General features: G+C 42.8%; 1 protein-coding gene across 2 annotated transcripts; it reads right to left on the bottom strand.

The window, feature by feature from the left end:
* Nucleotides 1-34,391: 34,391 nt before the first annotated feature.
* On the bottom strand, nt 34,392-52,995 carry LOC148033046 (uncharacterized). Of its 2 annotated transcripts, XM_087683778.1 has the most exons (9): nt 52,723-52,995; nt 52,144-52,320; nt 51,435-51,874; nt 50,976-51,122; nt 49,514-50,903; nt 49,334-49,434; nt 49,153-49,243; nt 48,819-48,983; nt 34,392-35,505 (listed from the first exon to the last, which is right to left on the bottom strand). In XM_087683778.1, exons 1-9 carry the CDS (start codon nt 52,933-52,935, stop codon nt 34,816-34,818), a joined length of 3,414 nt encoding a protein of 1,137 aa, XP_087539904.1. In that variant the 5' UTR covers nt 52,936-52,995; the 3' UTR covers nt 34,392-34,815. The 2 variants fall into 2 exon arrangements, with proteins under 2 accessions (XP_087539904.1, XP_087539903.1); XM_087683777.1 differs by having other exon boundaries at nt 49,514-51,122.
* Between the last annotated feature and the right edge of the window lie 19,094 nt (nt 52,996-72,089).

The raw sequence follows: 72,089 nt of genomic DNA, 5'->3' as shown, positions 1-72,089 counted from the left end.
AAGATGCCGAGCCCATACTAGAGGACAAGATCAATGATTTCTTGAGCATGAGCACACTAATCTCACCCCCACAACTAAAATCAAGGACACAACTGCACGACAAGCAGTGCCACTTAAACAAAGTCTAAATGTTATAAGCTAGTGAATTAGTCAAGGCCATTGGCCAAGAATTGTAGGGTGAGGAGAGCAGCAAGCAGTTAGCAACCTCCTTAATATATCGGTGACCACCCCTATGACTCTAAGCTTGGGAGGCCTGCTTAGGCAGCATCCAACGCTATGGCAAGAACTAAAATAGTGGGTCGAAGAATCAAATGAGCAAGCTACCGCAGACTTGCACGAGCACGACACAGAAACGCAAATACCTAACTTGACACTGCACTCCATGCCTTAGTCCTTGCATGTGAATGCCTTGGGGAAGGCACAGAGATGCATGCAGTCCTACTAGTCTTAACTCTTGGAGATGTCACGAGAAAGGGAATTGTAGACACAGGAGTGGAAGTTAGTGTGCTAAGCCATGCAATACTCCAAACTTGGGGTAACCCATCAATCCAGACTACTAGGTTCAATGTTAATGGAATGAGGGTGAAACAGTTTGACATGTTAATAAATTGGCTAGTGAAGATCGTAGGAGTCCAATTCTTTGTTGACTTTCTAGTCATGAAGGGAGTGGACTACGACATCCTGTTAGGCCGACCCTAGATGTGCAACGTGGAGTCATAGAAGATTGGGGCAACAGTCTCATCTTCCTAGGCAATCGAATGGAGGCTGTAAGGGTAGAGATGGACACCTAGAAGGCTACATTAGTTGATCTAGATGCCATCTCCACCATATTGAAGGGTGATGGCAAAATTAGGGAAACCTATGGGGCCTTAACCAAGTATATGCCATATCTTGAGGATGAGCGAGACTGGATGCATAACCTAGCTACCATCAACCTACCGTTCTCAAACAATGAGTGTTAGAAATCAAGCTCACCGTCAGTGTGTCTTCATCTATGACCGACATCTATGATAGCTAGTGTGTACAGCTCTCTACATGTGACTACATTAAATAAGTCGGGTTAGTAGTCAGTCAGTGACTAGTCTACATGTGACTACATTAAATAAGGCGAGTTAGTCAGTCTAGTCTACATTTACACTAGGTCACTTTATCTTGTAGTGTGTGTGCTTTTTAGTATAGTGTGTGGAAATGAAGGAATGAGCTTGAGAGAATGAAGGCTCATGGATATGGAGTCTTTCCCTTTCTCTCTCTCTACTCTTTGAACATGGTATCAGAGCTTCATCCATGAGGCTGTGGGAGAATGGGCATGACAACTTGCAAATGAAGCCATAGTCAAAGGAAGGAATCAGCGTGGACTGCCTTCTGAAAATCGTGGACTGCCTCCTGAGTCTGAAAATCGTGGACTGCCTCCTGAAACCTGTGTCTGAAAATCATGGATCGCCTCCTGGAACCTGTGTCCTGAAATCGTGGACTACAACCTGTGTCTGAAAATCGTGGACTGCCTCCTGAAAAACAGCAACCTGTATCTGAAAACCTGCGCCTGCTGATCTGAATGGACACAACCTGTATCTGAAAATCTGCGCCTGTTGATCTGAATGGACAGCAACCTGTATCTGAAAATCTGCGCCTGCTGATCTGAGTGAACAGTAATCTATCAATCTTCAGTGGGGCACCTGGACAAGGTTCATAGAGCATGTATGCTCATTATTGAAGGTATTTGAAGTGTGCAAGGAGTAAATGCTTGTGTGGGAGCTCTGTTATGAGCTGGAGTGACAGACACAGACCTGTAATCATTTCTGAACTGCTGTAAACATGAATGGACAGCATGCATTCAGTCATTACTGACACACAGGAGCCTTGTACTACACTCAGAAGGTATCTTTGGAGCACAAGAATGTGTCAAAGCATGTATACATTGGATCAAATGTCTTGGAGCTGAGATCTCTTGCTCAGAATACTCAGATCTGAAAATCAATGACAGGCTGAAAACTGTCATACACAGTCAATGACAGAATACTCAGATCTGAAAATCAATGACAGGCTGAAAACTGTCATACACAGTCAATGATAGAATACTCAGATCTGAAAATCAATGACAGGTTGAAAACTGTCATACACAGTCAATGACAAGTACTGTGCATTACTGAAGCAATACAGGCCATCTTGGGGGTTCCATCATCTATATGAACTAACCTATACATGCTGAATGCATGGAGAATTGAAGCAAGCAATGAGCATCATTGAAAACTGAATTTTGAAGCTGAAATAAATGCAGTTACACTGTCCTGGTTAATTACAAACAGCTCATGAGGTTTATGCCATTGGTCAATGAAGACAGGTTGTCTATGCCTACTCAGATGCTCATATATTGAACTTGCCACTACAAAGTAAATGTATGACATGGTCAAAAGACATTTTGGAGCTGCTTGGAGCTTGGTATGCTGAATTTTGGTTTACTGCAACCTGAAACTGAATTTGTTGACACACTCAATTTTGGACTTGAAATTGCTGCTGGTTACTCACAGTTTACAGTTTTCAGACTGCATGTATGTACCCTGGCAGTGAGGTTACATAAGCTTAAGCTTAAGCAAACACATAGCTTATGTATTGACAGTTATATCTATAGTTGACACCACTTGTTTGTGGGTTGTTTTGGGGTGTCAGTGGGCTGAAATACCATGGTTTTTTCTGCAATTTAGTGCAGAAAACTGTCATAAACTGTTACGGACTGAACTTGGTCAGTCATACTTATTGGACTGCAGGGAGTCAGGCACTTGATAGGCAGTCTATTGCATCATGGCTAATGCACATGGGACTGACAATATCACTCAGATAGTTGGAGAGAAGTTGGATAATAAGAACTTTACATTATGGAAATTCAGAATGAAAAATTTTCTGGTTGGCAGAGGTTATTAGGATTTATGTACAGGAGATGAAGTTGCTCCTGAGTTGCCTGCACACAATCCAACAAATGAACAGAAAAGAGCCTACAGGCTATGGAATGAAAGAGCATGCAAGGTGCTGCATTGGTTTTCCTTATGTATATCTGATGCTATGGTAATTCAAATCACTGGATGTGAGACTTCGAAGGATGCTTGGGACATACTGATGAAAAATTATGGAACCATGACACATGCAAGAAAGATCCAGTTGAAACAGTAGTTCAACAACATGTCAAGGAATGGCAAGAGCATCCAGATGTATACCACGGAGATTAAGACCATAGCTGATCAACTTGCTACTATTGGCTCAAGTGTATCAGAAGATGATATGATTGTTGTTGCTTTGAATGGCTTAGGCAAAGAGTACAAAGCTTTTGACACTTCCATTTCTGTCAGAGAAGAGCCCCCTAGCTTAGGAAGAGCTAGTTGCTTTGTTGTTGCATGAGGAAGTCAAACTTGGTTTGAATACAGGTTCTAGTGTATCTCAGAGTAGAGACACTGTGTTGTACTCTAGCCAGCATGGTAGAGGATCTAGAGGTCATGGTTCATTTCGAGGTCGTGGTGACACTCGTAATATTTATGGACAGCAGCAGCAGCAGAGTAATTGGCATGGTGCAAATACACAAGGCCAGCATGGATTTGGTGGGTTTAGAGGCAGGGGGAGATCACCTCGAGGAAGAGGAGGTGGATCTGGATCTTGGCAGTCTACTGATCAGTCCAACAAGGACAAGGGCTGTCATTATTGTGGTAAGTATGGGCACATAGCGAAGGAATGTTACAAAAAGCAGAATGACATGAAGACAAAAGGGAAACAGCATGGGCATTATGCATCTTCTAGTGGTGCTCATGATGAGTCAGTTGATAGACTCCTTGCCATGCAGCATGTATCCAAGACTGTGTCAAGGCAGAACAGAGATGACAGGTGGTACATTGACTCTGGAGCATCAAACCACATGACCCCGCATGGAGAGTGGTTTGATGAGATGGTTGCAGGTACACATGGTCATGTATGTACTAGGGATGATACCCAACATGACATAAAGCATAAAGGGATTGTTCCATTGATGATGCCTGATGGCAAGAAGAAAGGCCTGCATGATGTCTTACATGTACCGACCATAACAAAGAATTTGTTGTCTGTGGATCAAATGGCAGAACAGAATCTGCAAGTGAGGTTTAACAAGGATGGATGTTTCATTGAGGAGTATGGAAATGGCTGCAAGCTAATTGCCAAGGGCAGAAGGGATCGCAGGATGTTTACTTTGGAAGCGACCATTCCTGAACTTAAAGCAGCTATGTTTGCTCATGATGAGAGTGCCATCAGAGATGTAGAGATCTGGCACAAGAGAATCGGACATGTCAATGTACAAAAGCTGAAATCTATGCAGCAGAAAGAAGTAGTACTTGGATTACCTAAATTCAAGTATAATGATTTTGGTCATGTATGCCCTACATGTCAGTTTGGGAAGCAGGCACGGTTTCCTTTCATGAGACATGTAAAAAACAGCACTAGGCCTTTACAGTTGGTACACTCTGATGTCTGGGGTCCTTTACATAATGCTTCTTTTGGCGGTGCACGATATTATGTCTCATTTATTGATGATTTTAGCAGGTACACTTGGCTTTATATCTTGAAACATAAGGATGATGTGTTTGATGCATTCAAAGACTTCAAGAAACATGCTGAAAATGAATTGGGCGGTTACATATCATGTTTGAGATCAGATGGAGGAGGTGAATATGTCTCAAACTACTTTGACAGGTATCTTGCTAAACATGGGATCAGAAGACAACTCACATGCAGTTATACACCGCAGCAAAATGGTGTTGCAGAGAGGAAAAATAGGGTTTTGATGGAGTCAGCTAGAGCTATGCTGAATGAAAAATGTCTGCCAAATGGTTATTGGGCTGAAGCAGTGGTGACTACCGTATATGTGCTGAATCGAACCCCTATAGAAGGGATTCATGATGTCACTCCGTATGAACGGTTGTATGGTCATAAACCTGATATTTCACACTTGAAGGTATTTGGCAGCATTGCATATGTGCATATACCGGATGAGAAGAGGAAGAAATTGGATCCTAAGGCAGTGAAAAGTGTGTTTATTGGATATGCACAGAAACGGAAAGCTTATAAGTGTTATGTACCTTCTACGCATGAGACACTCATAAGCAGAGATGTGGTATTTGATGAGTTAGCATCTTGGTATGGGAATCCTGTTACAGTGCCTACTGATGGCTCACCCCATATGAGTCATGCTGAAAATACTCCTGCAAAGAGTACTTCCATAACTGGTCAGACAGGTGATGTATCATCTACAGTGAGTCCTTGGACAGGACAATTATGGAGTTGCACTACTTCATCCACTGACACGGATATGTCAGTGAGGGGGAGAACAGATAAGGGAAAAGAAAAGGTTTTTGAAGATGTAACGAGTCCACTCACTGCAGGTTATGATTCATCTAGCAGTGACAGCTTAGATAGTGAATTGGGGATTCTGTCTGTTATGACGCCAGGTGCTAGACAGAGCCGTTATGTGCCGCCTCATGAGAGGCAAGCTCACAATGAGCCACAACTCAGGAGATCAGAGAGGGTCAGACGACCTATTGACAGGTATACTTACACTGGATATTCAGCCTGTCATTATGCTTATATGACGAAAGTAACAGGTTTTAGAGAACCAAGTAAGTTTGATGAGGCAGTTTCAGATGAGAATTGGCGTGCTACTATGGATGAGGAATATTCAGCTTTGGCTAAAAATTGTACATGGGATTTGGTACAGTTGCCTGAGGGCAAAACACCTATTGGATGCAAGTGGGTGTATAAGGTAAAATGTAAATCAGATGGATCATTGGAAAGATATAAGGCCATGCTGGTTGCAAAAGGATATGCGCATCAGTATGGTCTTGATTATGAGGAGACTTTCAGCCCTGTAGCAAAGATGGCTACAGTTAGAACTGTGATTGCCTTGGCAGCAGCTAGAGGCTGGAAACTATGGCAGATGGATGTAAAGAATGCATTTCTCAATGGAGAATTACAGGAAGAGGTTTACATGGAACAGCCTGAAGGCTATGTACATCCAGAATTTCCAGCACATGTATGTCGGCTGAAAAAGGCATTATATGGGTTGAAACAAGCACCCAGAGCATGGAATGCTCGCATCAACAGTTATTTACAACAACATGGTTTCCGATTGGGAGATGCTAATCATAGTCTATTTGTGAAGAAGACAGATAGTGGCTATGTTTTTCTAGTTGTCTATGTTGATGACTTAATCATTACAAGAGATGATGAAAATGGGATTGCAGAAATAAAGACATGTTTACATGCTGAGTTTAAGGTCAAGGATCTTGGAGAGCTGAAATATTTTTTTGGGGATTGAGGTTGTCTCTACACCTCGAGGCATATGGCTGCTACAGAAGCCATATGCTCATGACATGTTACAGAAATATGGTATGGCTGATTGCAAGCCTATGGATACGCCTTTGGAGTAGAATGTCAAGCTTCAGATTGATGTTGGGACAGAGATTGAGAATGTTACTATGTACAGATAGATGGTAGGCAGCTTGATCTATCTCACGATCACTAGACCTGACTTGAGTTATGCTGTGGGGCTAATCAGTCAGTTCATGCAGAAGCCTCACAAACCACACTTGGATGCAGTCAGAAGAATTCTGAGATATGTAAAGGGTACCACAGATCATGGGCTGTTTTATGTATATGGGAAAACCCTTGACTTGATGGGGTACACTGATGCTGACTGGGCTAGTTGCACATATGACAGGAGGTCAACCAACGGCTATGCATTTGGATTGGGTAGTAGCATGATCAGTTGGCAGAGTAAGAAACAGCCTATAGTTGCATTGTCCAGTATGGAAGCAGAGTATCATGGTGCGGCCTTAGCGGCCTGTGAAGCTAAGTGGTTACAGAAGTTACTGAATGACTTGGGAGTACACTTGGACAGCAAAGTCAAGCTATACTGTGACAATTTGAGAAGTGTTATGTTAGCAAGCAATCCTGTTTATCATGCAAGATCAAAACACATTGAGGTTCACTACCATTTCATCAGGGAAATGGTTTTAGCAGATCAGATTGACTTGGAGCATGTGAAGACTGAAGACCAGGTAGCAGACATCTTTACCAAATCACTTGGTAAAGATAAGTTCATTCACTTTAGACAGCTACTTGGAGTGATGCAGATGATTTGAGTTTTGTTTTTGAGCTTGAGGGGGAGTGTTAGAAATCAAGCTCACCATCAGTGTGTCTTCATCTATGACCGACATCTATGACAGCTAGTGTGTACAACTGTCTACATGTGACTACATTAAATAAGTCGGGTTAGTAGTCAGTCACTGACCTGACTAGAGTTAGTCAGTCTAGTCTACATTTACACTAGGTCACTTTATCTTGTAGTGTGTGTGCTTTTCAGTATAGTGTGTGGAAATGAAGGAATGAGCTTGAGAGCCTGAAGGCTCATGGATATGGAGTCTTTCCCTTTCTCTCTCTCTACTCTTTGAACAATGAGGAGTACGAACAAGCCATCAAGGTGATTGGCAAGCCCAAGGACAAGCCCAAGGGCACACCCTCAGTGCCAATCTGCACGATAGCTGGAAGCTTACGTGGAAAATCCAACCCTATTACATTCCAAGTCCCGAACAATAGACAAGAGCTCTTGGAGATCCTAGGATATCTGACCGACAAGTTGGTTGGCAATCCAACAATGAATCTCAAGCCACTCCAAGATCTCTTTGACAAGCCTGAATGGCGATGGTTTAAGGTGCATGATTTAAACTTGAGGTATAATTGGGCTTTAGTCCTCAACCAACAAAAAGAGCCGTATCATGACTTGGAAAATGAGGAGCAATCGGACAAAGACAACTCTAACGATGAATATGAAGACTGTTGTTCCTTAGAGTGATGAAAGCAAAGGGGAAATAGACACTATAAAATATGACAATGGGGGATCTGTAATTGAACAAATATGAGTTGACTCCAGGCCACGCAAGTAGAACGCCTTTAGGGTAGGGAGAGGAGTCATGCGCATGGATTGTGATTGAACTTGATCGGAGCACATCAACGTAATTGACTATAAGCAGGAGGGCCTAGCCCAACCAAGCAATGCACCACTACTAAGAACGAACTCACCTTTCGAGTTGCAACCACTAGGAGAGCCACCCTCTTCTAGCGAAGATGGAGAGTTTGATTCTAAGTCAAAAGTCAGCTCAGATAGTGATCCTGAGATACCTCGACCTTCCAAGACGAGACACACTCAAGGGTTCCTACCTGTCCACCTAAGGTGCCACCGGTTAAGGGAGAAACGAGGAAAGTTGCCTAAGGAAACGCAAGCAGAAGAGCGACAAAAATAGCAAGACCTACCAGAGTGATTCATGAAGTTCAAAAAATGGGATAGGGTAGTGATCTTGTCGGGAGCCAAGCAACAAGGGCAAGTAAGAGAACCAATCAAAGGACCCGCCAAGGTCAAAGAGGTCAATCTAGTGAGGGAAGGGAAGACGCCTTGATCCATCTTTATAGCCAATGACTTGACCAAAGAAGAGGAAGCAAGCATCATTGCTCTCTCATGAGAATACATAGATGTCATTGCTTGGTCCCTAGAAGAGCTCAAAGGGGTCGACCTAAGGGTAGTGACTCACAACATACCCATGATACCAGACACAATGCCAATCAAGGAGAGACCGTATCCCATGAATCCAAAGCACACCCATGCCATCAAGGAAGAAATTGACAAGCTAATGAGAGTAGGATTCATCTACGAAATTGAGCACACAGAATGGGTTTCGTCCATAGTCATCATATTGAAGAAGAATGGAAGGATTAGAGTGTGTGTCAATTACAAGAAGGTAAACGTGGCCACAAAGAATGATAACTATCCATTGCCATACACGAGCACATGCTCGAGAGAGTGGCTAACAAAGAGGCCTACAATTTTCTAGACGACTTCCCTGGATACAATCAAGTACAAGTGCATCCTAATGATAGGTATAAGACTACATTTGCCACTGAATGGGGTGTCTTTGCCTACATAGTCATGCCTTTTGGGTTGATTAATGCACCAACCACCTTTCAATAGACTGATGTGCACTATATTCAAAGACACGCTTAGAAAGGAGTTAGAGGTCTTCATGGATGACTTGTGTGTTCACTCTACTTGTAGGAAACACTTAGATAGACTCCGAGCAGTCTTTGAATGGTGTCGACTATATCGTCTCTCATTGAACCCCTTGAAGTGCCAGTTTTGGGTGAAGCATGGGTGCATCCTAGGACACATAGTGTCGAAGAACGACATTGCCACAGATTTCTGGAAGGTCAGGGTCATTGTCGATCTTCCACCCCCAACTGATTACAAGGGCATTCAGTGCTTCTTAGGCCATATGGGGCATTATCCGCAATTCGTATTGAACTATGCCTTGATTGTAGGCCTCTATACAAATTGTTGATCATATTCAAATGGACCGAGAAATGCCAATGCATATTTGAGGAATGCCAACGACCATTGCACCAATTCTACAAGCCCCAGATTGGACACTCACATTCCATGTGCACATTGATGCTTCAAAATTTGCTCTAGGAGCTATTTTGTGCTAGCTTGGTAACACAATCTAGATTACCTAGTGAGCTTCGCTTAGCAGACAACTCATTAAGAACGAAATCAATTACTCAACAACGAAGAGAGAGGGTTTGGCCATGGTATTTGCTGTAAAGAAATTCTGGCATTATCTTTTGGCTACGCCTTTTACCTTCTTTGTTAACCATCAAGCCTTGTTATATCTTGTTAATAAACCTTATGCTATAGGACGCATCGCTTGATGGCTACTTCTACTGTTAGAGTTCGACTTCTCCATGATGGTACGTAAAGAGAAGCAACACTACATGGCTGACCATATGTCTTGCATCCTCATAAGAGAAGCCGCTAGACAAGGCATTGTAGACGAACTGCTAGATGCACATCTATTCAGCTTGTCCAGCGAAAGGGATCTGTTTGGAGCCAACATGATGCCATATTGTGCAGATGACATAGTTCAAGTGGTTAAGCATGGACTACTTGAATGACCAATAGAAAAGGCTTGCCGACTTAGGTAGCTCATCTTGAAGATCCAACCCTATTAGCTGTTGATGTGTGTGTGAGCATGAAATGCATGGCGTACTCATAGAGGCACACGGTGGAATTGCAAGAGGACACTTCAGTGGAGATATGGCAGCTCGCAAGGTGCTACAGTCCCAGTCGTGGTGGCCCACTCTTTTTTGAGATGCAGCACGATTCATAAAGCATTATGATGAGTGCTAAATGGATTAAGGTCCCTATTTGTAAGGACCACATGGAGCTAACCCCAATCATTGCACGACAACCCTTCGAGAAATGGGGGATTGACTTCATCGGACGACCCATTAGTCCTACAACACAGTATTTACATGCTAAATATATCATTGTCACCATTGATTATCGAACGAAATGGACAGATGTGCGCGCTACGAGAAGAAACGATGCTAGGACTACTTTCAAGTTCTTATGGGAGCAAGTGATCTCACAATTCAGTTGCCCTATTGAACTTGTTAGTGACCAAGGCGCACACTTCATCAACGAAGTGATAGCTCATCTCCTATCCACCTTCCTGATCATCCATCAAAAGTATTCACCTTATTACCCTCAGGAAAACGGCCAACAAGTTGAATCCACAAATAAAATCTTGGTGAAAGTCTTGATTAAGGTAGTCTCTACGTCGCGAAGTGACTGGGATAACAAGTTGATGGCGGCCTTGTGGGCCTATCGCACGGCTTACAAAACTGTTGTAGGTCAAACTCCCTTTAGATTGACCTATGGAACGGAGACAATTCTACCCTTAGAGTTCTTCATCCCTAGCCTACAAATAGCCCTTGAAGAGAGATGGGAGGGGAAGGAGGCATGGACAGAACGCCTAGTTGAGCTCGAATGTTTATAAAAAATCTGGCTTCTAGCCACCCATGCGTTAATATGCGAGAAGGCAAGACACAAAAGCTGGTTTGACAAGAACATCAAGCAATGAGACTTTGAATAGGGCAACTTAGTACTGCTATACTCAGTCAAGAGACATAAACAAAAAATGAAGTTTAGGGGGTTAGGTCCCTTTAGAGTTTGAGCCATCAGTCAAACTGGCAACGAAGAGCTTGAAACCCTTGAAGGTGAGGGCATAGGCTTCTTCAATGGCAAATGCATAAAGAAGTACTTCCCTCCCATGCACCCACGGCATGAGCCTCCAATGCTAGTGTCCATTGTGAATGTAAGAGTAGCCACCATCACTGAGATGGACAATGAGGATGAAGAAGTTGTAGAACTAGCTTACCTACGCATAACGGTCACTGCCAAGCACACATGCACCTTCAATGCATTGATCGATGAGGGGGCTGACGTTAATATCTTAACTCATGATCATTGGACCCAAATTGGCAAACCGCAATTATAGTCCACTAACGCCAAACTTAGCCCATACGGGGGTTAGTTGTACGTACTCTTGGGAAGATGCAAAACTGTAGTTTCTATCGAGTCAGAGGGCATACCGATGATGTTCTATGTGTTGCCTGACACTAAAGAGGCAGGCACGGAGTCACTATTAGGACAGAACCTTCAAGATTCAAGCTCACTATAATGTCAACTACGAATCTCAGCATATCCACCTAGCCATAGGCAATGTCCGCATAGTTACAACCTTCAGCAAGGGCTACGTGACTCCTTCCGAGTTTGCTAAGCCACCGATAGAGAAACCTACCACACCAAGTCTAAGGAGGTGGGTCATGACTCCACTACCCACCAAAACTAAAGACCTGCAAACTGTTGAAGACAAAACTAAAACCCCTGAACCAAGGATTCAATGGATACGTGAACATCAAGGCCCGCCACCTAGGAGCAAACATCCACGGCCTTGCAAGGCTAATGACCCACACTTAAAACCTAGGAGGCCAAGACAAAACTATGGACATCGACATACGGTCAAGCCACGATGGGTCCCCAAAACCTTATTGCAAGCGCAAGGCTACTATGTGGGTAACACTTGGATTTGGCTACCTAAAGCCAAATCAACCAAAGGTCCTACTCAAACGCCACCCTCAAGCTTTACCACACACAACATCAAGCTAGAGGCACTCAAACCCCAAGAAATTCAGACTGCTAGATCCATAAAACCTCCAAGGTCTAAGCCCATAGAATCTAAAACAATCTATTGGCCAAACTGCAGCACGTTGCTAACAACCTGTCTCAACCTATGCCTTGCTAGTACCCCTCAGGCCATGGAAGCACCCTTAGTAGCTACCGAAGTCCATCCTATTTCACTATAGGGCAAGCCACAACCTCAGAAGCACCTCAAGCTGCAACAATCAACCTCTAAACTCTCTAGTTCAATCAAAACCCAATCACCTTCTGCTAGCCTTAGACCCTCTTAGGAGCGGTGATCAATTCTAACATTGGTCGCAGAGTTAGTTGAAAATACGGGGGACAACTTAATTCCTTGCCTAAGATTCTTGGATGCTACTTTCATGACACTAGCTAAAATCTACAATCGATTAGACTTAGGTCTCTTAGAAGAACCTCTAGCAATGCAAGTACAAACACTCCCTGCTCTTAGGAGGAGTCAAAATTTGTATTTGTTAAGCTTTCAAAGTAGCTGAGGAGTTAATTGCAACTGAGGTATCCAGGGAATAGGCAATCCAACATCATCTCATTACATCATATATAGCAAGAACACGATCATGGCCACAGATCAAGAAATCAAGAAGTTGAAACAGCTTGCGAAAAATGACTCCTCCTTCTTGCGGAAATGGTATGCTCTTCGATTGCAATGGGAGCTAGAGGGATGCCAAATAATGACCAACACTGGGCAGCAACGTGCAATCAAGGCATCGAAATACAACCCAACCTATGTAGCTCCAACTTCCTATAGGGTGTTGAATACCCTCCGTAATCGACCCTTGGAAGAACACATTAAGGGTCATCCTTATTTAGATCGCATCCTCACCGAGGAGGAGCTACATATTGCTAACCTAGTGGACTTCGATGACTTCTTGGTTGATGTCCTCACTTACATTACGCATGTAGGCATCCGCTCTTTGGACATGGACAGCTATGCTAATTTAGAATATAACCCGAATTTCTATGCTTGGCTCATGCAAAAATAAAACTCAAGATGTGCTGAAGGCCCTTCATCCTCTGAGCCTCTAATCCTAGGAAGAATTCTTCTCATTTCAGAAGGGGGAGGGGGGTAAGGTGAATCAAAATCAAATCAAATACCTAAGAAAAAACACATCTTAAAAGCCTCAATCCGCATCTAAGAATAGAAAAGGAAGGAAAACATTAAATAGTGATTGAGGAAAATGTCACAAACTTTGAAATAAATCTTGGAAGGGAAGTTTATTTCTATACTAAAAACATTTTAATTTAGCAAGCATGAAGTTTTTTCTTCCAGCAAGTGATTGTTTTGAAAAGCACTAATGACAAACCATGGCTTATGACAGAAGCTGAAGATGTCGCAACAAGTTTGAGCCTATTGCCTTCCCTTCAGGAAGAGGAAAGAGCAAAGTACGGCCTCTCCCTTGAAAATTGGGAGTACAGCTAGCTCAAATTCAGGAGCATTCACAACTTCCAAGAGGTGGTGATCAATGAGGAGGCTATCATGAGGATTGTAGACCAATGTAACCTCACCGAGTACATCAAAAAGTTGAGCCTATCGACCACACTAAGTGTGTGGAATTCCTGAGGACATATAACCCCGATGAGGAGTGTGGGATAGTATCCGTGGGAGGAATAGAAGGAATCAAGTGAGTGCAAGTCCCGCTCAGTAAGGTCTTGGTGGAGAAGGCGCTAGGATTGGAACCAAAAGTGGAAAAGAGGTAGAAAAGAGACGTAAGCATCCAGGACATCCCTAACGCGGAAGTCAAATTCCAGGCCAAGGTGATCCACTCCCTCTTCTCTAGCCAAAGGCACAACTCGCCCATGCATAGAATCATCATGCCCATGCTAGAGAGTGTGGCAGCTCACTCGCTGGATGAGGTGGATTAGAATGGCTACGTGCGAAAGACCATAGACCAATATGCTAAAGCATTAGCCCTTGGAAGCAGACCGGTAGGTGGAGAGTCCCCAGCATTGAAAGGAACTGACAGCAAGAAGAAGCCTTCAGCCAAAGCCTCGTTCATTGAGTATGGAGGAATCTTGACTGCCCTTATTCAAGAGGAAATAAAAGAGGCACAAGACAAAGAAGAGGGAGCGGATGAAACACCTGATAGGTCACCTCCTCATCATGACAAAGAACAATCAAGTGAGAGGATGGTTAATGAAGAGGAGGGAGAGCAAGAAGCTCAATCCAGCAGAACGAAAGCAAAGACGCCTAAGAAGAAGACAATGTAGAAAAAGTAGGAGGAAGAGAGGAAGAAAAAGGAGGAAGCGGACCTGCAGAAAGCCAAGAATGAGTCAAAAAGAACCAAGGAAGAGGGGAGGAGAAAGGCTGTTGAACAGGAGGAGGAGTTGAGGAAGAAGGAAAAGGAAGACATTGAGCTGGCCAAATGCAAGTCAATGGAGTATCAAGGAAAACAAGGCAAGATGGACACCTTGAGCCCAAGGAGAGACGAGGGCCCGAGTTCAAGCACTCATGTACCGAAAGACACACCAACCACAATGCAGGAGGGCAAGGGCAAAGCCCCCATCCATCCCATTCCGCCCCTCATGGTACCTACCCCTGCAATGGCAACGCCCACCCAGAGTACCCCGGCCATGGTCGATGCCACTAATCTTATGGCCTAGGTGCAATATTTCATCAACAAGGAACTAGCTCAAGCAAAGAGCATGGAAACCCCAATTGTAGGGAAAAAAAAGACCGGTAACAATAGCAGATGCTGAGAGTCAAGGCAGGACCCTAAGAGGCAAAAGGTGGGAGCCTCCACAACTCCCATCCCCACAACTGTGATACCACCTGCTAACTACAACGAGTATGTTGCAGAGCTACTCTCTCAATTGGAGAAAGCAAAGGAGGAAAAGACAATAGTGGTGGCTAAGTTGGAAGCCGAGAAAGAGTCAGCGGTGACCTTCCAGCTAGAAAAAACTTGGCAGGTGGCCCTATACCAAAAAGAAGTTAGTTAGCTAAAGGCCAAGCTCAACGCCAAGGAAGAAAAAGAGAAAACCTAGAGACAGCAACTCGAAGACGAGAACCAGGAGCTAGTTGCGCTACAACGCGACTACAAAATCTTAATAATATAACATCAGGACATGTAAGCTCAACTACAAAGAGTCCAACTGGGCATGGAGGAGTTTGTTGTTGCAAGAGAAGCAAAAAGAGAGCAGGAACAAGAGGAGCACCATCGAGAGGTTGAAGACCTGGTGGTCAAGGTGTTCCTAGAGATAGATGAGCAAGAGAGGCTAGAGAGAGAAATCGAGCACCTGGAAAAGGAGAAGGAGGGGCTCACCCATAAGGGGTAAGAACAAGAGTCGATCATAACAGACCTAACACACAGAGGCAGGGGGAGAGCTCCGAGGAGATGATGAAGAGAGCAGAAGAGTGGGCAACTTGCAATGAAGGGAGGGTGAGAACCTTGGCGCGTCGTCTAGCTCAAGTAGAGAAAGACAAAATACTTGCTGAAAGCAAACCAGAGGATGCACAGGTGGGCTTCCAAATGCAGCAACGCGTCTTCTTGAATACCCTATTGGACGTCACACAAGCCAAGGAGTGAGAGTGCATAAAAGCCATCAAGAAGAAGCTGGGAATGGCACACATGGCCCTGAGGGCAAGCTTGCAGATGCTGCCACAACTTGTGGGAATTAGCCTTAGCCTGGAAGAGTAGTGTCACTATCTCTTGGTTGCAGGCCTAACCCCACAAGAAGTGGACGCACTTGGATTCGCTAAAGGAGAACAACAAGATCCAGGCAAGAGGAGGAGGCATGCATGAACCTTGAAATGGGACCACACCAGGAAGATCTTATCCCATTGCCTCCCTCCCCATGGTCTAATGAGTAGCGACACGCAAATACCTCCACAGAAAGAAAGGCGGTATTAAGAGAAAGAAGAAAACAAATGGTGGAGGAAACAAGAAGGAAATGGAATGCCAGAGGAGTAAGGGCACCCCCAGCACCTATCCCCCCTTGTGAGAACGATCCCTCAACAAGCTTCCACTTCAACCTTGCAATCTAGGAGAGGCAAGAAATGGCCAGGAACCCCTTCAACTTTAATTTCTAATTCTTCACCACCCTGCATAGAGTTTTTCCCATCAAGGCGGTGGAGGAGGTGATTAATATCGGGGCAGGCTCGAGGAGAAGTGGCTGAAAGAGAGAGAGCAGAACCCCACACTATGGGGCACTAAAGATGTGAAATTTTGGCAAAACAAAGTTTTTAGGTGCCAAGGTCAGTGCCTGGTTATGAATGCCAACCTACATGGAGAAGGAGGATGTGTGACGCCAACATGGACACTTGGATGGCCTTTTGCAACACTCCACTCTTCGAGCGAAATGACCCAACTTTCATGCCATACCCTCGAAGGGTGGGAGTGGATTTTGACTCCAATGTCCACGGCCGCTATGACTTCCCAATAATTTATAATCCGTATTGTACTACATATGAAGATGCCCTCGTTTTCACATCAGAAAATTTATATGATACCCTAATCCACTTCATCAATGAATTCTCTTCATGTCTTGACCCTGCCTTTGTTACCACCTGTAATTACCTTAGATTGCTTAGGATACTCCTTAGGCAGGACCCCACTCCCCAAGAGCGCGGCCTACTAGTCCTCCATTTTGATCCTAATGCTATAGATAGTTGCGTGATGGCTTAGCTAATGATTGTTGAGAAATAGACAAATGATGTATGCTCCAAGAGGAGCTGTCCTGAATCCCATATGCACAGTGAGGAGAGTGGAACAACTCAAGGCCTATAAAGCATTGTACTTGACTATGAAATGAACACAATATCATGATGCTTTGTACTTTCAGTTAAGTGTCTGTCATTGCAATTCTACACAAGATTGTGTTTATGAGTCCAAGCTAATCTATCTTGGAACCTAATTCACTTTTGTAATAGTTTATCTCTACTTGTCCATGTCATTATGAACTTGGTCTTCATCTTTGATCCACCATAGCTTGTGCCATGTCCTAGATCCGCATCATTTAACATGGTGTCAGAGCCCAATTGGGCATGGCACAGCTCATACTCTGAATCTCTAGTCTCCCTTCACCTTTGGTGATCTCTAACTAGCTCACATCTTCAGTTTCAACTTCAAATCTCAGTTGGACCTTGTGGCAGTCATAGCCAGACTGCACCTACCCACCTTGGAGCACTTGGATCTCTCTCTACGGGCCATATCTTCAAGTGAATCCTTCTGGAAGTATCTTCCCTTGCTCCAGGCGCTTCAGCCTATCACATCGGACAGCAACATTAGCATCCACAGCAGGCAGCATTGCGCGATCTCCAGAAACGGCGCAGTCTGAAACTGCGTGATGGTTCGTACAGCTGCACGCACAACACGCAGCGTAATCGATGCAGCAACCATAGGGCTTTTGTAGCCCACAAGATAAGCTTCATGGCCATGTAAAAATTTTTGAGAATGATCAAGTGTGTAATGCACACAGACCAAAAAACCAGGCTGCTACAGAAACCCTAATCCAGGAAACCATATCCAGAAATTTGGAAAGCTTGGAAACCTTGTTTCTTTTTCTCATTACCATCGTCAACAGTGATTTTGATCACTGAGGAATACTCTCTGAAGCTCATTACTAGTCTGGAAGTGTCCAAGGAAGCTCAGAAGCCACCCACGAAGTTCCTAAGAGGAAGCAGATCAAGTACCGACTAGTATCCATTAACACTCAACTAGTGTCAATTTGACATTGATTCTCTTGTGTCTCTTGACACATTAAAATACAATTTTTTGATGGTTAACTGAAGATTAGCATCATGGCAGAGCTTGAGCAAATAGCAAAGTTCAATGGAGAAGGCTTCCATGCCTGGAAGGAAAAGACCATGTATCACCTAATGCGGAAAGATTTGTGGGACCTGTTTGAAGATGATGCAGATAACAAGAAGGAAGATGAGGAAGACAGGTTTGTTGAAGAAGACCAGTTCAAATCCAAAGAATGGAAGAAGATGAATAATAAGGCACTAGGCATCATTGCCTGGGGATTAAGTGATGATGTGTTACATCATATATCTAGCATTAGAAATGCTAGAACCGCCTGGGAGGAACTTGATAAAATGTTTGGTACTCAAGCAAAGAATTTAAAGGTAAAACTTCTCATGCAGTTTTATAAACTGGATATCAAAGACAGTGCTTCTATGACCATACACATTAATAAGTTTAAGAGTTTAAAAACTCAGCTTGCATCTCTTAAAAAGAATATTGAGGAAGATGAAGCAATAGCCGTACTACTTGCAAGTGTAAACAAGGATCCATATGAAAATCTTGTGTCCGCTTTGAGTAATGTTCCAAGCCTCACACTTAAAGATATTGAGCACTCACTACTCGATGAAGAAAGCAAAGTAAAAACCAAGAATGCAAAAGACAATTTCTCATCATCTAGGGAAAATCTTTTGTACACCAAAGGAGCTGCTGGACCTAAAGGAAGAGGTCGAGGATTCATTAACAACAATAACAAGGATCGGATTACATGTCACTATTGTGGTAAGACTGGCCATGTAGCCAGTGAATGTTTCCACAAGAAGAGAGCCCAACAATTGCAAAGTGATCATCACCAGAACCAATACATGGAAGAAAGAGAAGAAGAAGAACATGCTTCCACTACCATCAACAACTTTGACAGATTGTTTTGAAGAACTTTCATATGTGTTTCCCATAGTGGATCTTTCTTAGTGAATTTGATTTGTACAACCCTTGCCAAGATGTAAAGTCTCAAGCTTTAACTTGACTAGGCTACCTATGAGCTAGTCTTCCGAGCCATGTCATCATGAAGGGGGGGCAAAAGCCAGTAAGTGTAGGGACTCATCATTTGAGGGGGGGTGTTGAGAAATAGACAAATGATGTATGCTCCAAGAGGAGCTGTCCTGAATCCCATATGCACAGTGAGGAGAGTGGAACAACTCAAAGCCTATAAAGCATTGTACTTGACTATGAAATGAACACAATATCATGATGCTTTGTACTTTCAGTTAAGTGTCTGTCATTGCAATTCTACACAAGATTGTGTTTATGAGTCCAAGCTAATCTATCTTGGAACCTAATTCACTTGTGTAATAGTTTATCTCTACTTTTCCATGTCATTATGAACTTGGTCTTCATCTTTGATCCACCATAGCTTGTGTCATGTCCTAGATCTGCATCATTTAACAATGATGTGAGTTGGTCTACTACCCTCATTTTTCTTAACTCTTCTAGAGGACATGAATGATAGCCGCCTCACCCACTGGAATCATCCATTCCTCTCCACTGCCACCCTTTAGGTCCACCTATACCTCAAGGGGTATCTCCAAAGTTGCCAATTCCTTAACAAATCTATTAATCCTCCCTCTCCGCCTCACTCCAATGACGAAGACTAACTTCTGTCATAACTATGTAAGTCATCAGAAACAAAGGGGGGGGAGGGAAGGAGAAGAAGAAAAGAGAAAAAGGCAAGAAAGTACAAAACAAAAAGACAAACAAAGAAGAATGGAAATGGAACAATGAGCTGCACATAGATCACAGTCACTGCACCTAGAGGTTCTCAAGTTAGGTGCGTCCGATGGCCTCGGTCGGCCGGCCATGTCTAACCCCTTAGCCCTTTTTTATTCCCCACTACACATGCTTAGGGCACATCGAGGGCAAGACATTCCTAGGGAGGTAATACTCACCTATGGTTAGACCTCTCACCCTAAGCTACACGCACCGCACCTCCCTTATGTATAATTGGGTCCTCAAGTGAGGGACAACACCCAGGCCTGTGGTTTAACCCAACTCCTAATCCCACTAGCACGAGTACAATGCACCACACAGCAACCCAAGCACACCCCCAGGTAGTGCACCCTCTTTTCTTTTCAAGTACAAACGGAGGTCCCAACCACCAACTTTGAAGGCCTATCATCCATGTAACACACTCCCAACCTCCACCACCTTAACCAAGTGATCTGTTTCCTCCCAAGCCTGATTTCCTTAAGACCCCATCAATATCGACTCACATATCTGCCCTTTCTCATCAAACCTTCAACAACTCAAAATTGCAAGTGTCCTCAAACCAACATCCGCTTAAGAATGGGGTCATCTCATGAGACAATGTCACCATGCAGGAAAAATAAGGTAGAAGCAACAGACTAAGGTAGCCCCACTCAAAAAGTGAATGAAGAAGCTCATTTGAAACAATGTAGGAGAAGGCGACTACGGACGGGATCCATCCAACACGATATTCAATTTTAAAGAAGGATCTGCCCATCGGCCTCTCTCCACGATGCAGGGATCTGTCCAACACCATATTCAATTTTAAATATGGATCTGCCCATCAGCCTCTCTCCACGCAAGGATTCATCCAACATGATATTCAATTTCAAAGGAAAAATCCCCCCACGGCTAGCAGCAAAGAGGGCCCACCCCAACTTTATCTCCAATTTCAAGAGCTAGTCCACCCAACACCAACCCCTGCAAGGGCTTGTATACACACTCAAAAAAAAAGCCACCCGGCTACACCCATCCCTCCTTCCTACCACTCCACATCGGTCCCATAGGACTGGCACTATGCTAGGAGGGGGGTAATGTTAACCCCAGCTCGAGACGGAAAAAAAGAAGTAAAATACAGAGGCAATGGAAGAAGCAGGACGGAGAACAAGCAAAGGTGCAAGGATGACCTCTAAAATCAAGCTAAAGGCAAAAGCACATTTTTAAGTGAAAGGCCCCCCAAAATTTGCAAAAGAGCGCCAGGCTTCCTCCTTTGCGAATTGTAAAAAGGTAGAGCATAAACTAAAGAAATAGGCCAAGTAGAAGGGAATGGGAAAAAGGACCTTGCCACAATGGCTGGTCACGTAAAAAAGGGGATGGGTGCCCATGGGATTTTAGGACATGTATATAAAGTTCAAAAAGTGAATGAGATCCCATTCTTTGGTGTGTGACAACAAGAGGCTCTTCTTCTTCTCTTCTCTTTGCTTGCTTACTTGTGTGTGTGTGTGTGAGGGAGTGTGAGGGAGTGAGTGTGTGAGGGTGAGGGATCAAGGAGGTGAAGCTCTCCACCATCTCCTCTCTTCTTCTTCTTCTTCTTCTTCTTCTTCTTCTTCTCTTCTCTCATCTCACACGTGGGTATGGAGCTTGGAGCTTGGAGGTGGAGGCTTGACGATGCTTGATCTTGCATCAAGAATTGTGGAGATGTTGGTGTGCTTGAGGAAGGATGCTACTCATTTGGGCATCAAGATAAGCTCACTACACCCTGGTAGGATTGAAGGCATGTCGGCTAGGTGAGAGATAGCCATAGGTGCTCGCTTGAAATGCTTGAACAAATAAGCGGTCCGTGGGCCTTGGCAATTGAGCTTGAGCTTGCCTTTATAGTAAGCTTGATGAGATGCATCTTTCTTGGCCGTGGACAGTTAGGTAAAATGGGCTATTGCTTGTGGGGTTGTAAATCAAATAAGGTAGTATGCAGCCACAATGTCATCTTTAATGAGGATAAGATGTATAAGCAACCTATCAAAATATTTAAGATATGTAGAGTAGTATTTTAGGAGGATGGGCATCAACCACATTAGTAGATTATACAACATGTTCCACATAATGAAGGGCTTGGACAACTTGTTAATGCTAAAGTGGGAGTGCCACGAGATGATGGATGATAGCCTCATGTCTTACAGGATAGACAAGTGGCACACCCAAAGGATCTTCTTGAGCTAGTTTTATGTAGGTCTACGAGGATTTCTAGATTGCCAAATAGATATGCATTATCTCTAGACTATGTAATGGTTACTGATTGTGGTGAATCTTCTTGTTATGTTGATGCTATGACTAGGGATGACGAAAGAGGGCTATGCATTTCGAGATGGATTCTTTGAAAAACAATGATACCTAGGAGTTAGTTCCTTTGCCTAAGGACCAAAACCTACATTGCCATGTAAGTGGGTCTACAAGCTCAAGGTATCTCCATTTGATGTATTGCCTAAGTACAAGTCAATATTGGTGATCAAAGGATTTAAGCAGGAGAAGGGGATCCACTTTGATGAGATATTCTCACCAATCATCAAGATCACCACCCTTCATATAGTCAATATGGTTGCCAACAAGGACATGGAATTCATTCAAATGGATATGAAGATTGCTTTCTTGCATGGGGACTTGCATGAGGATATTTACATGTAGCAACTTGAGGGGTTTTTTGTGGAAAGCGAGGAGTAGTTGGTGTGTAAGCTATATAAGGTCTTATATGCTTTGAAACAAGATCCCAAGGAATGGTATCATAAGTCGATGGCTTTATGTAGTCTCAAGGGTATGCTAGAAGTGAGATCGATTATTGCCTCTACACTAGGAAGGCTTGTATGATAGCCTTATGATCTTGATTCTTTATGTGGATGACATGTTGATTACTAGGAAGTCAGCCATGAATGTGGATGCTTTAAGGAAAAGATCGCATGAAACCTTTAAGATGAAGGGCATGGGCAATACTAGTCACATTCTTGGTATGCACATTATGCAAGATTGAGACAAAAAGATACTTTGTTTGTCTCAAAAGGAATACATTAGGAAGGTATTGGAGGGTTTCAATATGGAGAGGGGAGGGCTATTGATCTACCATTACCTCCATATTTGAAACTTAGCTAGGAGGATAGCCCCAAGTTAGATGACCGCAAGGCTAAAATAGGCAGGGTTCCATGCATCTATAATTTGGCAACTTGATGTATGCCATGGTTGCTACATGTTATGCGATGGGAGTTGTTATAGCGAGTATATAGCGAACCCTTGCAAGAAGCATTGGGAGACAATAAAGAGTATCATGAGATACTTGAACAACACTGGATCTATGTGCATATGCTTCGAAAACAAGGATACATATGTAAACGCTGACTATACATGAAGTATACCCTTTAGGAGGTCTACTATAAGTTTTGTCTTCACTTTCATAGGTGGTGCAATTTCTTGGGTCTCTCAATTGCAGCCATGTACAGCTTTATCTATCACTAAGGCAGAGTATGTTGTAGCCATCTCTATCCACACAAGGTTAGAAGGCCTTATGTAAATTGTACGACACTACACTTCTTTCACCCAAAAAAAGAGGGGGGAAAAAAGAAGAAAAATGCACCCATGAGCATTATACAACAATATAATCTCAAGGCACATCAAGGGTAAGATATATCTAAGGAGTCTTGACTAGCCCTGTCATCATGAGTCACATGCACTTCTAATAAACCTATAAATTAAGGTAGAGAAGGCACTTCAAGAAGAAAGATATCACTCATACCAACTTTTATTTGAGTTTATGGTCAATCCAATAAAGCCTATGTCGTTCAAGGTGCTACTTGGATTGGACTCAAAGTTCATACATCCTCCTTTTTATGTCTCCCTATGATCTTCTTCATAGAACCCTTTTATAGTTGATGCCATCCAACCTATTAATTATACAAACAAAGTGAAATCAAGATTGGAATTTTCAATGGCCATTGCAAACAAATGCTCAAGTTATCATCCATGAAACAAATGCATAAACCAAATAAAACTTTATTGAAAGCATTTTCTAGGTTTGAGAATGTAGGAGCAAATCTATTGCAAAACTATAATATACCTACAATTAAACTTCGCACACGAGGCCAAAATCCCAAACTACTATGCACCAACAAATCTTAAAATTCAATGTGACAAAATTGCAAGCACAAATAAATAGAAATTAGAGGTCTCTAGCATAGGATTGGACGATGTAAACACTCCAAAATGTTCATTAAATCAATACAGGAAACTTCCACCAAAATGCACCCAAGATCATGAGGATCAATCTCTAAATGCATCGTGAATACTTTCATGGGTCTAATCTTTGCTTAATACTATGATCCGTGAGAGATTGGAATGGGAGTAGTGGGGGTTGCATCAATCGTGGATACATGACATAAGAATGCTCCCCTTCATGTGTTCTAGTCTCAACAAAGAATAAAAGACTACATTTTGTTGCTATATTGCAAAAAGTAACAAGTATCTTCATGAAATGGACTTAAAATGAATGCTAGAGTGGATAATGGGAGTTGTCCATACTAGAGAACCCCTAAAATAGTCACATAATTGAGGGTACAATAGAATATTGTGTCATAATAGTCTACTCAAAAAGAATTGCCCTAAACAACTTTGTACCAAGTTCAATTGTTTTGTGAGTGTAGATGGACAACCTTTGTGGATTAAGGTCACCTTTAGAGAAGAAGTATATTTGAAAAATAGGTCCCAAATTAGTTGCTAGGCATCTTCATGGATCAAATTTTTTGTTGATGTAGGAAATCAAATCCCTGAACCTAGAAACAAGTTGAAATTGTTACAAGAGATGGCAACCAACTCCAAAATGTAGCATGTCCATGAAGATGAAATGGAGGCCACAAGTTGTGATGGTAGAATTGAATATTCATGTGATAGAACAACTCCATGATGGTGGGTGAGACACGTAGAGTGGTGTGAGAGTGAAATACAACATGCTCGAATACCAAATGTTGGAACAAGAAGGCAAAGTTGTATTGAGAAACTTCCTACTGAAAAAGCACAATGAATGAATTGATAAATGAGAAAGCTAGGATAGTCATAACCCTAAACTATAGACCTAACCCTATGTTACCCCAAACTTTTTTCACATTAACACTAACATATAGGCATTTAATATTTTTAACCTAACATATAGACCTAACCCTATGTTACCCCAAACTTTTTTCACATTAACACTTAACATTTAGGCATTTAATATTTTTGACACACACTAGGGAAGGATCCACTTTATAATGAATATTATAAATTCATCTCCAGGTGCCTCTTTGGATTATCATGTGCATAATGCTTTCATATCACAAAGAACTACTTGGGGAAACTCTTACAAACACCATCTTGTGAGCAATTGACCCATGGCAAGGCTACATTAAAGACCAAGACTCTAAACAATCCCAAAAGGGACACCTAAAGGCTCGCTAATGCTTTTTCCTAAGTTCTTGTCCTCACAGGATGTTTCTCATAACTTGGGATCATATAAGACCACTTTACTACCATAGGTAAAGAATTGAAGTGAGGCATGAGTTAATTGAAACCAATCGCTTATCCTTGCCAAGGTATCAATAAAGCACATCTAACATGCAACCTTATGATCATGTAGTGGCACTTGGATATCTATTAAACTTTAGGACCTCCATTTGAGACCATGCACCTCATTCACTACTAAGGCTCCTAGTATTCGTTCATCTTGGCCCATTCTTTTTTGAGGACTACATCTTCCTACATGCCATAACAAGTAGATAAGTAACCTTAGCATCGCCTTGAAAGAAACCTTGGATGCAACTTGCAAAGTACATTGCTACACCTTTGAAAAACCTTGTGTATGATCTAGGGCATGGTCTATTCAAAAAGATTCATGTCCTATTCTATCATTTGAGCTAAGTGTTGCCTCATATAACTTTTCCATTTCATTCTTAATAAGATAACTTGTCAATCTCCTCAACCTTTAAATCGGTAACTTGTGAAAACTCTAGCAAATGCTTTAAAATATTACAAAAGGAATATTAATTTGGTTCATATTAAGATAATGGAGAAGATTGACTTAAAAACACCTCCATTCTACTCTAAATATTTAGGCTATTATCAAGTTTAGTTGAGGCTACCAACATCACATGCCTTCCTAAGTAGCTTTTGTATGATCATTCCTATTCGTGCAATCTACTACACAATCTAGAGGCATTTTTATGAAAGCTAAACCATTTTCAAGGCCTTAGTTAATCTCCATAGTCTTAGAAGCTAAGGTTGGGTTAGGGACATAAGAGGAGTGATAAGGTAAATAGATGCCCTCCTTTGTGGCTATCATCAATCCATAAAGGGAGGAAGGCTAAAGCTTTACCAATGCTTCAATCTTCTTACAAGGCAAAGCCTTTGTGCAAATATCTACAACCTAATCTAGATTTGGCACATAAGCCAAGTCAATCTCCCCTATAGATGCTGAAAAACATGGACCTAGAACTAGATCGGCTATGGTGGATGCAAGTCAAACACATGATACATTATCATAATGAGGAATTGTGACTCAAGTGAATTAGGTTCCAAGATAAATTAGCTTGGACCATAAACCCAATCTTGAGTGACTCAAATTGAAAGTACCATTTTATTTTAAAATGAGTGTCAAGTACATGCTTATATAGCTTTTGGATAGTACCACTGTTCCTCACCATGCTTATGGGATTTTAGACATCTCTTCTTAGGGCTTCTAGAGCATATGTCTTGTCATATCTCTCATACAAATCCACTTATGAGCAAGCATCATTTGCTATTCTCAACACCCCCCCCCCCCCCCTCAAATGATGAGTCTCTACCCTTGCTAGCTTCCTCCCCCCCCCCCCAACATGATGACATGGCCCCAGAGACTAGCTCTTTGGCAGTCTAGTCAAGTTAAGGCTTGAAACTTTACATCTTGGTAGGGTTTTTTCATCCACTATGGGAAATTCTTTGTTGTCAGCAACAACGGAAAGTTCTTTATATTTTCCATCCTTCTTTGGCACCCTTTTCTTTTCTCAATCTTCTAGGTGTCTTTGATCTTCTTGGACTCCTTCTTGGTCTTCTTAGTTCTTTTTGTCTTCATAATCTTTACCTTGGTTATGCTCTTTCTCCCTTCTGTTGATGTGTGGTACATGTTTCTGACATACATGGCTTGGTGATTCATTACATTGGTCTTGGGATACATGCATTTTGGGATTTTATGAATAGAACAATGGCTTGGGCATACAAGATGGATATATATTTCTTTGGATAGCATTTGGGTTTGAAGTACATGGCTTGACATTGGACATTTTAGGATGGTTCAACCAAATCACTTTATATGTGGGAAGGTCTTACCGAATTGGCTTTTCACACAATGGAAGTGTCTAATCCCTTTACAATAAACTAGAGATTTATAAGGATTTTAATCAATGAAGCATAAACTCACTTTTGAGATCAAGATTATGAGTAGAATAGCAAGCCTTTTTCAATGCAAACAAATTTCAGTCCAAACTAGTTTAGTGTGGAAAGAGGTTTAATAGAGAGGGTGTGAATAGGTGTGAAAGGGGTTTAAGGCCTTTTTGATTTTGTGAACCTTAGGATAAGGTTTAAAGAACAAATGACGAATTGCAGGCGTCGCTTCTCTGCTGTGGTTCGTGACAGATCTTCTGGTGTCTTTTGATCTATTGATGTTGAATGTGATGAGGGCTTCCGTTTGAGGCTTCAGCACGCTCCAGAGTCCTTCACAGATTCATGACTTGTAGCTGAGATTGAGCAAACAACTTCTTGTCGTTCTTCAAGACCTAGTAGCCTTAGAGATGTCCCGAGAGTGGCATGCAGCAGAGCGGACTACTGGTTCGGTTTGGAGGCCTGTGAGAGGCAGTTCGAGTGGAACTACAGGGCGAGCTTTACGGAATAGGTGGAGGCAGAGATGATGTAGCCAAGGTTGACGCCGCATTGGCCAGGAAGGGAGCTGGTACGGACTTGCTCGAGCCAAGGTTTTTTTTTTTTTGCATTATCCTTGATGCACTGACAAGCGCTACTATGAGCTAGCTGTTGGGAGCTGAGGATGTGCTTGTAGAGGCTATGTACGCCACTGCAACAGGCTAGGGGATGCTGTGACAATAGGCTATGAAGTATATAGCTTCAAGGCTCTCTTCACTCTTCTCTCTAACTCAAAACCTGCTTCACGATCTTCTTTATTAGTTGTGGCTTCTGTGAGCAATGGCTCTCATATTTTCTATTGTGAAAAAACCAAATTTATCAAGCTGAAGCAGTAGCAAATGAGTTGTTGCTTCATCCACTTCTTCTTCTCTTTTCTCTCGATCTCAAAACCAGAAAGTACACCCCCTGTTTCTTTGGACAAGAAACCCCCTTGCTTAAGAAGGCCCTCAGCTACCCTCAAGGGCACACCAACATGAACCGTAAACTAGCCTTCAATGGCTGCACTGCAACACCTCCTTTTGGAGCTCCTTCACCTCATACACACCAATGGATGTTGAATAGCTTGAGAGATTGGAATAGAAATAGGCTGAAAGATTGTAGAGCTTGCAAGGAAGTAGAAAACACACCACTAGCTACCTAGCTTAGCCATGGCTCTGATACCATGTTAAGAAACACCAACCTAAAACTAGATTGGCTATGGTGGACGCAAGTCAAATACACGATACATTATTAGGATGAGGAATTGTGACTCAAGTGAATTAGGCTTCAAGATAGATTAGCTTGGACTCATAAACACAATCTTGAGTGACTCAAATTGAAAGTACTTTTTTTTTCTTTGAAATGAGTGTCAAGTACATGCTTATATAGCTTTTGGATAGTACCACTCTTCCTCACCGTGCTTATGGGATTTTGGACATCTCTTCCTAGAGCTTCCAGAGCATACATCTTTGTTATATCTCTCATACAAAGCCACTTATGGGCAAGCATCATTTGCTATTCTCAACAGTAGAGAGTCTCTCCTTAACCTTTTGATAATGCATCTCAATGCACTTTGTACAAGCATGAAACATGAAGTTTACTAGCCCAATGCACTTTGATTGTAAATGAAGATAGTAGTGGAGAACTATTGTCCGACACCAAAGCTAACCATAAGGCATTCAAGCCAAACGCTCTTAATAGTAACTATGAAGGTCGCCATATACTTAGCTTCACAGCCAGATTTGGCCACAATGGGCTACATCTTGTTGAGTCATAGATGATACATGTATCACCTAGACAAAATTAAAAGCCACTAGTAGACACTCATGTTTCATAGCAACTAGCTCAATTTGGTTCTCAAAAGGTATGCAAGCGTGGCGCCCATAATTCTCTCTTGTAATAAAACATGACAAGTGTGTAAGTAGTGAAAATTGTGCTTAATTGCTTGCATATGCTTTGTATCAACATAGTTAATGTCTTCATGAGATCCAAACCAAGTACATACTATTATATTGTGGATCCAAATTTGCACATTGTTACATTGTGATGTCTAGTACAACCTAAAACTCTCTCTCTCTACTACTCATTACCACACACAAGGCCTATGTTAGTATCCTTTGCCTAAAAGAATAACTAGATGTTTGCAAGTTGGAACTAAAATTCACAAAACGTCCAAAGATATCAAGGCCTTTGTAGCATCATAACATCATCCTTATTTGGAGAAGTATTCTAAGCCTCTTTGAAATATAATCATAAGAAAGTAAGCATGTGCATCCCATAAGAGTAAGCACAATCCTTGATTTATGGACACTAGTATTTAACCAATCTCTCAAAAATGATCTCACTTATGGTTGCCTTGTTATTAATTGACTAGTGTAGTTCTAACATTTAGGTGATTGCCAATAGAGTTCACAAGCAAGTTCAACCCACTTCAAGTGGTCTAACCCATGCAACCACAAGCCATATCGATATTCAAGAAAAGCATTGCAACTACTAGCAGACATGTGTGTCTTATATCGTCATCTCCTACATGTGAGCCTCAATATAAGTCAGCTCTGACAAGGGCATTAGGAGCTCATTGTCTTTATATGTCATTTAATGTGCTTTAGGCACTTTAGATGAAGGGCACATTAGTGATTTTTTTGGGGGGAACTTCAGGCCATCCTAGGCACCCACTTTAGTGCTTTTTTTTTGGAAGTTGTAGGCTATCTTGGGCATCCACATTATGGGCTTGACCATGTTATTACAAGCTATGGCCCCAATTTGGCTATATATAGGTGGCATTCATTCTCTCTCTCTCTCTCTCTCTCTCTCTCTCTCTCTCTCTCTCTCTCTCTCTCTCTCTCTCTCTCTCTCTCTCTCTCTCTCTCTCTCTCATTATCCATATTTGATCCATTGTGATCAGCTAACCCTCCTCATTTTCTCAAACCCCTACCATCCGGTGTCCACATTGATGCATAGAGCTGCATGTTGGGGCTAACCATTGTAGCCGTGTATCCTTTAACTATTGCAGTCAGAATGTTCCTTCTTTCACCTACTTTCTCTTTCAACCTTCTCTCTATGTTTACTTTCTTTTCCACTACCCACTCTCACATGGCATCAATGCCATGCACACAAACTATTTGAAGAGTGGCAACATGTCCACCGTATCCAACAAATTGGGCATTAACAAACAGGACTACAAACCTATGTTTAATGTGCTATTGAGGACAACCTATTTTCTTTACTCTCCATGCTGCATTTGGAGTTGCACCCATTGCTCAACATGTGTGTTTCCTTTCAAGTAGCCTATTTAACTACCTACAACTTGTGTTTCAACCAAGCTTCCTCCTAACTGGGTGTTTTATTTGTTGCCTAACTTTTAGTGCAAGTAGCCTCCTTTCTATTAAGTTTTTGGTGGGAAGGATTTTATTTGTATTGGGCGGTAGTTTCTCCAACTTGGGTGGCACCATATAGCCTCATCAACAACCTGCATCACTCATACCAAGACAGCTTTCTCCTATTTAGGATGTCATTCTTCTCTATTAGGGCAACACCATTCTAGGCTAGGGACACATGGACAAACCTACATTTTACTGTAGGTTACCTATTTTCTATTGCATTTTAAACTTGGGCAGTCTTTCTTAGTATTGGGCAGCATCAATCAGACCTAGGCAACACTTATCCGCATCTAGACATCATCCATGCAAGGTTGAACTTTGTGTTTTATGCAGGAGTGTACATCTCAATCTTTTTGCCTCATTTCTGGCCTCATTAAAGGTAGCATCTATTGCATATTGCATACCACCATCATTGCATGGCATCAAATCAACTCTCCTACCTTGGATACTCCCCATCTATACTACTACCTTTTAGTGCTTTGTTGACCAGTAGACGAATGGACCCTAAATGGGCAGAGAACTTCCCAATTGCAACATCTTTCTTTGTTTTCTTACATTTATTTTCTGAAGGAGGTCTTCACATTCAAGTGGAGGAGCCTTATTCAATTATCTTGTCTTTTGAGTGTTCTTAGTTCATTGATAGTGGTGCATCGAGTCATATGACTCTTCAAGGAGATTTGTTGCAAGATCTTCAACCACATCCAAGATTAAGAGAGGGTGTTCACAATCATGTTTGTCATGCATCTCCTACCCATAAGCCTCAACCTGAGTCAGATAAGGACATTATGCTTTCACACTCAATTTGCCGTGTGTTTTGATAGAGTAGGTAGCTCTGTTTAGAGCATGCATTTGTTTTTTAGTCAAATTTAGGAGTGCTCACACTAGTTGCTTATTTTCCAATTTGGTACATTGCTTTTTAAATAGGTCTAGACTACATTCACACTAGTTAGGAAGGGGTGACCAAATTTTCCTAATTACTTCATTCATGCTAATCAATCAAAGTGTCTTCTTTCATTGCACTCTCTCTCTTCCCTTCTCCCTCTGTATTCATGTTTCGTGTTTTGTTGCACATCTCTCTCTCTCTCTCTCTCTCTCTCTCTCTCTCTCTCTCTCTCTCTCTCTCTCTCTCTCTCTCTCTCTCTCTCTCTCTCATTGAACTTTTGTGATTAGACAACCCTCCTCACTCTCTCATCCCCCTACTACTGTTTGGCGCCCACATCAATGCACACAACCACATGGTGGGGCTAACCACTATAACCTTGTATCCTTTAGCCATTGCAATCATATTGCTCCTTCTTTCACATGTGTTCTCTTGCAATCTCCTCTATATGTTTGATTTCCTTTCCGCTAGGCACTCACAACTTTTTGTCATCAACCATTTGTTACACCCTATCTATTGCACCAAAAAAAGTACAAATAATGCAAAGGTACTTACAATCTTGCTTATATGGCGAGGTTAGAATTTAAAAGCAAGCTCAAACTCTATTGTGCATGATATCTTCCGATGCCTTAACATTACCAAAAGGGTGACATACCAAGACATCCTAATATCCAAGAAAAGCCTTACATCTTACTCCTAACAACCAATTTAATATGCCACATATATGACATCAAAGAAGGTGATGATAATGCTAAGATTCAATCTTAAAAAGACCTTGTTTACATGGCAATGATAAAATTGAAGAGAGGGTTAAACTCTATTGTGAATGATATTTGTTCGTGTTACCGAACATGCAATGGCCTCCACTAAGTGAACCACTATTGATATTTCTCCCATTGGAAATAGATAGATCAACCCCACAAATAGGCATCCTATGTAAATCGATACATTTTAACAAAAGACATTTTGACAACCCATCATCACCTCAACACTTCCACTCATGAAAAGCTACCAAAAGTTCCTCCTTTGATTGGTGGGATAGAATCAAATGATCACCTCCTTGCAATACAAGGACCTATTAGGTTGATAAGAGAAGCATGTAAAAGTTAATAGCCAATTTCATGACCTTATAGCAAGTTTGTTAGCCCATCATAGATTTGACCTTCTAGAGATTGAGAGTTGACAAATGAAGGCATTTACTCTATAAAGTTGTAGATTTGATCTCCTAGGAACCAAAGAGCTAACGAGCGAATGCACTCCTAACACATATTTCCTTTCCACAAACAAATGTTATGAAGGCTTGAAATTGCATAGGTTCCTTGATTTTGAAAGTAGCCTCGTATGTTATCTAGTGTATCTCAAGGGAAAGGCATCTAAAATAGAGGCCACATGAAGGCCTTAAGCCCTTGGAAAGATCCTACTCTTCTCATTACGTTTAATTAATAACTTCAATGAATCTTGATTCTAATCTCCATAAGCTCCCATTCCCTCCCTCTCACCTCCTTACACTCAAAGATTGTCACCAATTTGATAGGGAATGTGGATCCCAAGATAGTAGCATGCTAAAGAGAGGAGCATTGGGAGCATGATTGAGAGGGACTAGTCTACTAGCTTCTCACTTTGCCAACCTAGTTCTAGTCCCAACCTCTCATCCATCTATCCTTCATTGCAAAGACCAGCCTTTGCAATGCCCTAAGGATCAAATCCTCTCAAAAATGTAATCCAACACAAACAATCTCCACAACAACACAAGTATTGAAGAACTCACTAAGCAAACTGCATTGTTCAAGCAAGGATAGTTAAGACAAAAACAAAAACCAAGGCACCAAGGAAAGTATGAACTCCTACACTCCAACTATGAGTGTTGTTTTGAATCCTCTGACTACATGTCAGGATTGTTGACAAGCACTTTTCTTTGTGGTTTTAAAGCTGGAGGTCTGGTATCTACATCCATTATGGTGGAGACCATTTATATTCAACAAAGCTAAGCTAAGGCTCATGTGTTCTTGCTTAGCATAGTTACAAATAAGGGATGTTGATAACATGCAAAGTTGAATGACTGTGGTTGGCCACTCTTTTGGAGAGCTGGACCCCCTTAATTGCAACATATGCATCCACAAAGATCAAAGAAATTTGATGACAAGCAAAGTGAAATGATTATGGTTGGCCACTCTTTTGGAGAGCTGGACCCCCTCGATTGCAACATATGCATCCACAAAGATGAAAGAAAACTGAACATAGAGTACTGTAGTAGACAAATAATATTGCACACCTTGAGCATCTGGAGAACGTGAAAGAGAGTTGACCACCACTACAGTTGTAGAGTCCTGTATCATAGTGATCAACTAAATCTTGTGTAGCTCAGTTGTCGTCTAGAGTATGGATGCTGTTTGCGACCAATGTACATTTAGAACACCAATATATATCTATCATATAAGTAGCCCATCTCAACATAGAGCTGTACCCCACTCATGCCCAAGCATTGAAGCCTGTGCCTTGCAACTTGCTTGTGAACAGCTGCCAGTCAACTAACCCTCTTTGTGGCCACTAGATTGAAGGGAAAGGAGTAGCTTGAGCCGTTTGGAGGGACAAATCACATCTTGACTTGCAACAGATCACAGAGATTCCCTCCTCTAGAGGAATAGGTGAGCTGGTGTAGTCTTGCTTGAAGAATGAAGAGGAGCTATGACTGCAATAAAATGCAGCATGACGCCCCCAAGGAGTCAAGCAACCCAAACAGGAATCACCCAACTAAACCTATGTCTCATGTTCTCCCTTTGGGCACAGTATAATTTTACACCAACCGAGAGGGTGGCTGCAATGGAAGAGAGAGAACAAATGCTTTCACATTCGAATGAACTTGAGAGAGAAGCTAACTGCAGGAGAGAGAGAGTTAGGCTGAATGGCTAATAAGAAGAGCAGAGGGCAGTGAGTAGCTATGATTCTGACGATGGTGGCAATTTGTCAAAGGTAGCAGCAGCAGAGCAGCAGTGTGCCCAGATGATGAACAGGTTCAAGAGACAACATGACTTCTCGACAACTGGTCAGGTGTCAATGACTTAGTGAGCATAGATAACTTTTAGAATTTTAACTTGATCAAAGAAAATGTCAAATGTGCAAGAATAATGTAAACTCAGATACTCACTTGCATTCCACTTTTGGAATGGAGCACTTCAGACATCGAACTTTATGCTTTACTAGTACACATGCCAAACTGGGGGGCACTGCAGATTGGCCGTCCATTCCTTTTCAAGCAAGCGTTTGTAAAAGACAGCATGGAATGTCTCCTGTTAGTACTCATGCAGATCCCCCATTCTTGTCAATTTGCACCACCTTATACATTTATTAGCTAAAATAAGTTGGGAAAAGCTGTAAAATGGATTGATACAAGACACAAGCCTAAATGCACTGCTTTCCAGCAGTGAACTGCACACAGGTATTTGTCACCTGCAGTTAATATACACCTGCTGCAAAATGGTTTGATACAAGACACAAGGCTAAATGCACTGCTTTCCAGCAGTGACCTGGATGCAGGTATTTGTCACCTGCAGTTAATGTACACCTGCTGCAGCTGCTTTATCTCTTCGACAGCTGTAGCAAGAGGAGTAAAGCAGCTGACCCTGCTCCTAGCACTGCTAGAAAATTTGGCGTTTTTGCTTTTATTGGCCTGGGTTTAGAATCTACAGAGCCTTTAACTGTGGTAGGTAGACCAGGAGGTAGCTTTAGCTGTCTTGATCTACCTTGTGGCTCTCTTGAATAGATCCTGTCAGAGCTTGACTTCAGCCTCCTGTTCCTATCTTTCGGCTTAATGCTCTCATTACTGGCCTCCACTTTTCTATAAAGCTCAAGAGTCCCTTCAGGAGCTTTGTCAGTTTCATTGGCTGCAGGCTTATCTTCAGTCATCGTTTTTACTGTGCACACAAGATCAGTACAAGATTGTGAAGGAAGAAGGGTATCTTGTTGATGCTTGGTCTTATCATCCTTTACATGGTCATCATATGCATGTCCACACACTAAACAACAGTCATCCATATCCATAGATAACTGATACCCACATCCAAAGCATGGGTTGGACCTCCAGCGCACTAGACCTTTAGGTACTTTTCCTTTGAAGACCCTTCTGAAAGCTCTATAGTAAACCAGATGTTCTGCATCACGGATGTGGATCCCCTCTTTTTGATAAATACGTTTGGCTTTGTTCTTGACTACAGACCCAGGTATTTCAGAAGAAAAATACTCTGAAACGGAGCGCACACCACTGCCCACCTATAAATAAAACATAAAATCATAAATGCCTAATCGAAGGAAAAAGATCCAGACTCATTTGTTAAAGAGAAGTCAAAATACTGGAACCTTGAAAGTTGACAAACAAGCCAAACTTCTCAGAATTTTCACTATTACAATCAGAGGTCAAATCAGGTGCATGCAAGTCTCCAGGCAATATCTTGTTATTATCAAACATAAGCATGCAGTCTAGTTAGGGAGTGACACCCTGATTGGCGATCAAATTCTATCTCCTCTTAATAAATAAAAAATTTCTCCTCTCCATAAATGAGATGAATGTGTAGTCCAGCAACTTCTTCAAATGCAATGCTTCAGCACGAGAAGCAACTTCACAGTTTGTCACAATTCACTTGAAAGATGATCTCTTTATAACTTTTTGTTAGATTTGGTTTGACTTCTTTTTTTGTTTGCCATGAAAAGATATTAAAATGCATTCATATGGGTAAGTCATGCAAAAAGCTGGCTATTTGTGAGTGGCCATTGTCATGGTGATCCACCACCAAGGATGAGAACATGGTGTGCTACAAACCTGAATTGGAGCTATTACTGTTTTAGAAATGTACTCTGAAAGAGATTTTAATATTTATAAATCCCCATACAAGGGATCCCTAAATGTTACAGGGGTCCCAAAACTCTAAGCATCTTGAATCAACCTAAAACGGCTAATCCTAAAAAAGTAGCAATTTTCTGATTTTGTGGTTTTTGCATTCCAGCAATGTTTACTTTTTTTCTTTTTCTTTTTTTTCAATTAGCACCTCACAATTCTCTTGAAAGGAAATAACACCTCACAAGAGAAACATAAGTAAGATTTATAAGTGTCCACTTGTCTATCCCATGAGCTTCCAAGTGTCCTTTCAATGTCCCATTTGAGTTCTACTTTCCTTAACACAAGAAATGGCCATGTGTTTGTTTTCAAGAAAACCCAATGATTCACTTTATGACTTGAAGAGAGAAGAGTTTCTTCTGACTAGATCTTTAACGTGGGGGATAATAGGTGATCAGTCCACTTGCGATTGACATGCAAGGCTTAGGGTTCACCGTTTCTTGGGCTACTCTATCTCCGAGACACAACATGACCTTTGAGAATCCACATCTCCTCACGTCCAGATAGCCACCTGCTGCCTCCACAAAACAACCAACCCCCCCTTTGTCCTCTCACTCCTCTTCTCGCCTTCTTCCCCAACTGCTTGGGCCCTACACACCTGATCATGCACATTCCCTGCCAGCCATCCAGCTGTGCATGCTGTCCTCCAGTCCTCCCATTGCCACCTTGTCATTCACTGCCCTCTTGCCACCAGCTCGCTGCTATCCTCCTCCCCCAAGTCAAAAGATGACGTGCCCACGAGACAGTAGGGTTGGTGGGGAGGAACTCGGAGTGAACTCCACAAACATGGAGAAGAGAAGAGAAGAGAGAAGAAACTCTGATGAATGGAATGATGAAGTTCCGAATCATGGAGTAAATGTGATACAAGGGAACAAGGGTGCCGTAGCACAAGGAAGATGATGAAAACAGCCACGAACCACGAACCGCAATGTCCTCCTGAAGGGGTGTGAGGTTAGTGGAGAGGCTAGAGAGGAGGTGACGGACTCAATGAATCAGCCGTAGTGAATGAATGAGAGAGGGGCCTATAAATAGGCACAGTCAGTCTAGGATGGCGCCCCTTTTTGGGGCTGCAAACCCTAAACGCAAACTGTGGGTGAAGGGTTTCTCAACACCCCCTCTCAGGCTCAAAAAGGGGAACAAGAGAAGAGTGAGGTGAAGATGCAATGCTACATGCTGAAGAATGCTCGTGCAATAGGTGCCACTTGGACAGTGTCCCTCCTCGGGAAATTGTTCACTTGCCCAAGTACCCCAGTACAAAGATGATGAAAACATGCAATGCATAGGAGGAATATTGAACTTTGTGTGGTGCCGAGAACCATAAGGATATGCCCGTACTTGATCTCGAGAGGTGGCTCCATGCTAACCAAATGATGAAGAAAAGAGGAGGAAGAAGATGTAGAGGATCCCTAAGATCCAAGATTTCCACCCGAAAGGGAACCTGCAGTAAAGACCACTAGACAGAGTGAACTAGAGAACCCGAAACTCAACCTCGGGAGAGAAGCCACTGGCTCCGTGCATCCATGCGGGAAGGAATACGTAGGCCTCATCACCAAGTCGTGGCTGAACCTCCGAGGTCCTGATCTAGGTGGTACTTGAAGATCCTGGGTATCAATAGAAGAGATGACTGGTCGAAGACAACCACCCCAAGAAAGTAGAGGATGGGTGAAGAGCTTCATGTGGAGTAGGTTCCCCCTCTAAGGTGGGAGGTGGAGGGGCCCCCACGAAAGTCGAAGAAGAAGTAGATGCCCCCTCTGAGGGCAAAGGAATAGCATCCCCCTCTGAATCCCCCTCTGAAGTAGATAGGGAATCCAAAAACTCATGGATCACGGACTCTGAAATCTCTAATGATGAAGGAAGTGCGGCCGGTTGTGCTGAAGAAGGTATCTAGGGTGCCGAAGAACTCCCAAAGGTAGCCTCGCAAACTTGAGTAGTCGAGGGTGGGAAATGGTAGGGCTTAGAATAAGCAAGAGGTAGGCAACAGTTGTTTCTCAATGGAGCAGACTGGGTAGCCGAAGAAGAAAAAGGAGTCAAGTAGCCACTGCCTCTCGAAGAAGCGGACTGACGAGGAGACCGTATCAAACAATCGTTGTCTCTCGGTGAAGCGGACTGTAGAGCCATAGGTCATGGAAGCCACTGTACTTGAAAATAAGTGGGAGAAGACTGTCGTTGGCATTGTGACGATCTCCAAGAGGTCGTAGCGCCAATCGATCCTCCATGTGCTCGAAAGGACTTAGTGCTCATCGGATGCGTCTTATTGCATTGAGCATAATACTCTGATAGCCGATGCAGAACGATCTCTATGGCCCAGAAAGGAGAGGTGGCACAAGGAGTGCCTGGTGGAAGACAAATATACTCCGAAGGGGGTGGGGAGCAAAGGTCGAAGTCGGCAAGCATCGGTGGTGTGTCCGATGATGCCACAGAAGGAGCACCCAGTAGTCTGGACATCTGTTGGTAAAGAAGCCATGGATACCAGTGTCCCTTGCTGAAGAAGGAATACGTCAACCACCCTGAACCACGAACCGCAATGTCCACCTCAAGGGGTGTGAGGGCAGTGTGAAGCATGAACTGCAATGTCTACCTCAAGGGGTGGGAGGGCAATGGAAGGGCTGGATGTGAGTTGCCTATGGAAGGAGGATGCAACCAGCAGTAAGAGATTGAAACCAATCGAAAAATGCAGGTGAGGAGAGAGAAATACTAAAAACGCAGGAAAAAACAGCAGCAGCAGTCAATATGCTGAAATCAGCTTTGACCAGTGTGTGATAGGCTGGAAACAGGTGCCAGACTGTTCTAGACAGCAATGGCCAGCTTGGACCACGATGTCCTCCGCGTTTGGGGTGTGGGCAGCAAGCTGAAATACCTGAAATCTGTAAAAACGAGATTGTTTTTTGAATGGAGAGTAATCAGCAACTGTCGCTCTGTTGTAAACAACTGCAAACTGCAGGTGGAAGGCTGGAAACAGGCGCCAGACTGTAGATGACAACAAGGGACAGCTGAGACTGCAATGTTCTATGTGAAAGGAGTGTGGGCGGCAAGCTGAAAACACTTGAAACCTGCAAAAACGAGATGTTGATGCAACGGAAAAAGAAGAGAAGTGGATGCCGAACCCGCCACCGGTCTTTGCCTTCACTGGAATGAAGGATCTTCGCTGCTAGGTGAGCAGATCTAGCTCTGATACCATGTCAAAAGATGACGTGCTAGCGAGACAGTAGGGTTGGCGGGGAGGAACTCCGAGTGAACTTGACAAACATGGAGAAGAGAAAAGAAGAGAGAAGAAACTCTAATGAATGGAATGATCAAGTTCTGAATCATGGAATGAATGTGATACAAGGGAACAAGGGTGCCGTAGCACAAGGAAGATGATGAAGACAGCCACAAACTGCGAACTGCAATGTCCTCTTGAAGGGGTGTGAGGGTAGTGGAGAGGCTAGAGAGAAGAGGTGACGGATTAAATGAATCAACCGTGAGGAATGAATGAGAGTGGCCTATAAATAGGCACAATCAGTCTAGGATGGCGCCCCTTTTTGGGGCTGCAAACCCTAAACGCAAAACGCAAAAACGCAAAAAAATGTAATCTGCAAGTGAAGGATGAAGGGTTTCTCAACACAAACTGATCTCTCCTTCGTAGCATCTCTCTTTAGCATAATGGTAATGTACCTCAATGTGTTTCATATGAGCATGAAATAAAGGATTCTGTACCATTGCAATAGCACTATGACTGTCAAAAAAAATGGATGTAGAACCCTCCAAGGAAATCTATAGATCAAACAACAATCTACACAACCATACATATTCCATTGTTGACGTGCAAGCTGCCCTGTACTCCCCCTCGCAAGACGAGGTAGTCATTGTAGGTTATTGAAATGCATGAATGGCCCAAAAAGAAACAAAGCCCACTAGTAGACTTCCTAGTGTTTGAATCACTAGCCCCATCTTAATTGTTGTAAGCCTATAAGTGCAAGTTTCCCCCCTTGGAAAATAATAAAGCATATGATTGAGTACCTTGCAAATATTTGAAGATACGTTTGACAACTTGCAAACGTATTGTCTATGGGTTGTGCATAAACTTGCTCACCTAAGATACTGCATATTGTATGTCAAGTCATATGTTGCTTATAAGGCAGCCAATAGCCTAGCTGAAAATTGCAATATCAGATATCTCTTCTCCATCATGCATGGACAATTTGAGCCCTAGCTCCATAGGAGTACACATAGATTTGCAACCTTGCATATTAAACCTAAGCAAAAACTTATCCACATACTCCGATTGTGACATGATGATGCCATGCTGATTTTGGGTGAATTGAATCCCCAAATAGAAGTGTAAAGGACCCATATCTGACATAGCAAAAGCATGTTTTATTTCAGCCTTGGAATCTGCAATTTTATGCTCTTTTGGTTTGGTGAGCAGCATATCATCTATATATACAATATAGAATGATAACCAACAAGTCCCCCCCTTCATTCTTAATGTAGAGAGTAGGTGTAATTGGACTATTTGTGAGCCCAATACACTGACCAAATAAGCATCAATCTTATCATGCCATGAATGAGGAGCTTGTTTTACACCATAAAGAGCTTTATGCATCTTGCAAACCGTGTGCTCTTTACCTTTCACCACAAACCTTGGAGGTCATGACACATAAATATCTGTCAGAAGTGGAGCAGTGGTGGAAGCATAAACATGTGCTGAAATAAACTGCTGAAACACAAGACAAAAAGAGAAAAGAAAAGAACACGATACAGATGAGAACTCAGATGTATGCACGGGAAATGGAATCCATATATCTGAACACAAGACAGTCGCATACAACAAAGAGTCACTGGCTGCATGGGCACTGGCACTAGCACTGGCTCCTCTCTCCACAGAGTCTGCAGATGGTGAAGGTGATGATGATGATACTGACTGAGGAGGAGCACTGAGTATAAATAGGCTGAAAAAGTGGGGAGCAATAACGCTGGTCGGACAGCATTTAATGCTGGCCGACTGGTGCATAAAATGCTCCAATGGCATAAAATGCCACACCAGAAAAATACCTAAAATACCTAATAAAAATGCCCAAATACTCTGCTAACACCCTCTCTTAGATCATAGTGATCTGGTACAATACAATAGTACAAGGAAAAGGGATCAGAAACTATACAACATAGAACCACCAAGTAGAACCATGGATACCCAAGCAGTGGATAATCAAGCCACCACCAAGGTGCCTCGGAGAGAACCTGATGTCGATGTCGATCATACCAAACACCTGAAAATAGAGAAGATCATAGCATGTCTCTGTGTCCGTTACCAATGTCTCGCAATAGCATACAAAACCATCCTGTCAAAAATGCCCCTGAACATAGGTGACCATGGATTCCCCGCCTTTGGCCAGACCGCCAAAGTGTCCTCTCATATGAGCTCCAGACGAAAGCCTCCCGCTCTCTGTCAGATAACCAGCTCATCATGAACCTGGATGTCAATCCCAGCTCCAAGATTTGATTCCGCCAGACTGAAGTCGATGCGTCAGGGACATCCCTCTGGAATCCTGTGCACCTGTAGAAAAGTATAGATGAGGCGCGGCTGCCCCATCTGAACACCCGCTCACACTCGCTCTCTGGCACAAGAGAGTCGTGAGGGATGACCTCATCACCACCACTAGAAAGCAGCCGAGGAAGGGGCCACCAAGCCCTTCCCGCGATCCGAAGAAGAGGATCCCTTCCGTGCCTTGGACTTCACCTTGGTCGGAGGATCTGAGTCGGAGTCGGATGAAGGAGAGGAGTCATCGGTAGAGTCAACATCCCACTTCTTCTTCTGCTCCTTCTTCCTAGAAGCCACTAACGTCTTGCAGTTCTTCCGCAAATGTCCCTTCTTGCCACACTAGTAACACTGGGCCTTCGACTTCTTCTTCCCGTTACCCCTCTCTGAAGCTACATAAGCCTCGCCTCCATAATGTGCCGGAAGCCGCCCCTGTAATCTCAAGGATGTCTCAGGCTCAAGAAGCATCAAGGTCATATGTGTAAAACTGACAGGAGTCAATGATGTCTACGCCCGCAAAGCATTGGCCACTCCATCAAATCCTGGGGGGAGCTTGTAGAGGACCGTCCCGACAAGATGCGCCTTGGGAAGAGCAAATTGCATGTGCCGAAGCTGGTCCTGTACCTACGTAACACGAAGAAGAAAAGACTGAATAGTATCTTTCAGCTCAAACTTCATCTGCTGGAGCTGGCCATAAAGTGTGACTACCCGCATGGTGGAAGGTGCCTCGTACATCTGCTACAACTTCTGCCATACTTCAGGAGATGTCCTACAGGAGGTAACCGCTGATAAGACCGCTTTAGAAATACACCGAAGCAACGCCGAGTAAGCACGGGCATCGTCCGAGTCCCATGTGAGCACTGCTTCCTCATGGTTGTCCTCATCAAAGTCTTCAAGAAGAGGAAAAGGACGGAGAGGTCGAGCAATAGCTCCACAGACGATGTACCATAACCGCTTCTGCACAAACCAAGCTTTCATGACAGCACTCCATGTGAGATAATCAGGTCCATGTAACTTATCATCAGTGGAAGTGCACGGAGGAGCCATATGGAGAGGATAAGAAGAGAAGTAGAGAAGAGATGGAATGTAGAGAAGAAACACAGCCAAAACACAAGCACAGACTGCAGAAAATGAGAGTTCACATGCAATAGAACCCAAAATCTGATCTATAGAAGACAGAATCTGCTGCAGAAAGTCAAAAAATCAGTCAAAAACTGCCAAAAACAGCAAAAACGGCCTGAAGTAACAGTTACCCAACCACGAGAGACGTTGAATCAGCAAAATGCAGGCTGTAAACTGGAGAAAAACAGGTAGAAAACGGTCGCCAGCAGCTAAGATGAAAAATGCAGGCAACAGAGGGTGCGTAGGCAGCAGACGATGGCAAAACTGCAAAAAACGCAGGCTGAAAACAGCCCCAAAACAGGTCGCCTGGCTGCTACAGCAGTCACCTGATCAGTAGGGATACAAAACAGTCCTGAAATCAGCAAGAAAACACAACAGAAACACAAATCCTGAAAACTGATACCATGTCAGAAGTGGAGCAGCGGTGGAAGCATAAACATGTGCTGAAATAAACTGCTGAAACACAAGACAAAAAGAGAAAAGAAAAGAACACGATACAGATGAGAACTCAGATGTACGCACGGAAAATGGAATCCATATATCTGAACACAAGACAGTCGCATACAACAGAGAGTCACTGGCTGCGTGGGCACTGGCACTGGCACTGGCTCCTCTCTTCACAGAGTCTGCAGATGGTGAAGGTGATGATGATACTGACTGAGGAGGAGCACTGAGTATAAATAGGCTGAAAAAGTGGGGAGCAATAATGTTGGTCGGACAGCATTTAATGCTGGCCAACTCGTGCATAAAATGCCCCAATGGCATAAAATGCCACACCAGAAAAATACCTAAAATACCTAATAAAAATGCCCAGCCTAGATCAAGCTCAGACTCACACATGAGCTGACAAATACTCTACTAACAATATCGTCATACAGATCACCGTAATAACACACACAACTATACTCATACGGGATGTAGGAAGCAATGTCTCCTCATAATCAATGCCCTTTTTTTGTGCATATCCTTTGGCTACCAAACGTGCCTTGCACATGTCTATTGTACCATTAGCCTTGCACTTTAGTTTATAGACCCATTTTGTTCAAGTAGCTTTCTTGCCATGGAGCAACTCAACAAAATCCCATGTATGATTGATGGCAATAGAATCCAATTCTTCTTGCATTGCATGCATCCAATGTACATCTTTTTGGGCTTCTTCCAAAGAAGTAGGCTCATCATGATCTGACAATGAGCTCATAAATGTGTATTTATCACAAGAATTATCTACTTTCGAAAAATCAGCCAAATGAGCCCCCCCCCCCCCCCCCCAGGACATGATGTGTTGCATGTCTAGCAGCCCTTCTAGTGCACTGAGGCAAGGGAGCATCCATTTTATTCTCCTAGAATTAGCAACAATCATCTTGGGAATGTTTTTGCTGAATTTACAGCAGCCCTTTCTTGCTGTATTGCATGTTCCACTACTGAAAATAAAGCATCATCAATACCCTGCTGTTCAAGAGCATGTGGTGCAACAACAGCTTACTATAATAAATCTGTCCAACCATTTTCAGCATGCTCGGACACAAAAGAAAGTGGTAGGAGGCCTTACACATGATTTCATGAAAATCCTCTCAAGCAAAAAGGGTACTAAGTGTTCAACTAGGAATGACAATCACCCAAGTCATCAGTGGCTGGCATTTCAAATTGATCATGCGAAAAGGTTGCACTTTCAGCAAAGCTTACATCTCTACTGACAAACACTTTCTTTATACATGGATCATAAAACCAATAGCCTTTGCTTTCTGAACTATAGCCAATAAAAATGCATTTTATGGCCTTGTCATCGAGCTTGCCACGCTCCTTTCATACATGCACATAAGCTATGTATGCATCTAAACAAAGTACTCTATTGACGAGACTATTCACCTCTTAGTTGAGGAAAGACTATCTACTCAAGATACATCCAAAAGTTCAAATTCTTCACAATCAAGCCCAGTGACAGGTACGTACAATCCATTTTTGTGTGATCCTAATTATGTCTATACTTCTCCTTTAGTTATCCAAGGACCAACTATAGGTCGCCATGGAGACCTAGGCTAGTACTTATATGGATTAGAAAAATGATGAAGGATGTTTCATAAGATAATTCTCTACCTTCTGTTTCATCTGAGTTTGAGTTTGGTGCTTCACATTCACCTTCACATTTATCTTTATATTTCCCGCCCTTCCCTCCCAATATCACTTTCCACTTCGATTCTTCTCTATTCCACCTAGAACCTATTCATGGATGTCATGTCCAATGGGGCCTGATTAGCACCATCCAATACTAGTATGGTACTAATTGGACTAATAAATCTTGGACCTATGTCCAATGCTACATCTATTTATTTTTTTAATATATATAATTTAAAGTCTATACTTAATGTTTGGAGTTAAAAAACAATATTCTTCAAACATAAGTGCCAAAGACAATTGAAATGAGAATTTAGTATAAAGCCAACCACCATATTATGAGCCAAGTTGGCAATCTCATACAAAAGGGTATACAAAAGTGGATAGAGATAAAACTCAAGACCCAAGACTATTAAGTAAGAAGATACAATGGTGTCAAATGATATGATCAATCCTCTAGGTTCTAGGTATACGTACAACCTTTTGACATCGGAGCTTGAAGGATCCTCGCTACCACTCAAGGAGTCACTACTCTCCTCAACCATGCCACCCTAGCTAAGCACATTGCCCTTGTCATCACACGAGGGCTCTCTCATTAAGCTCTATGGCAGAGGTAGGGATACGTATGTCCCCATGCACCGCACATGGAGTGCTTCTTGAGCCACTCCCACACATAGTCACAAGTAACGATTAGTTTTTTACTTGAGGATTGCAAGGGCGGTAGCTTCTTTCCACCCCATGTGACTGTACAGTCACAAATGACAATGATTCCTCCCTATCCCCCGTCCCCATCCCATTTTGCGTCACTTCTAACTATGCAAGTCCCACACCTCATGTAGCACCTTAGGGCAACAAATGTCCATGATGTTGAAGCAGACATTCCACTGCTAGAGGCACAAGTTCAAACAATAACACTTCAACGTGCACAAGTGCGAGAGACCTATCGATTGATCTCCTCGAGCTCCAAGCAGAGATCTCTAAAAATCTATTCCTCCTCTAGGTCTCTCTCATGGGTCACACTTTTAAGAGTGCTGGCCAAGAGCTTGAGATCATCTACATTGACCTACACATGTAAAGGATAAATAGCTTAGACTAAATATTTTAAACATCACTATATATGATCGCAGTAGTAACAAGTATAAAAATATAGTGTACCTATCTTGCCATCGCCATCTTGTGCATGCAACAATTGTTGCATGCTAAGTTTGTTGTGAATCTTTGTGTGTACAAGGGAATCAATGGACCAATTCCCCTCACATGCACCCAAAGAGCAATCCCAAAGCATGATGAAAAGAAGGTATAAGTTTTAAACTTCAAAGTTACAACTAAAATCAATCTAAGACTATTTAGAGACTTTGGCTTTTGTTTCTAACATGCGCAAAAATGCGTAAAGCAACATTTTGGAGGTGGCGGTACATACTTCTCCACCCCTTTACTTTGTCATCAACACCGTTGTGGATGGCTGAGAACATTTTATCTGTTTCGTGATTTCAATCATCCCTTTATTTCCCCCCAAGGACTCACTTACTCCCCCCCACCCCAATTCCAAAAAAATGGTTCAAAGTGGTCTTACATTGCCTTCATAGGTTCTGGTGGGCCATTGGACAATCGAGGAGCACCCTTTGTCCAATGCCTTGGCCTCCCCCAAGTGGCCCTTTGGACTCTCAAAGTAAGATAGCCCTCTGTAGTCTTGGTAGGCTTTAGGGCAAGCTACAACTGGCATTTACCCAGTACCTAACGCCTTGGTTGCTTTGGGGTGGGATGTCTTGGGTATACACAGGGTGAGCTATGCTAGAATTCCCTTTTTGGTTTCATTTTGGGCTTGAGAAGGTGTGCATTTCACATTAAACCTTAATTAGTTCATTTAAACAGCCCAAAAACTCAAACTTAATGCTAAAAAGAGTTCCAATGTCCCATAAGCAAAGTCCTATAGTTTGGCTAGCTCCTCATCTATAAGCAGACGGTGTGTGCTCAATCACTTAGCATCCAGTGCATTTCTCCTTCACACTGCTGCCTACACATCTTTGAGCTCTCCAATTGCTGTCACACACTCAGGTCCTGCCCATCTGCTGGCGTCCTGATTTGGAGTGCTGCAGACTGCTGCATTGCCACCTCAGCAGGATGCCCTGCTGTCCAGCTCATCCACGACCTCTGCAAGCCTGCATTTTGTAGCTGTACATGCCACCCAACATCAGACTCACTCGTCCAAGCTGTCGCCCAGCTCCAAACTGCTGTGTGTGACCAGGTGCCATAGACGGTATACTGCTATGTTTACCATCTCCAGCCCTTGAGATTACTGTGTTTTGGTTTCCAGCCTCTGCTGCCCTGTCATCTACAGCCTCACTGGTGGTTAAAGCACTCGGAGACAGTATCAAACTTTGACTACTCCCTCAGTCCCCCACCCACAAGTGTCATTGGCACTTGGACAGCTCTGCCTTTGAGCATTTTGTATACACATTCATTCATTTACAGAATTCATTCATTTACTTCAGAGTTATCTTTCCTCTCTGCCTGAGTTTTTGAGTTTTTGTTTGAGTTATTGTGTTTTAGATGTGTTCGTATATTTTGTGTTTGCTCATTGATAACCCTAGCATATCTTCACATCTATGTGGTCTTGCATGAGGAGACCCAAAGGGCATATGCTCTAGTGAAGGAAGCTCGGTGTCACAATGAGCTATCCATGGAGCTTGTGTGGCTACAAGAGGTGCAAAGTGGCTAGCTTGACTACTTTGCTTTCAAAGAGGTATTCTGTCATTTGGACTTGTATTGCTACTGTACTTGTATTCTCGTGGACTATACGATGGATTTTATTTCATTCATGATCTTTTCTGAGTTCTCTATTTTTGCTTTCAATGTTGGTGTGTTTGTGTTTTATCCTTCACTTCCATAGAGCACTCACACTTGATTGTGTGAAATGTGTTTGAGAGGACACTCTTGCCACCTGCACTCTAATGCCCTTGGGTAAGAACTGGGCTACCCAAATGCACAGCACACACTCTTTGTGTGGTGGGGGGGCAAGCCACTCCTAGGATACCACCACATTGATTTCCAACCACCATGTCCCTACTCCCCTGGGCCCTTGTACTCCTCATCACCTAAAAAAGAACCTCAATACTTGCATCTCGGTAAATGTGTAATGAAATGGGAAAGACTAGCCTCCCATGCTGCCCACTACATATGTTTGCACTCCCTAAGCTGTAAGCCCTCCCTGTCTCATATTCCTCATGATGCTCATCGCATTTGTAATGCATTAGCATATCATCAAAGAATGTGCCTACAATGAAGACCAAAGGTAGTCAGAAAGGCTGGTTTAAGTATGTCTTTAGATCCCCACCTGCATTTGGTGATATCCACTCTTCAAATCAGTGAACTTCAGCTAAACATGAGCCAACCTTGCAAACTATCATCAATCCTTGGGAAAGGAAAGGAATTCCTGTTCATGTTCTTGTGCAAAGCCTTGTAACCAACATACACATGCACTAAGAACTGTCTTTCTTCTGCACCAAAAGTATCAAAAAAAGAATCATCGAGAACTAAACTTAATCAAACCTGTTTCCAGAAGTTCATTAAGTGGTTCATGATTTCCTCTTGGTAAGCTATGCTCACACAATATTGGTATTTATTCAGCGGAGAACTACTACGTATAACAGCATGATCTTCAGGCCTCTCAGGTGGAAGCTCTCTGGGCAAAGACTGAAAACAATCTGCATATTGATTAAGAAAATCCATTGTTTCTTATCTTAGAAATGTTAACTCCACCATTTCATCTTTCCTTTCCAATTTTTAACAAAATTCAAATATGCACAAATCTGACTTGACTTTACCACAGAAATGGCCAAAGCCAAGACAACTAGGATAAATTCACCTTTAAGTTTACATCCAAGTCACTATGTGCATGTGCCTGATAAACAGCATCAGTCAAAAGCATAAAGAGCTCACCTCAATCAAACTCTTTACCCTGCTTACAGCTTCTACTTCAGGGAAGGCCCTTCTTAAAGTTGATCTTTCTTGTACAGATGTTCCACTTCCATGAGCAATCATGTCCACAAGGCTTAATGATTTACAGTAATCAACAATCTTTGGTTGTAGGAAAGGCTGCAGAACCTACAACCAATACTTTGCAAACTTAGCAAAAGGTCATGAAAATTCAAAAAGAATGGTTTTGCACCATTGATGTAGTAACAAGGAATGGAAGGATCTGATTCCTACTGACACCAATTAGAGATATTCCACATCTCAATTACAATCAATGGATAAAGAGCGCATAACAAACCTTTATGCCTAGAGCTTTCCCTAAGACCACTACAGACTTTTGGAGAATCCTGTAAGCTTCAAAGTGGAAAGATGGTACCTCTTGTGATAATCTGCATGCAGAAAACAAAGGTTCTATTATCAGATTAAAATTTCTGCAGCTTGATAAAAAATACATCAGCAAACATTAAATGAGAGAATACCTCCGGAAAAGCTCCATAGTACCATCACCACTTACCACCTCCTGAAAACCCCTACGTTTTGCTTCCCTCAAGGCAGCAACTATGGAGACACAATTCCGAATCTGTTTGGAAAGAAAATATCAAACAAATTCGGAAGCATAATCAAGACTTAAAACACCCTTCAAGGACAAACCAACAGACCTGGAATGGATCAAACGTTCTCAATGTTTCCACAACAAAAACTAGCTCCCTTGCTAATAATGTGACAGGAGATTCCTTCTTTAAGTCACCAATCACAGCATGCTCCATTTTGCTGCACTTGGCCACAGCTTCTGCAAAAGTTCTGTCTGTTGCAGCTGGGCCGGCAACAACAGTCACACCACACTTGAATCCTGAAGAATAAGCTAACACAGCCGCTTCAGCAAGAATACTAGAAGCTAGACCCCCACTCAGCAACAAACAATCGGCAGACTTGATATCTCTGATTGAATCAATGACCAAATCCCTTAGTGCTCGTGCTTTTCTAGGCAATCTGTCTAGTGTTGACAAACTACCACAATGTTCTTTACTTGAAACCTTTGCAGAACTGCAACGCCTAAAGTACGTGCCAGAAGTGAGAAGCTGCGATCCCCTTAACTGATTGGATTCTCCTTTCAGTGGCATGCTGAGAGAACTTTTCAGACTAACTGTCTTTGACTCTCCACATCTTGAGCCCTGGGAAATGAGCTTGAGATTATTCCTCTTGGAAGAAAGGATGTTTTGTTGATAGGATGTATTGAGCTTTCCAAGAGTTCCTTCTTCATCTGAAGGGAAAGCATCAGAAGTTTGAGACTTAAGTGTTCCACCAGACACAGGTACACTCTTTAATTTGTCCAACAAACTAATTTTACTAGAAGAAGGTGAAGAGTAAGATCTGGCCTCTGCGGCAGATTGTGTAGAAGCCCAGATCTTAGCTATCAAGTCCTTATCACGAATGCTTTTCACCACAAAATTCCTGTGCAATGTATTTTCATCAAGAGAAGCCTGCTTTGAATATTTGCAGGAATCCACCTCTTTGTTGAACTTTGAATGTTTTATAACCTGCACTGCTCTTTTCTCCTCGGGACTTTCTTTGATATTACCCCCCACATGAAATGAACAGAACTGCTGAGGTGGACTCCCAGGATTTGCAGGGGTATTTTGGAACACTTCTTGAACTGGCTTCTCCCACTTTGCTCGGCAGTTGTCCATTATCGTGACCTCATGTCCAGGTGATAATTGTTTGCTAACATGATCGGTGGAAAATGGTACCTGCATTTTCACCAAGCAGCCATATGCCTCTGTTTTTCCTTTCTCATTCTCACAGCATTCTCTATAGAAAGAATCTGTCTGCTCACCTTCCATAGCTCCTGAAGCTCCATCCAATAAATCAGGCTTTGGGATCTCACAGCGCCCATTCTCCTCATTTGCTGTAACAGTTCTTTTGATTTCACAGACATTGGTCCCATGCCTCAGATTATCAGAACCAGGGTTTTCCAAAGTCAAAGCTAATGTAAGAGCTCTATGTGTGTCATGCACATTCTGTTTGAGTGGTAAAGATGTGCTCCCCCTTCTGCCTTCAAAAATGTCCCTTTTAGACACAGTTCTGTGGTTCAGATCACGTGAGGTTTTGGAAGAATCTAACCTTCTGCTGTTATTTCTCCCTTTTTCAAGGGACAAGTTTTGCCACCTTAGAAAACATCTTCCTTCATGACCAAATTTGAATCCATGCAGCAGTTCTACCAGCATCTCTGCAGTATAAACTACGTTCATACCTGAATCAATGAAGACCCTGTAAAAAACTATGTCAGAGTACCCTGCTGAAGTCATGCACAGCACATGGAAAACATAATGCTTTCCCCTACTAGAGAAATGCTTCAGAAATGCAACCAAGTTCAGACACTGACAAACTTAGGCATTTCCTGCCATATGTTACAAGACATAGAACCACAGACACTTAGTGACAAACTTAGGCATTTCCTTCTATATGTTACGAGGCATACAACCACAGCAAAAGACTAGAGTACATCACGGATGAGAAAGTCACAAGTTCTTTCTTCTCTGCAAGTTCATGCAAAGGGTTTGAATCGTTTGATATATGCACCTGTCAGCATCAGCTACAAACAACCTATTTGCTTTTACTGCTCTCAATTGTTGCCATTCTTGACTGCAGCTGACCCAAGAGAACTCTCTTGCTAAACTTTCGATGTGCATCCCCCCCTGACAAAGAAGTAGTATCACGTCTGGATTCTTTTCCATAAGGTCTCCCATGGTCAAGTGAGTGCCAGGGCAACCTGTTCTACCACACACACTCAAACCACCAGCACAGCTTATTATTTCCGGCATCCAATATCCTGCACCAATCAATGGATTTACAGACACAAGGCAAGCGACAGTGACACGAGGCATTCCATCTGCCCACTGTGGGGTCCTCTGCTTCAGAACTTTCCACTGATTGCGAAGGCCAGCAACAAGCTTGACACCCTCTTTTTTGGCACCACATAGCTCTGCAACTGTCTGAAAGTTCTGAAAAATGTCTTCGATCTGCAAGGCAGTGTGAATCCAATTGTCTCAAAATACCCAAAGATCAAGCAAATGTGATTCCCCATATCATATTTTTCAAGGTGGAATAGCATGCAGACTTAAAAGTGTGCGTTTGAGCCTCTACAAAATGACAGGCCTGTATATTCTCGTAGTGGACTTCTTAATGAACTACAGGATTATCATGTGCAGGCACTCTTCCAATTGACACTAGGGATTTCAAATGGGCAGTTCAAGAAGGAGGTATTATACACTGAAAAGAATGTACCTACAGTATGTGAATGTAAGGCTATGACCCTGCAATTTCTGCCTGCAGCCCAGTAGAGTTGTTGGGTAGCACATGTGGCCAATCTGCCCTCAGATGCGTGAACTTGATTTGGGATGAAGATTAAATCTGGATTCAACTCTTGCAGAAGCTCCCAATTGATGTTGTATCCAGCTAAAGATTTCTGGAGGAGAAGGCCGAAACCAATTTGATTAAAAATAACGCAAGCTAAATCTCGGCTGCTTCACTTGAATGCACTTGCACGGTAACAAAAGCTGCTTAATCCAGACACAACATGATGATGAAGCCATCACAAGAAGATTTAGATGAATTCCCACTATAATCCCCACATTGAGAATTACGACAACATCGTCAGCTTCTGTGAGGGAGGCACCGCACATGTGGCTAGGTGCAGTTGGGGGCAGAGGCCGGCATACGTAGGTAGGCGCGGTTGGGGACAGGGGGCTGCCGCTCCCCACCCATTAGAAGCTCACGATGATGAAGACTGTAGGAAGAAACAAGGGAAAACAGCCCCTTTTCTCACATGCAAACTTCTTCTGTATGCGAGGGGGGGCGAAAATCAAACCTTGTCGTCGTTATCATCATCACAGTGGTCACCAGAGGAGAGACCCGCATTGCAAGAGACACAGGGGAGTGCGAGAACAGGGGCAGGACCAGTGCATTCGTGAGAGCGGCCCACGAGGCAGTGCTGCAAGCCCAGGGAGCAAATGACCTCCGTGGCTCCATGGCAGAGAGAGACGATCCGCAGAGAAGGAGGAGCTGGAAGAGGAGAAGCCATTGTATCATCATTCGTGTATTATCACCATTTGCATATGCATAGGCATGCATCTGGATTCTGGGGGTTAAAAAGCACGGGTCAGTTAAGTTTTCCAAGTTCAAAACAACACCAATTGATCGGCTCCACACACACTACACACACACACACACTCACTCACTCACTCACTCACTCTCTCTCTCTCTCTCTCTCTCTCTCTCTCTCTCTCTACACTACACTTGTTGCTATTGCAGAGGCTAAGGCTGGTTACACACCAAGGCGAAACTCGCGTCTCAACGTATGGTAAAAATATATTGGCAGCACATTTTCCATGTCATGGACAAATATGGATAGGCAATACTCCCCACCCGAGATTCCTATCCATGCCCGTGTTGAAAGAGAAACATTTTTGTCATTAAATGATGGTCGGAGTTCAAGTCCCAAGTTAGTGTGACTCTTTTTTAATTAGGATATTTGTTGTCTTCTTTTGGCTTTTCTAATAGCCAAAATTTGCTTGACCAAATTTAAATGCAAGCTAATTGAGGTTGGGCAAGGACAGCCTAGGCTTAATTCATACGTCGAGTAATAAGAAACAAAGGTGCATGAGCAATTGTCATTTGTTATTAATATCCTTTCATAAAACTAAGCCAATTAAAATTAAATAAGGGTAATTCTTCGAAGGAAGAATCCCCTTATTAACATTCTTTTTTTGAAAGAAGGCTACTTAAGTTAGCAAGAGGTGATTTCTCAATGAAATCTCACCGTAGAAGAATCACCTTGTTAACATTCTTTTTTGAAAGAAGGTTGCTTAAGTTGGAAAGGGGTGATTTTTCAAAGAAGTCTCATATTATCACTATAGCATTCTAGTAGCATACCCTAACAAGCAATGCACATGCATGTGCACATACACTCATACTCTATGTGTGTGCGCGCGCATGCCCCTAAGGAGCTTAGTTGGGGATTCTAACATTTTATGAGAGGGTTTTTGGTAGAGTAGGGACACCAAAGTGCCTTTCAACTCATATTCGTTCCACTGTCGGGGTGAAGCAAGGATGGCTCCTCTCTTTGACACTATTTGGCCTATACATTGATGCTAGCTACATGTCAAAAGGACATGGCTGGCACCAACCCAAGAGCTAGAGATGAAGATGGCATTCTATTAGAGCCCAAATTAAGACCACTATTGGAAGAAAGGGGATATAATTAGATCATGCCATGGATAATCACCAAAGAATGGAGATAATCAAGCAAAGTCAAACTTGGAAAGATATAAGAACATTGAATTAGAATAATCAAAGTGTTTCAAGGAAACCAAATTATGAATTTTAGATAATCCTACACCAACTCAAATCAAAGCATGACCAAGTAAAATTACCAAGATGAAGGTTCCTAGAAAAGAGGGCAAATGGATAGTCTATCAAGGCAACAAACCCATCATAGAGAAGTTAAGAGAGCCTAAGCATTGAATTGCTTAAGGGTCATAATGTATTGGTAACTTTTATAACTTTAGTAATTAGATTTGGTTAACCCCATTAGAAGCAAGCTGAGAAGCAAGGGAGTGCCCAACAAAAGCCAAGATTAAACTTTTTGTCCATATCAATGAATGTTTATGTAAGCTGGGTAATGTGATCAATTAAAGCCATAAGCTGAGCTGACTCTCGTGCAACTTTGTAATATTTTTTGTGGAGGAGAGTCTCATTGAGCTTCTACATTGTTGCATTGGAAAATTTTGTTATTGGGCCATCCAAATGGCTACTTGCCTAAGTGATACTATGAGGCATATTCCACAGTGGATTCCGTAAGACCACGGTGGATTCCATGAGTTTTTTTAAATTTTATTGTGGATTCCATGAGGTTTTGCAGTGAATTTCGTAAAACTATATTTATTTGCCAGGGCTCGTACACCAGGTGGATTCCTTATGTGAGAAGTTGACGGGGACGCCTGTCTTTTTTGGGCGTCATGTTAATTTAATGTGCACGTGGGTGATTCCGCAAAATACATATTTAAATTAATTGACATTTATGAGTTTAGAGTTCACTCGTATTAAATTAAGGTTAGGATGGCAAAGTTTCAACCTATTTATTTATTTTTTGTAGCTGAAGACTGCTAAGTATTCACTTTTTTCGATTTAATTTTATTATTTTCTAATAATTGTGGATGCTTCAGTTGATGTGTAGAGCAAGCGGCGGTGGCGTGGGAAGAAATTATCATTTTTTATAGGTGCGCATCTTATCATTAAAGGCATGGCGCCAATATTTATTTAGGCACGCTTATTTATTGAAGCGCTTAACAAATATTTATTATTTTGCATGCGCATGGACACACTATTTAAATATTTCATTATCAGACATTGTATTTGGGCACAACCTGACTATTGGGCTTCCCAAACACTTTATTCTTTATTTAGACAAAAGCAAACACAAAAGCCAAAGCATGCTAATTGTAAAATGGGGATATATTTTTAGCTTTGAGATGAATAAATTTATAAATACATGCCTTGTGAAGCTTTCACACAAGGCATAGGGGGAGATTGTGCCCAATTTGTCTCTTTTCTTCATGTCGTGCAAATCTATCTTCCTGCTTTTTGAGCTTAAGTAGAGTTCTTTTGTTCTTGGGGACCTTCTGATGCTCGCTACGTACGCATCTAGCATCCGATTTGTGCACCGGTTTTCATTCAAAGTTTATTCAAAGTTTTCATCCACTTATCCAATATCAACCCGAAAAAGAGAATGTTATTGCCGATGCCTTAAGGCAAAGACCAAGTATCCATAATATCTTTGTTATATATTTTGATTCCCTTATCCCTATGAAAGATACCCATGACCAAGATCCTAGTTTTCAACCTAATTGGAATAAATTAGTTGCTAATAACTGGATTCTAATAGATTCATTGTCTTATTCTAATGGATTTATGTTTTATGAGAAAAGGTTGTGTATAACTGTTCCATTTAGAACATTTATGTTGCACGAAATTCATTGTCCCCCATATTAATGCCATAGAGGTATTATTTCTACTTTACATACATTAGTTGAAGATTTTTACTAGCCACAGATGGAATCTGATGTTTCTAACTTTGTATCTAAAAAGAGTTAAGCGACACCATGGTAAGCAATATGGTTTGTTAATGCCTTTACCAATTCTTGAATGACCATGGGAAAATATTTCAATGGATTTTATAACTGGTTTCACTAACACCCAAGCTAATCATGATATGATTTGGACTATTGTAGATCGATTTAGCAAACATGCATATTTCATTCCATGCAAGAAAACATTAACTGCATCTCAAGCTGCACAATTGTTTTTGAAGACTATTTTCACTAACCATGGTTTGTCAAAAGTTATTATTATTTATCATGATTCTAGATTCTATAATAATTTTTGGACCACTTTGTTTGCTAATTTAGGTACAAATATTGATTTTTCATCTGCATTTCATCTTGAAACAAATGGGCAAGCAGAAGATACTAACAGTATAATTTTAGATATTTTGCGTGTATACACAATTTCAAAACTACAAACATGGGATACACATTTACATTTACTTCAATTTGTATACAATAATAAAGATGTAGGCTCCGAATTTCTATTAGGACGAACCTTTAAGAAGTGAGCTCGTTGTACTGTCCTATCGACTACGAGTCACAATGTATCCACCTAGCCATAGGCAAAGTCCGAATAGTTACATCTTTTAGCAAGGGCAATGTGACTCCTTCCAAGTCCGCAAGGCCACCGGTAGGAAACCCCACCATCAAGTCTAAGGAGGGGAGTCGTGACTCATCACGACCCACCAGACCTCAATGTCGACAACTTATTGAACCCAACATTGAAGCCAAGAAACTCCAATTCAAATGGGTATCTAAACAGCAAGGACTGCAACCTAAGAACAAAAAGCCACGACTTTGCAAGGCTAATGACCCACACTCAAAACCTAGGAAGCCAAGAGGAACCTATAAGCATCGACATAAACTGCGATGGGTCCCTAGGACCTTATTTCAAGTGCAAGGATACTATGCGGGTAACACCTGGATTTGGCTACCTAAGGCCAACACAACCAAAGACCCTACTCAAACCCCACCCTCAAGCTTGACCACACGAAACATCATGCTAGAGACACTCAAACCACAAAAGAATGACGCTGCCAAGTCCATAGAGCCTCCAAAGCCTAGCTCAGTAGGGTTTGAACCAATCTATTGCCCGAAACCATAGCATGCTCTACTAAGAAACCGCCCAAATCTAGTCTCGAGGGTGCCCCTCAGACCTCAAAAATGCCTAGTAGCGTATCAACCGTAGCTACAACCAAACCCATTGAACATAAGGCCAAGCTACAACCTCAGGAACAAACCAAGCAGCAAACATTAGCTACTAAACTCTCTAGTGCTGTCAAACCTCAACCACCTACTACTGGGCTTAGACCCTCTTATGAGCGGCGATCAATTCTAACCTTGGCCGCAGACTTAGTTGAAAATACTAGGGACGACTTGGTTGCTTGCCTAAGATGCTTGGACCTTGCTTTCATGGCATTGGCTAAAAGCTACGATCGACTAGACTTAGGTCTCTTGGAAGAACCTCTAGCAACGGAAGTACGAACACTCCCTTGCTCTTGGGAGGAGTCAGAGTTTGCATTCGTTAAGGCTTTTGAAGTAGCCAAGGAGTTAATTGCGACTAAGATATCCAAGGAACAAGCAATCAAACATTGTCTCATTACATCGTATAACAAAACCGCAGTCATGGCCACAAACTAAGAAATCGCGCGGTTGCAATAGCTTGTCGACCACACATCCTCCTTCTTGCTAAAATGCTACACTCTTCGATTGCAATGGGAACTAGAAGGATGCCAAATCATGACCAACGTTGAGCAACAATGCGCAATCGAGTCATTGGAATATGACCCAACATATGTAGCCCTAACTTCCTATAGGGTGTTGACTACCATTTGTAATTGACCCTGGAAGAACATATTAAGGGACATCCTTATTTAGATCGCATCCTTACTAAGGAAGAGCTGCACATCGCTAGTCGAGTGGACTCCAATGACTTCTTGCTTGATGTCCTCATTTATCTTATGCATGTAGACATACGCCCTTTAGATATGGACAACTATGCTACTCTAGAATCTGCATTTCTATGCTTGGCTCATGCGATAGTAAAACATTAAGATTATGTGTTGCAAGCCCTTCATCCTCTAACCCCTTAATCCTAAGAAGGATTCTTCTCAATTCAGAGGGGGGGAGGGGGGAGGAGGTAAGGTGAATCAAACTAAACATATAAGGAAAACAATAAAGGAAAAGCACACATGAGGGACCTCAAGGGTAGGATGAAACAACTTGTGATTGAGGAAATGTCAATAAAATTTGAAATCAACAAACTACTTGGAGGAAAAAGTCTAATTCTGTACTAAAAACATTTTAATCTACCAAGCATGAAGTTTTTTCTTCTAGCAAGTGACTATTTGGAAAAGCACTAATGACAAGCCATGGCTTATAATAGGAGCTGAAGATGTCGCAGCAAGACTGAGCCCATCGCCTACCCTTCACGGAAGAGGAAAGAGCAAAGTATGGTCTCTCCCTTGAGAACTGAGCGTACAACCACAGCTCACATTTAGAAGCATCCACAACATTGAAGGGGTAGTGACCAATGAGGAGGCCATCAGGAGGATTTGACTCGAGACTTGTTTTTTCGTTTAGATTTCCTCTTGCATTTCTTTTCTCTAGATAAGTCATGGCCTTCACTTGACAGAGGTGGTTTAGCAGGGGTTTTGGTATCCAAATCCATTGGTAACGTGTGTAATACCCTTGAGCACGTAGCAATGCTTTGGATATCCATCGTCACGTTGTGTTGGCTCTCCATTGATACCTTTGTCTATAAGATTTGGACTTCTTTTGGGGTCTTCAATGATATTTGTAAGTCCAAAGTCTATCCTTGGCATTGTCTCCTAACCTTATTGTTTCAAGCATGGCCTTGCTCATCACCAGTTCTCTCTGTTCAACATGCGCTTGTATAAACTCTTTCAAAAAGTCCTTGCTCTCATCACTAGACTTTCTTGGTATGTTAGAACGTTCCTTGTCTTTCCCTCGAGGTTTGATGAGGTCACCTTTACTAAAGGTTATGATTATCCGCACACCCGGTAGTGTTAAGTGTATCCTCTATGCTACGTAATCAGCCTCACACTTCATTGCCCTTTTAAAGGGTCGTCCTAGGAGAGTTTCCTTTCCACAACTAGCACTATTTGGAGGAACATGAAATAGGATAAGCAAGCTTTCAATTTTAATAGTTACAAGGATTTTGCACTTTCCTGTGAGTGCTTGTGGGTGTCCCCTGTAAGGACTAAGAGTTGCATTAGTCGGTGTGAGCTCTGGTTGGCCTAGCAGAGTCCATGCTTTGTAGTGTTGGAAGAGAGGGAGAGAGACAGAGTGGAGCGGAAGATGACAGAGTCCTTCCATTATTCTTTCATCATACTAACTGAAAGAGACTTACACACATAGGTATGACTAACCAAGACTAACTGTGGTTAAGTCACTAACTACACCGACTTATTGAATGCCACACATGTGTACAACTATATCCAGTTAATGTTGGTCACACACATAAAGATAGACTGACTGAAGAGTAATGGGAGCTTGATATTCTAACACTCCCCCTCAAGCTCAAACCATCTGATAAAATCCAAGTAGCTGTCTGAAATATATAAACATTTCTTTACCAAGAGACTTGGTAAATATATCTACTACCTGGTCTTCAGTCTTCACATGAATCAAGTCAATGTAAGAACCATTTCTCTGATGAAATGGTAGTGAACCTCAATATGTTTGGACTTAGCATGGTAGATAGGATTACTAGCCAACATAACACTGCTGAGGTTATCACAATGCAATCTCACTCTGCTTTCCAGCTATATTCCCAAGTCTTTCAACAGTTTCATCAACCAAACTGCTTTGCAAGCCGCTAAGGCAGCTCCTCTATACTCAGCTTCTGTACTAGACAATGCAACAATAGGCTGTTTCTTACTTTGCCAACTGATCATACTGCTGCCCAATCCAAATGCATAACCACTGGTTGACCTCCTGTCATAGGCATAACCAGCCCAATCAGCATCAGTAAACCCTGTCAAGTTAAGAGATTTTCCATATGTATGAAACAACCCATAATCTGTAGTACCCTTTACATATCTCATGTTTCTCCTGACTGCATCTAAATGTGGTCTACGAGGCTTCTGCATGAACAGACTAATCAGTCCCACTACATAGCATAAGTCAGGGCGAGTAATAGTCAAGTATATCAAGCTGCCCACTATCTGTCGATACATGGTTACATTCTCTATGTCATTCCTAACATCAATCTGCAACTTGACATTCTGATCAAGAGGTGTCTCCATAGGCTTGCATTCAACCATACCATACTTCTGTAACATGTCATGCGCATACTGCTTCTGTAGCCATATACCTTGAGGCATAGAGACTACCTCAATCCCAAGAAAATATTGTAGTTCACCAAGGTCTTTGACTCTAAATTCAGCATGTAAACAAGATTTAATTTTAGCAATGCCCTCTTCATCATCTCCAATGATGATAAGATCATCTACATAAACCACTAGAAACACATATCCATGATTTGTCTCTTCGTGAACAGACTATGATTTGCATCACCCAATCTAAATCCATGTTACTATAAATAACTATTGATTTGAGCATTCCATGCTCTAGGTGCATGTTTCAGTCCATATAAAGCCTTTTTCAGCTTACATACATGTGTAGGAAAGTCAAGGTGAACATAGCCTTCAGGCTGCTCCATATATACTTCCTCAATCAAATCACTGTTCAAGAAAGCATTCTTGACGTCAATTTGCCATAATTTCCAGCCTTTGCATGCTATCAAGTTCTGGCTATTGCCATTTTAACCACCGGACTGAAAGTCTCCTCAAAGTCAAGGCCATATTGCTATGCATACCCTTTTGCAACTAGCTTGGCCTTATGGCATTCTAATGAACCATCTAACTTGCACTTAACCTTGTACACCCATTTGCAACCAATGGAGACTTTGCCTTCAGGCAACTCAACCGATTTTCGTGTCTCATTTTCAGCCAGAACTGCATACTCCTAATCCATGGTAGCACACTAGTTATCATTTGTAATTGCATCATCAAACTTTATAGGTTCTTTGTAACCTGTCACACTAGCCATATATGCATAATGGCAGGCTGAATAACCAATGTATGTAAACTTATCAACTAGTTTTCTGACTCTCTCAGATCTTTGTAACTGTGGCTCACTCTGAGCTTGCCTCTCATGAGGCGGTACATAACGACTCTGCCTTGCTCTAGGCATCATAACAGACAGAATGCCCAACTCATTATCCAAACTATCACTGCTGGATGACTCATAACCTGCTGCTGTAAGTGGACCTGTCACATCCTCAAGCATCTTTTCTTTTCCCTTATCCAATCTCCCCCTCACTGACATATCCGTGTCAGTGGATGTAGGAGTACGACTCCACAAGTATCCCTGACCAAGAACTTACTGTAGGTGACCCATCACCTGTAGGACCACTCATAGATGTACTCACTGTAGGTGTATTTTCAGCATTACTAGTGCTAGCTAATCCATTAGTACCCACTGCAACAGGATTACCATACCACGATGCCAGCTCATAAAAAACAACATCTCTGCTAATCAATGTCTCATGTGTAGACAGTACATAACACTTATAAGCTTACCGGTCTTGTGCATAACCAAGGAACACACTCTTGATGGCTTTAGGATCCAATTTCTTCCTCTTTTCATGAGGAACATGCACATATGCAATCCTGCCAAATACCTTCAAGTGTGAAATGCCAGGCTTATGACCATACAACCTCTCATATGGAGTTACATCATGAATCCTTGCTGTAGGGGTTCTATTCAGCACACAGACAGCAGTCACTACTGCTTCAGCCCAATAACCATTTGGCAAACTCTTCTCATTCAGCATAGCTCTTGCCGATTCCATTAGTACCCTATTTTTTTTCTTTCTGCTACACCATTCTGCTGAAGGATACATAGTAATGAGCACCACCAAATGAAGCATTATGAGATGGACCCCATACATCTGAATGTACCAACTACAAGGGTCGTGAGCTATTCCATACATGTCTCATAAATGGAAACCGTGTCCGCTTTCCAAACTGACATGTATCACATACATGTCGAAAGTCATGATACTTGAACTTAGGCAATCCAAGCACAATCTCCTTCTGCTGCATAGATTTCAGCTTTTGTACATTCACATGGCCAATCTGCTTATGCCATATCTCAACATCTCGTATAACACCATCATCATGTGCAAACATGGTTGCTTTCAATTTTGGAATTGATGCATCGAGAGTAAATATTCTACCATCTCTTCGGCCTCTAGCAATCAATTTGCAGCCATTACCATATTCTTCAACAAAGCATCAATCTCTATTAAATCTCACTTGCGGATTTTGTTATGCCATCTGTCCAATTGACAAAAGATTCTTGGTTATTGTAGGTACATGTAGTACATTATGCATGCTCTTTTTCTTGCCATCAGGCAGCATCAACAACGGAACAATTCCTGTGTGCAGTTGAATGTCATGTTGGGTGTCATCCCCATTACACATATAACCATGTAAACCTGCGACCATCTCATCAAACCATTCTCCATGGGGTGTCATATGATTTGAAGCCCCTGAATCAATGTACCATCTCTCATCTCCGTTTTTCCTAGATGCATTCTTAGACACATGTTGCATGGCAAACAACTTGTCAACTTGCTCATCATGAGCACTGCTAGAAGATGCACAGTACCCATGTTGTTTGCCCTTTGCCTTCATATCTCCCTGCTTCTTGTAACAATCCTTTGCAATGTGTCCATATCTGCCGCAGTGATGACAGTCCTTATCTCTGTTTGATTGATCATTTGACTGCCATGAACTAGATCCACCACCTCTACCATGGGCTGATCTCCCCCTACCTCTAAAGCTACCAGCCATGTGTATTTGTGCCATGCTAGGCATTTTGCTGATGCTATCCATAAGTGTTTTGAGTGTCTCCTCAACCTCGAAAAGAGCCACGGCCTCTATCGCCTCTACCACGCTGGCTAGAGTAAAGAACAATGTCTCTTCTTTGAGACGTACTGGAACATGTATTCAGCCCAAGCTTAACTTCCTCATGCAGCAGCAAAGCAATCAGCTCATCCCAATCAAGGGATTCAACTCTCACAGAAATAGATGTATCAAATGCTTTATACTCTTTGCCAAGTCCATTCAATGTCACTGCAATCATATCATCCTTAGACACTGGGAGATCCAATGGTGGCAAGCTGATCCGCTATGTTCTTGATCTCTGTAGTGTAGGCCTGAATGTTTTTGCCATTCCTAGACATGTTATTGAACTGTTGCTTTAGCTGAATCTTTCTTGCATGTGTTACATTTCCATAATTCTTCATGAGTATATCCCATGCATCCTTTAGAGAACTACATCCAGTAATCTGTATAACCATAGCATTTGATATACATAAGGAAAACCAATGTAACACCTTGCATGCTCTCTCAATCCATAGCTTATGAGCCATTTTTTGATCATTTGTCAGATTCCTTTCATGCATTTCAGGTTCGGCCTCATCACCTATACATAAGCCCCAATAACCTCTGCCAACTAAGAAATTCTTCATACGAAACTTCCATAAAGCAAAATTTTTGTTGTCCAGCTTTTCTCCCACAATTTGAGTGATATTGTCAGTGCCTTGAGCATTTGCCATAGTTGCAACTTAGGTATTCAGTGATGTATACAACCTGCAAGTATATAACTCCTTTTCTTACAGTTCAGGACCAGTTTCCTGCTTTTCAGGACAGTTTTCTGCAATTCAGGACAGTTTTCTAGACAACCTGCTTGCTGTAAACTATATTCCAACAATGAAAAAACATAGTCAACTGAGCGTAAACCAAGCTCAAATCAATTCAAAACATTCTATGGTAGTGGCAAAACATCCCAGCAACAGACTATGTCCATACAAGTATCAATGTTTGTACTGCAAATAGCAGTACCAAATACAGCCAGCCCATTGCTACAACCATCAGTATTTTCTCTGTTAAAACAAGAGTATTCAGACCTCAAAACAGCCCCAAAACATCTAATTCAATTGTCACTTTGGAGGGGAGCTACAAGCTCTACCCCGAGACCTACGGACCACTTATTGCTCAAGTGTTTCGAACTGAGCAGCCATGGCTACCTCTCACATAGCCGACGCGCAATGCCTACCTTACGGGTGTAGTGAGCTTACCTTGATGCTCGATCGAGTACCCTCCTCTTTCTTGCACACCGGTAGCTCCACGATCCTTGAGGCAAGCTCAAGCAACCTCAATCCCTCTCCCATGAGCTTCATCCTCCATAGCCACGCACGAGACAAGAGAAGAGAAGAGAAGAGGGGAAGATGAAGAGAGAAGATGGAGAGCTTCTTCTCCAAGATCCCTCACTCTCACACAATCACTCCCTCACCCCCTCACACTCTCTCAATCCCTCTCTCAAGCACAAGCAAGAAGGCAAGAAACAAGAGAAGAAGAAGAAGAAGAAGCTTTGGCCACACATAAGAATGATCTTCTCATTCACTTTTTGAACTTTATATACATGCCCTACTTTTCATGGGCGGTCATCCCCTTTTTTTTTACATGGCTGGCCATTAGCCTAGGCCCATTTCTCATTTCCCACCGTTCCAGTCTATCCTATTCCCAACTAATGCATACAATTTGCACAGGAGTGAGCCTGGCGCTCTCTTACAAGGATTCGGGAGCGCTTTCACACTTAATGGTGCGCTTTTTACTCTTTTACTCTCCTTGGGCGACTCTAAGACTTCCTGAGGGTCGTGCCCGTGCTTTTAATTTTTTCAGGGTCTGGTTACCGAGTAAGGCACCTTTTCCTTCCTTTTGTCCTGCACCTTTTGCTATTTCCTTTTTTCCATTTCCCGCTCCTCTATGTTGCGGTAAACATTACCCCCCTCCTAGCCAAGTGCTAGTCCCATGGCACTGTGGTGGGAAGTAGTGGGATAGATGATGATGTTGCTAGGTGGAACTGGTGGGTAGATGACATTGATGCTTGTGAATGAGAAGTGATGGAGTTTGGTGACGATGACCAGGAGAGATTCCGGCGTGCTTTAGGCTCCATGAAGATACTCGGCATTTTTCACACTGTTGTGGCGCCCCTTATGTAGCTGGTCGTCTTTTGAGTATTCGAAACGCTTGAAGCAATAAGCAATCCCTTAGAGGATGGTATTGGAGGGATTTATTCTGGTGAAACCACCCGAACGCTGTTTGCCTTGAAAATCCGTGGCCTTGGTTGAAGATCCTTTCTTTGAGTAGAAGGTCTTCAGGCTTGTGGAATCAATAAGCGATCCGTGGATCTTGAGGCATTGGGCATGGATCATTGGACGATGAGATTCCAAGATCTATGCCAATGGCAGATCCATCACTGGGGTTTCCTTCTGCTTGATTTGGTTCAGTCATGGCAGCTATCAATAGACGGATGATTGGCAACATGAAATCTGTTGAGCCATTTAAACCTTTGCAGTGACGCTCCTAAAGTTGCGGTAATGGAGTCATGTCAGACTCCTAGAAAAATTCATTGTCATTGGAGGATGTAGTGGATGATCTTCTTCAGCCAAGCAGCCAGTTCTTGAAACACGACCTGCAAGAAAAGTTGTGCACTTCCTAGGGGGTGTGTCTGTCTCACTGTGTAGTGCATGGTGCCCATGCCAGTGGGACTGGGAGATGGGTCTAACCTTGGGCAAGCCCTTGGTAATGTCCCACACTTGAGGACCCAGTTCGTGCGTCGTTGGAGGTGCGGTGCAAAACTTAGGGTGACAGGTCTGAAAGTCCTGCCCTTGATGTGCCCTAAGTGTGAAGTGGGGAAGGGGCTAGGGAGAACCCTAGATGCAGTGAGTGTGGTGCACAATAACAATGGAGACTGCAAGCACATGTGAAGTGTTCTCCTTGTCAACCTGCTTAGTACTAGATTCATCTTTCAGCTTTGCTATTTTTGCTCTTTTTTTTCTTAAAAAAAAAAGAATGAGAGAGGGAGTACAATTGGCAAGGCATATCACACCCATTTAATCATGGGGCGGTCGCAGGCATTGAGATAAGAATGCGCGACTTTATAGGTATTCTTTAATATCAGCCTTAGCTCTCAGAGGAGTGGTTGACAAGAAAGGGTGATTACACCTTGTGAAGCGGGTGTCACTCATATTTTCTAAGAGCTCTAGACAGAAGGAAGGAAGGAGAGTGGCCCGCATCATTAACCTAGTCATAGCTCTACTATCTATTCCTAGGTTGATATTAAAGAAGAGTGGGGGGAGATGGGCTTTCTTTGCTATGGGTTTTTGGAGTAGCAGGAATTTAATAAGTTGGAGGTAATTACAAGTGGTCAAAAATGCTGGATCTGGCCAGGAAGAGAAGTCTACAAGGAAACGATTGATAGAAGGAAGTATATCTTCTAACCTAAACACTAAGCATTCCTCAGGGCTCCTAGCATTGACATTATATATTTTTGGGAAGTCGTAATCCCCATGCAAGTCTCTATCATAGTCCACTCCATGCCTACGGGGGTAGGGCATGTAGATAGGATCATTGCGCTCTTCCGGGAGTGAACTGCAAAAGGCGGTCCATGTATCAAAATTGGTGTCCCAAATTCTCCTCTGCCATTTCGGCTGTGCCTCGTAGCCTTGGACGGTTTTGGGAACCAGATTGACCTTATCTTCCCAGTAATCCTGTGGCTCCTGTCGCCACCTAGTCATTATCATGCTCCTCTCTTCTATCCACCTGTTTGCAAGTTCATTAGCCAGATCCTTGATCTTGGCTAAGACTCCTAGAGGCAGGGCCCGGTCCATAGAGTGTGGGAAAGCAAATGAAAGCTCAAACGGCCTTTTATGGAACTCTCGCTGACGCCAAATGACCAACTCCTGGGGCCAGTCCTACAGGATGTGTATCATTTCTCAGTGGCATGGGCTCTTCAGGAAGTTGTCTTGGAATTGTGCGTGCTTGGCGTTGGGCCTCCTCAGCTAATTCTTGTCTTCTTCTCCTTGCTGCAACTATGTGTTCAGGCAGATGGGCATCTGCAGGTTCTTCCTATGGGAGATCGGGTTGAGGCAGACTCGGCATTCTTTATTGCTCTTCTTCATCACCTTTCTCGAAATCCGGACCGTCTTTGACATGTCGCTCAACCACAGATGGGATGACTGGCGGTGGTGGTGGTGGCTCTGCATGCTCCTCAAAACCTAGCTCCTTGAGCTCAACAGTGGAAAGGCCCGTACAACGTAAGTAGCGGAATTGTTGTTCCTTAGAGAGCCATGTACTTGTTGGGAGCTCCCGCTCTTGAAGACCATATCTTAGAGCTCGGGTGGTTAGCTCCAACTTTCTTTTCACCTTTTCCACTGGATCATCGCCTTCAACTTGTGTGACATGGAGTACTGTGTTGAGGAAGGTCTGCCGCTGTGTTTTAGTAGTTATCTCGGCAGCTGCAACCCTAGCTTCTGCAATTCTTTCGCATTCTACCACTGCCAAGCGTTTGGTCAAGTCCCTCACCTTGTCAAAATTATTCCTTTCCCAATCCATAGCTCTTTCCTCCATCCTTTTTCTCTCTTCCTCCAGTTGGCTCGCCAGGGTGGTTACTACCTGTTGCTGCTCATTTGTTAAAAACCATAATTGGATCCTTTCTCTTAACTTCTGAGCCAGCTGCTATTCAGCAATCCCTTTGGCTTGATCTACAATGCTGAGCCTTTGGTGCACCTCGGCCAGTACTTCTGATTTTTCCTGCACCAGCTGCTCTTGGCTTTGGATCTCAGTCAAGGAATAGCCTTTTTTGATTGAATGCCACGGCCATGAGGGCCTCTACATCTTCGTGGGAGGTCTCCAGTGCATCTTGTAATCTTTGCACTTCATCTTGTAGCCGTTTTGCTTCTACTGCTGAGATTCCTGGCCCTTTACTCTTCAGAAACTCGATTTCACTTATTAATCTGTTTTGTTCTTCTAGCTCCTGCCACAACCGGAGCTCCATGGTATGTTCTTGTGGTATACTGGCTTCGCCTTCCTGAACCTCCTGTCTTAACTTTTCCACTTGAGCGACCTTTTGCTATAGATCATTGTATTGCTGCACTAGTAGCTTTAGACTCCTTTGCTCTGCCACCAGGTTCTGCTCTTCGTCTTCCAGCCTTTGTCTAAGGCGGCTTTCATTGTCCTAGGCTTCCTTTGTTTTTGCTACTAGCTGGTCCTACAGGGCCTTTATTTCTCTTTGTCGATCAGCTCCCTACCTTGAGACTTCTAGCCTAAGGGCAGCTGACGTTTCTTTTTCTGTTTCTGGCTCCAGCAAGGCCACCTTCTTCTCTTCTTTCGCCTTGTCCAGTTGTGCCAGTAGCTTTGCCACATATGCGTCATAGTCTATGTCGGCAGGCATGGGAGTATGGGGTGTGGTGGTTGATGCCTCCAGCCTTTGTCTTTTAGGGTCTTGCTGTGACTCTGCATCTGCGGGGCAGCGGGCCTTTTCAATCTGGTTTCTGGCACAATCTCGGCCACTTTGCTCACTAGCATTTGCACCATGTTCATTAGCTGTGCCGTGTCGAGGGGAGGTGTGGGTTGTGTGGTGGTTGCAATCGTGGTTTCAGCCGTTGCAGGCACAAAAGAGGAAGGAAGTGGATGTAGTAGGGACTTGCCCTTGCCTATAGCCACTGGAGCCGCTTCCACACTTGAACTAGCTTCGGCTTTATGACGGGGGCTCACAGGTTCGAGCTCTCTACCCCCGTGGGTCTCTTCCACTGATCTTCGTGTAGCCTCTGCCAACTCGGCCAGCTCCTTCAGTCTCTGCTCTTCAGCTTCTTCTTCCGCCCTTCTTTTCCTGTCCTCTTCTGCCTTCTTTGACTCTTCTCTTATCTTTGCAAGCTCCTCCTCCTCTTTCCTCCTTCTTTCTTCCTCAGCCCTCCTAGACTCTCTTTGAGCCCTCTTGATTTCATCTCGTTCTTCTTTGCTTAATTTCTCTTTCCTTTCCTTTTGTCTCCTGCCCCCTTTCTTTTGTTCTTCTGGTTTGCTTGCTTGTGTGGGTGGCACCTCGTGTTCTCCCTTGTCACTTATCGTTCTTTCACTTGATTCTTCTCCTTTGCGGTGAGGTGGACTTTGATGTGCAGCTTGCTCTTCCCTGACTCCAGCATCCTTCATCGCTTCATCTATGATGGCTGTCAAAACACCACCATATCTAATTGTGGTTGCCTTTGAGGCAGATTTCTTCCTTGTGGAGCGTGTGATTGAGGCAGGGGATTCTCCTCCTGCTGGTGCTTCCGCTGGAGTGAGAAGGGCAGCTGAGCTTTGAATGGTTTTCTGCACGAACCCATTCTAGTATACCTCCTCAGGGACTCCTGCTACGATGCTTTCTAACAACGGGACCCCGATCCTGTTCATCAATGCATTGTACCTTTGGCCCGAGAAGAGTGTGTGGATCATTTTCGCTTGCAATTTCACTGCTGGATTCGGGATGCCAGCCAAGTTGGTTCCATCCATGGTGTGCACCTCTTCTTTCTTTACCCCCAGCATGGCGTAAACATCCCTTCTCGGTCGCCTCTCTTTCTTGGGTACGAGCCCTAATGCCTTCTCTATGATTGCCGCATTGAGGGGCACTTCAATTCTTCTTTCCTGCTCTCCTATCCTCACTGTGACAGTGCCACAGTTCCTGCCCTTGTCAAAGTTCCTCAGAAATTCAGCACACATGCCGTAATCCACGGCCTACCCCACCTTTTCCACATACTTGTGGAGGTGGCATCTGTCCACCAATTCTTTGATTGCAGGTTCCTCCAAGATGGCCTCATCCAAGTTCAGCGTGTGCTTGAAGGTGAATTGACTGAATCCTCGTGTCTCGACGCTGATGCCGACGAACTTGGTCATCTCTTCTTCAAAAAATGAGAGTTTGCTCCCTTTGTCTTGTCCTGCCATGGTAGTTACCTGTCAACACACCATGCCAACATTAATACTTAAAAATCGGATTATTTCTAACAAAACTCAATTTTGAGAGAAAAATGTATGTGTCAAAAATTGGTATACTTGCTTAGAGCTTGAATTTTAGAGACAGGTTCACAACAGCAATTGCTATTGTTTTCCCTTTGCATTACCTTTCATTGAGACTCAATTAATCATAACATTCTGCTAGATAGCATGACTCTCATTTTGCTTTGCTCTTGCTCCCATTGCTCCCCCCCGTTTTGGATCTTTCAAGGAATCCTTCCTAGGATTAGCACAGGAAGTACGAGGCAAATGCTGTTTTTCGTGGATTGACTTACTTAGCCAATAACCAATAATAGAAGCTTGGATTGTATTCGAGTTGGGCATGACAATCAAGAGTAGATGGTTGGATGGAGACTTGGGAGATGTAGGTCAAGACATCATGAAAGAGATCTCCAGTATTAAGGTGGCTTGCAACATGTAATTCCTCCTCCGTAAGGAATTGGTCAATGCAAGGGTGAGCGAGTACATGGTTGTCTAAATGCTGGTTGCGGGTGATGGCCAAAACCCTAAACAAGACAGGTGCCACATAAGTAGGGTCATATTCGACAGTTTTATTTGCCCTGCTTTGCTCAGCATTGGCCATTATTCGGCAACTTTTTTTCTCCCCTTGTATTCTCAGAGCAAATCACTGCTGCAAGAACGTGGAAGGCGAGCTTGCCATCTGCGTGAGCTCTTGCAACTTGTGCTCAGGAACAGAACAAGGAGGCTTACGATATGAAGTGATTAGTCTTCTGAGGGCAGCTTGCTCCTTTGAGATTTCGTCATTTGCTATCAGTTCAGCAGCAATTTTGGGGAATTTAGTGGTCATAACTTCGTATTCTTCCCAAGTGCATGGTAATGCACGAACATCGGAAGCAAGTGTTTTGTCAAGAAGACCTAGGTCTAGCCTCTCATAACTTCTAGCGAATGTAGTGAAAGTTTTGTCCAACATCTTGATGCAGGTTACTAAGTCATCCCCAGAAGTCGCGGCGAGGTCTTTAACCAAGGAAAGGAAAGGTCGTACCACGTAGGAAGGTTTAAGACCTGTTGGTGGGAATGGTGCAACTGGATTGGATAGTGGTGACTCCATCATTGGTGTCACAGGAGTGGCTTTGCACTCTGAAGCACTTTGAGGTGCTGTAGGAAGCTCTCGGGGCATGGGAGTTGTGCTGGGTTCTAAGTTAGCAGTCAGGGGGGTATTTAAGTTCGTTGGATTAGGTAAGTATAAGGCTTGTGGCGTTTGCTTTGGTCGATAGATGAGCTGGGGCTTACTAGCCACCGCGGGCAATGGTTTGCGGACTATGCCCTGGGCACCATGTGTGAAAGCCTCCCTCATTGGGGTGAGATTGCTTGTAGATGAGCTTTTAAACTTGCCATTTTTAGGCACCCAAATCCAGGGGTTGCCCTTGTAGTATCTTTGTGCTCGCAAGAGATCTTTGGGGATCCATCGCGGCATGGTTGTGTGTCTACATCGATAGCGTCTAGACTGCCTCTTAGGCTGTGATGGCTAATTATTTTGGCGTTTAGAATCACGTTTGGGTGGTCTATCCGGATGTGGTCTTTGCCGTTTTGGCACCCATATAGGCTTGGACTCCTTGGCCTTGTGAGCACTCTTGGTGGGTTTGGGCCTAGGGTCGAGAGCCTGGCATGAGGCCTTAGTTTTCTTCTGTTCAGACTTGGGCTAAAACGTGGTCGTAGGGGTTTCTACCGGTGGCTTCGTAATGGTGGAGGAGTCAGGACAACCCTTGCTGAAGGTCGTCACTATGCGCACATTGCCTATAGCAAGATGAATGCGGTTTAGGTTGTAATCTACATTACAGTTCGTTTGCTTCTTGAAAGTACGAGGCTCCTTTAGTGTCAGGCAACACATGGAAGAAAGCTGGTAAACTTTCAGACTCGATAGAAATGACTACCTTGCACTTTCCTAGGAGTGAATAAGCATTACCCCCAAACGGGGTGAGTTTGGCATTAGTGGGCTGTAGTTTCGGTTGACCAATGCGTGTCCAATGCTCATGCGTCAAGATGTTGTAGTCAGCACCTTCATTAATCAAGGCATCAAAAGAATATGTTGCTTCTGCTATGACTGTGATTCATAGATACGCCAGTGCCACTGCTTCTTCGTCCTGATCTGTAAGGTCGGTTATAGTAGCCATGCAGACGTTCATTGG

Source organism: Lygodium microphyllum, chromosome 8, assembly GCF_053477565.2.
Source record: "Lygodium microphyllum isolate KBCC chromosome 8, Lygodium_microphyllum_v1.1.10, whole genome shotgun sequence".
NCBI classification, from domain to species: domain Eukaryota; kingdom Viridiplantae; phylum Streptophyta; class Polypodiopsida; order Schizaeales; family Lygodiaceae; genus Lygodium; species Lygodium microphyllum.
Note: the sequence above shows the minus strand (reverse complement) of the source record. Positions and strands in the feature narration are given on the sequence as shown.

What these genes read in the sequence shown, in the direction of transcription:
- LOC148033046 (XM_087683777.1), bottom strand. Translation starts at nt 52,935, where the DNA reads ATGGCTTCTCCTCTTCCAGCTCCTCCTTCTCTGCGGATCGTCTCTCTC. An exon ending in GAACGTTTGATCCATTCCAG is followed by an intron (nt 49,435 to 49,513) that starts GTCTGTTGGTTT and finishes CTTTCCAAACAG; the next exon opens with ATTCGGAATTGTGTCTCCAT. An exon ending in GGGTAAAGAGTTTGATTGAG is followed by an intron (nt 35,506 to 48,818) that starts GTGAGCTCTTTA and finishes TTTTATTTATAG; the next exon opens with GTGGGCAGTGGTGTGCGCTC.